At 46.9% G+C, this 62,609-nt stretch overlaps 1 protein-coding gene across 1 annotated transcript; it reads right to left on the bottom strand.

Moving 5' to 3' along the window:
* Positions 1-3,975: 3,975 nt before the first annotated feature.
* On the bottom strand, positions 3,976-36,949 carry LOC119403426 (TNF receptor-associated factor 6-like). The gene is made up of 3 exons (XM_049418322.1): positions 36,672-36,949; positions 19,382-19,678; positions 3,976-3,981 (listed from the first exon to the last, which is right to left on the bottom strand). Exons 1-3 carry the CDS (start codon positions 36,942-36,944, stop codon positions 3,976-3,978), a joined length of 576 nt encoding a protein of 191 aa, XP_049274279.1. The 5' UTR covers positions 36,945-36,949.
* Between the last annotated feature and the right edge of the window lie 25,660 nt (positions 36,950-62,609).

The raw sequence follows: 62,609 nt of genomic DNA, 5'->3' as shown, positions 1-62,609 counted from the left end.
TTTTCATGTTCGTTAAAGATGGGTGGGGCGTTTGCTGTCTGCGTCGAGGGCAGGCCTCCCGAGCGGGGTGATGTTATCGCATGCACCCTCCGACGATGGAAATGGGCCGGCTCGTTTGATCTCTGCTTCGGCCGCGTTCGTCACCCCCGGTCGCGCGCTTTTACCCGCGTTAGAACATACGATGCGCGGGGGGGATCTTATCAATTTGGACTTCATACGGGAGGAACATGACGGTGACGGCAAAAACCCGTCGAGACTGTCCGTATAGTTCCTATCGCAATAAAACGTGCGCCATGAAGAAAACACCTTTGCTGCTGACTAACAACTGTCGTTTGTTGAAACCCTCTGCAGAATATACAGGTGCGCCTACCTACAGGTAAAAACATGGGGCCGAAGATTAAAGAAGTCAAACATCATCGACAAGAGGTTAAACGAGATGTCAGTTGCTAGTCAGTAGTGTCTTCGTGTTGCTTTCCTCCGTGCGTTCGTCTAATTGATTGCTGCAACCAGTCGACATGAAGAAAATGGAGTCGTTGCGATCAACACTGAGCCAGCTCACAACATGCGGAAGCGGTGCATGGACTAACGCTCTTCGTCTCTGAATAAAAAATCCGGTCGCACATGCATGCGTACAGTATGACAAGGGTGCCACGTCTCTTCTGTAGAAACACGGGCCCGCACGTTTTTTTTAAGAAGATAACTTTGTCTGCATGTTTTTTCAAATGCGGAACATTTCTTAGTCGCACCTGCGGCGTTAGCGGCGCCGTCCACACCCCCAGTGCGCATGCTCGGCTCGTCTCGTGCCGGCAGCAGGCCTCTCCTCTCCCTCCCTCTCCTCCTCCCCTCTCCCTCCCCCTCTCCCTCGCTCGCGCTGCACAATCGTTCAACGCAGGCAGCGTCTGCTAACGAGTTTCCGTCGTGGGGAGTCTTCCGTCGTGGCGAGCGAATTCCCGCACTACACATCTCAGGAAAGTGTCCTACTGCTTTCAGCTTCGCACCGGAACAACAAGAGGAAACGCGAGCTGGTGCTGCGTACAGAGAACAGCGCGTGTTTCGGTGAGATAACGAAGGCAGCGCTGCTTGTTGAACCAGTTGGCTCGCGGAGAAAGAAAAGTGTTCTTTAAACGTCGTCACAGCTCGGTCGACACTGAGAGAAAGAGAGGCGCGGTCGTTCGTTTTCAAAGTAGAACACCACTACATTCCTTGTTTCTTCCTCTCTCCTCTTCTCTCTCTCTCTCTCTCTCACAGACGGTTCACTTGTTCTCAGCCATTCCTGCCTCCTCATCCTCTTCTTCCTCCTCCTCCTCTCTCTCACACACACTCTCTCGGTTCACCCGCTCTCAGCGGCTCCTGTATCGTAACTCACGCACCCTCTCCTCAACTCTGCCATCTCAGCATAAAGCTGCGCTGTTAACTATCCATCACTGCTTCCGCGGTGGGTCTCTTTTTTTTATTCTCTTTTTATTTTTTGCAATCTATTCCGTGACGCAGGAACTAGAGGAGTTGTTACAAAGCAAATGCGAGGGTCCTGGGCCAGCTGTCTCCAAACGAGTTTTCCTGCTTCTTGAACTCGCCCCCCCCCCTCATTTCGGAGAACGGATTAGACACCTACACCTGCTGTCTTTTCCCTGAACTGAGCGCTTCGGCGGGAAGCTGGCAGCTGCGCGTGGGTCGCCTCCGTGGGACGCGTATTTGCATCGAGTGTGCTTTTGGTTAAAGCTCGTGCCTTTGTTCGAAAAAGGATTATCAGTTCCCGAGGTGGCATTGTCCCCCCCCCCCCCTTCCGAACTGGTCGGACGTGGAGAGTGAGAGTGCAGTGGTCCCTGGCGTGCCATCCTGGGGGCGGTGACCTATGTGTCGAAGAGACGGACCCTCCAAAGGCATGCATGCTTGTGATTGGACGTTTGCTAGTTATGCAGCTTCAAAGGCATGCACGTTTGTGATTGGACATTTGCCGATTAAGGAGTTTCCCTATCTTGGGAATGAAGCGTATTTAAGGAGCAGCAGAGCGTCTGCTCGGCACGGATCGATCGGACTAGAAGTCGTTCTGACGATCCTGTCCTCTATGATGTTGTAAACAAACGTCTTTTAAGTTTTCCTCAACGCCGGTCTCTCTGCCTCGGCTCCCTGCTGTTCTGGACATCCCTGGGCCTGCGGTACGACTGTCGCCGCTCAGCTCCACGCTACCCCCTGAGTCCGCGTCGGCCAACGACCCCGCTCGTAACAACTGGTGGCAGCGGTGGGATGGATCCAAATACCCGCTCGTAACAACTGGATGGCAGCGACGGGATTCTGCTCACGACAAGTCGCAACAAGCTCGTGCCAGCATCGGGATCGTCTCCGCTGAGATCATGGCTGCAGGATGTGGTGAGTGCTTGACTTTTCTTCACTGAGATTTTACCAGGCTTTGTCTCCAGTTTTGTAGGAAAGGTGGTAATTTTGGGTAACTACTCTACGTTGACCTATGCATAGGAACGTAGCGTCTTAGTAGTAGTGAAGTTAGCAGCACCTGCAGCAACCATGAATCTGAAGGCACTGAAAAAACCGCTTTTGCTAGAGTTAGCTAAAAGTCTGGGTTTGGTGTTCGAGAACAAATGAGAAAGCCAGAGATTATCGAGGCTGTTGAGAACCTTGAGGCAGACGACGACGAGCTCTCAGAGTGTCTAGAGCTAATTGAGGAAAAAAGAAAAGAGAGGCGCGAGGCTGAAAAAAGAAATGAGAGGCTGAAGCGCGAAAAGCGAGAGGCAGAGGAACGCGAAAGGCGTGAAAGGCGGGAGGCAGAGGAACGCAAAAGGCGCGAAGAGAGGCAGGCTCGGGGGCGAGAACATGCTCGCCAGATGAGGAGCTGGATCGTGAAATTCAGGCGATTAAGTGGCAGCGAGCACGATGCCGTCTCCACGTCTTCAAGTCAGGCGAGAACATTGAGACTTTTCTTGCTGGCTTTAAGACTGTCTGCGAGGACGTTGGCGTTAGCCGATACCTTTGGTTGGAGTGGCTTGTGACGTTGCTGCCGCGCCAAATTGCATGCGTTTTGGAGCGCTTATCCACGGAGGAAGCGCAAGACTTTGATAGGGCCAAAGATGCCTTATTGCGTGACTTCGCGGCTTCAGGTCCTGCTGACTGCGAAAGCCGAGGCAACAAAGACAGCGCTGAAGCGCTTGAGGATGACGCGTGCCGTAAAGCGCTTGAAGCTGAGACCCGTCGCGAGGCGCTAGAGGCCGAAGCCCGTCGTGAGGCGCTTGAGGACGCCAGGGCGATAGAGGAGGAAGCGCGTCACAGAGCGCGAGAGCAAGAAGCACTTCGCGTGGCGCGAGAGTCTGAGGTGCTACGCAAAGCGCGTGAGAAAGAAGCGCGTAGCAAAGCGCTAGAAATTGAGGCCCGTCTCAAAGCACGTGAGGACGAGGCGCTTCGCAAGACGAAAGAGGAAGAAGCACTTCGTGTGGCGCAAGAGGCCGAGGCGCTCCGCAAGGCGCGTGAGGATGAAGCGCGTCCTAAAAGCGCTAGATGAGGAAGCGCGAGAACAAGAAGCACTTCGTGTGGCGCGAGAGACAGAGGCGCTACGCAAAGCGCGTGAGATTGAAGAGTGTCAAAGGCGCGAAGAGCAGGAGGCCGACTTCGAAGGCCAGAAAAAAGGGGCTATCCACGAAAGCGATAGAACGCCCGAAGCTGAAGAGACATCTCAGGGCGAGCTGGCTGACTTAGAGAGTGTCGGGACTACCGTTAGGTCAGACTCAGAGCTACCTAGTAACGGCCCAGAGGACAAGTCAGTTCAGCCGCCTAAAGTGTTGGCAGCGAATGTAGAAGGCAGCGCACTTGAGAGTACTAGTGCCGAGACTATGAGCGCTGCGAGCCGTTCGGTGAGAAAAAGGCGCCGACGCAAACGAAAGGCGAACGCAAAAGAGACCAGTGGCGGTAAGCGTGCTAAAGCGCTAGCCAAACGCGACGACCGCATTCTTCGAGACGCCAAGATAAAGGCTAGGCCTGAAATCCCAAAAAGGCGTGCTAGTACAAGTTCCAAGTTGAGAGTCCTGCGGAAATCTAGATCGGACGTGAGGGGCCTCGCGAGGAAAAGCATTTCAGTGAAATTCAGATGCCGAAATCTTCGCCTGGTCTCATCCTTTTCACGGCAAGTCGAGGCAGGAGCGCAGCGAGATGTCGCGTACGCCGGAATCGTGACAAAGGCTGTCCCCCACCGTGGCTAAAGGCTGACGGCTTAACCAGGAGGGGCACAATGGGCAAGCGATGCCCTTTGTCAGAATCGAGAGGCCGCGGGTCAAAAGTCGCCGCTACTGAGCGCGTAGGATGGGTTTGTTCTTTGTTCATTTGTCGAGACCGGACCCCTCGAAATCTGTGGCATGCGCGTCTCCCCAGAGCTCGTCTGAAAGGGCGCCGCATGCAGATAAGCACAGGGTAACGTTGAATACTAAGAATTTATCTTGTATTCAATTTTGGAAAGGATGTGCTTGATAATGTTTTGTCGCCTGCCGATGAGGAAGGAATGCAGCGTTGTTTTGTAAATTTTTACATTCCTCTTTATCGCAGACGCAGACACTGGGGTAGTTGTTTGGTTATTTGTTTGTTTTCTTAAGAGACAGGACCGTTAGCGCTCGTGTAGAGCTGTTCGTAGTGGTTACAGAGATGAAGGCTGAATGTTAAAGGCCTCTGTTTAACGTACTAATGATTTGTTTTGGCGTTACGTGCTAGTAAGCCCGTCAGTATGGTTTTAACTTTTCACTTTGTATTATGGTATACGTGTGAGTTTGATTTTCAGTTTTATTTCGCATTAAGTTTGAAGCGCTTTGTTTTCTTAATGTAATACTCATTTGCCAAGTGCAATGAGTAAAAGGGTTTTAGCCAAAGGCTAGTGTTGTGTGCGATTCAGGGAACTTGATGGCATCGGGTACTCTGGCTTGGCATTTAGGTTCAGTTTTTTATGTGAGAGGTTTACAATTGCTTTTTTTTTGTTGTGGTCGTGCTTCATCACGACATGTGTTTGTGGATTTGAGCAGCCTATTTCAGGTTTGGTTGTTGGAATTGCTGCTGCTATTTTAATTGAGAACAGGTCATTTTGTTTGGAGTAAAAGCCTGGTGGGTCTCAGGGAGAGAGTACGGGCGCTTGCTTGCTTGGCGGTTGTGGTTCTCGCGTGGTTGACACAGGTGCTGTCTTTCGAGAAGGAATGTTGGCCAGCAGAGCAAGAAGCTTTTCTCCGAACTTGGACGACGCTACCAGATGTTCGAGATCACCGGAGGTGGCGGAGGAATGCAGCAGAGCAGCATCGCGGTGTGCACGGCTTCAGCACATCAGCATTGTCTTCATCGACCTCTCCCCACAAAGGTGATTGACCTTTGTATGTCGAGGTCTCGGCCTGCCGCCGGGGAAGCTGTTACAAAGCAAATGCGAGGGTCCTGGGCCAGCTGTCTCCAAACGAGTTTTCCTGCTTCTTGAACTCGCCCCCCCCCCTCATTTCGGAGAACGGATTAGACACCTACACCTGCTGTCTTTTCCCTGAACTGAGCGCTTCGGCGGGAAGCTGGCAGCTGCGCGTGGGTCGCCTCCGTGGGACGCGTATTTGCATCGAGTGTGCTTTTGGTTAAAGCTCGTGCCTTTGTTCGAAAAAGGATTATCAGTTCCCCGAGGTGGCATTGTCCCCCCCCCCCCTTCCGAACTGGTCGGACGTGGAGAGTGAGAGTGCAGTGGTCCCTGGCGTGCCATCCTGGGGGCGGTGACCTATGTGTCGAAGAGACGGACCCTCCAAAGGCATGCATGCTTGTGATTGGACGTTTGCTAGTTATGCAGCTTCAAAGGCATGCACGTTTGTGATTGGACATTTGCCGATTAAGGAGTTTCCCTATCTTGGGAATGAAGCGTATTTAAGGAGCAGCAGAGCGTCTGCTCGGCACGGATCGATCGGACTAGAAGTCGTTCTGACGATCCTGTCCTCTATGATGTTGTAAACAAACGTCTTTTAAGTTTTCCTCAACGCCGGTCTCTGCCTCGGCTCCCTGCTGTTCTGGACATCCCTGGGCCTGCGGTACGACTGTCGCCGCTCAGCTCCACGCTACCCCCTGAGTCCGCGTCGGCCAACGACCCCGCTCGTAACAACTGGTGGCAGCGGTGGGATGGATCTAAATACCCACCCGTAACAGAGTGAAGAGAGACGGTTGAGAAGAACATAAAACAATAAAAAGCAGGTTAAACCGAGGAAGGAGGAGGGGAGAATAGAGTAGTGAGGGTGTTGAAGATGCTTCTCCTTCTTCGGTGGTTCCCGCGCGCAACGCAGACGTTACGTCGGCACTTCGTCTTGGGTTTGGGTGGTAATTAGGCGACGGCCGGCCTTCACACCGAGCTCTTCCAGCAGGGTCGTGTTTGTTTTGTTTTTGTTTTTCCTTCGAGCGAGAGGGTTGAAACAGCGAAGCGTGCGAGTGTTTTTGTGTGTGTGTGTGTGTGTGTGTGTGTTGGGGGGGAGTGGGGGGTAACCACGATATACGGCGCCGAACAGTGAGCTGTACAGTTCTTCTAGACCCGTGCACGGTTCCTGCTTTTGAAGAGAGTCAGGGAGAGCTGTTGAGGAGGTGTTGAGGCTGAAGTCTGTTGAGGGAGTGAGTGGCAGTGATTGGGTGGGTAGCGTGGTAGAAATTGTGCTTATTAGGGGGAGGGGGGGACTTGCTGCAGCAACAATTTTTCTTCGTAGAGTTAGGAATAATATTAACAATATCCGGGCATTTACGTGCCAAAACTATGATGTGTTTATGAGGCACGCCGTAGCGGAGAGCTCTGGAAATTTCGGCCATCTGGTGCTCTTTGACGTGCGCTCGCAGTACACAGTATACGAGCCTTTAACATTTCGTCCTCCATCCAAATGCGACCGCCGCGGTCGGACCCGCGACTTTCGATTCATCAGCCGAGCACCGTAACCACTATAACATCGAGGTCGCCTTTTGGTAGCGATTGTTCACGTTAAAATTCTATTGGAACAGCACGAAAAGACGAGGCTACCAACAGAGGACAACCACAATAGCGCTCACCCTGCTGCGCTGGCCTTCTGTTACTGCTCTCTTCGCGCCGCTACGAGGTAAATTTAGAATAGTTCGTATTATACGTAAAACAGTAACCGCCTTTCCTTTCAGGGCATTTCATCCTCACTTAAACCAGGGACAAGAAACGTAGGCATGCTCGGAGAGCGGGGGAGCAGTGCGCGATAGTTTAGGCATACGACGCGCCATAAAACTTGCGCCTTAACATAACGAGCGCGGGCGCACCCGCTTCGGAGACGCGCGCTTGATTTCGTGTAGTGCAGGGCGTCGAAACGACCACCGCCTGACAATATATAAAAACCGAGACGAGACAAAAGGTCTCAGAATCTGAAAAAAAAAGAAACAGACTTCCTTTTCGAAGAGGGAGACAAAATGTTTTCCGCTGTCCCCAACAGCGTAGCGAAGCGCTATAAACACGATTATTTTGTTGCTCCAAAGCGAGAAACAACACTATGTCCCAGTGTTGTTTGCGGGGCGTAAACCACAGCTTAACTCTCGCGAGCGAGCTACTAGTCACTCGACTAAGGCGCCGATGTGATGCACGGTGCCTGCTACACCTCACTGCGCCCGCGTCACGTCCCAGCCAATGACTCGTCCAATGAGGAGATACTGTCATGGAGGCCGTGTTAACGATTTGCTTGGCACCTTCAAAATACATCGCCCACCACGGTGGTACAGTGGCTACGGTGCCCGCCTGCTTGCTGACCCAGAAATGGCGGGTTCGATCCCAGCCACTCTCGGATCGAACTTTGATAGAGGCGGAAATTTTAGAGGTCCTTGTACAGTATGTCGGTGCACCTTAAAAGCACACCAGATGGCCGAAATTTCCTGAGCCCTCCACTACAGCATGCTTCATAATCACGTCGCAGTTTTAACACGTCAAATCCCGCAAATTATTATTACCTTCGAAATACATCGTTATATGCGTCACTTCGTTGTAAGCGGCATAGGTAAGGAAGGCTTAAGACGTCTTCCGTGTACAGGTCACGTTTTTAAACTATGGATGGATGGATGAAAGAACTTTATTGAGGTCCAACTATGTTTCATTTTTTTCTTGCTTATTCATCTCAGACACCCCAATTTCTACATGCACTGTGTGGCTGAAATCACGCAAGTGGCTTCAGCAACACCCAGAGTGAGAGCTTTTGAAAACATGCAATGCACACATCCTGTTTTCTTTCTTTTTTTAACCTGTAATGGCTGTGACAGTTGGCTATGATTTCCTGTACAAAACGTACGAAGCAAACGCTTGTAACTGTACTTCAACTCTTGAACATATTGAAACACTCGGCTTAAATCTCGCGAACGAGCTACTAATCACTCGACTAACACCCGACGTCAAGCAGGATGCCGCGATTGTTACATGAAGCTGCTTCAGTGCAGCTTTTGCTCCCGTCACCCTTTATCTACTGCACATGAAATAAAAATTTCATTCATTCATTCATTCATTCATTCATTCATTCATTCATTCATTCATTCATTCATTCATTCATTCATTTTATTCTTTCCTTCCTCACTAAATAGTGTACCGAAAACATGGAAAGAAAGCTTGTCATGCTACACAGCAACGTTGTTAGTTGGGCGAGTTGGAACATGTCATTCATAATGGTATTGAACGCAAACACTCGACAAAAGACGAGCAAGAGGACAAGGACGCAGCATTCTTCCAACTAAAATTTATTTAAAAGTGCACATATATACATATGCAGGTGAAAAGAAGCAAGCAAAAAAGAAAAGAAGAAACAAACCCGGCTGTGAAACCCGCTCGTCTTTTGTCTAGTGCTCGCGTTCAATACCTTTATGAATGACATACTCCACAGCCTGACGGGTCCCATTTACCCGGGAGAAATGCTCTTGCCTTTATTGTGCCTTATAGAGCTCATTGGTTTGTCTCCTTTTCTCTTGGTCCGCATCGTGATTGCGCTGTGTTTCAATATATTCAAGAACTGCCACCAACTGGCCCAGCTTTCAATTTTTCTACAGTATTTCTGACTCGCACGTTTATAGAGTATACTCCTCCAAAAAAATAAAACATGATTTTTATTTTACCAAAACTGTTCACGTCATCATTGAGCTTTCACACACTCTATTGTAAATGTGTACGCCGCTAACGAAGAGCTCGCTATTTCTCTCTTACTAGAAGCGAACTGAGAAAAAAAATGCTCTCGGCTTCCACTCGGACGTGAAAATAACTACAACCTTTCCCCTGTTTCGCAGGTCGCCGGCAAGTAGCTCCACCTCGCCAAGCAGCAGCCCCAAACGGTAAGTCTGAATAATATTTTCTTTAAATTGGTTTCACTTAACCAGTTGGAGCTAGCGGTATCGCTACTATGCAACTGTCACATAATAAAGTTTGAGAATGAGACTGCTCTCGTTACTAGTCAGTCACCTTTATCCGTGACTTTTATCCGTGTGGTACCTGTGACCTAGCTATTACCCGCACGCAACGAGTAAATTATGCATATCACGCGCGAAGTTTATTTCTTGGTGCGCGTAATTGGCGCCATCAGGTACAATCATTGAAAGCGTACAAACTAAAAAAGAAAATTCGCAAATAAGTAAACAGATGTGGAGAACGTATAGTGCGCCACATCGGTTAGCGTATGCGCTGTCTGTACGCCGCGCCTGTTTTCCAAGACTATGAACGTAACCAATGACGTCAGGCCTATAGAATGTAAAAACCAGCGACCGGAAGGTCGGTAGTAGCTGTAATGTCCCGACCTGTTCTTTTGCTCTAGCCGACGTCTCTTTTATACGCGCCCAGACATCGGAGCCGCCTTTCTTTCATTAATTAATTTATTCATTCATTCAACTCAGTTTGACAAGATATAAGGAGATCGGCGCACAAAGAGGGCGCCAGCTACTCCTTGGCTCTTAGAGGTGTCCAACGTAAAGCATTCAGGGTCCGAAAATTTCCGAATATGCAGGACATACAATATACAATTTTAACAACACCATAACACAGTGAAGTCACAAAAATACAAGCAATAATGCCCCCTTATGAAGTTGTGCAGCCATGCATCATGTAGATTAATTATCACGTAAATACATACCATAGCAGTCAAGACAACATAGTTAATAATCGCATATATGTATCACGGGGATGTTAAAATAAAACCTAACATGCATAACATAACCTTCAAGCCAAACGAATAGTCAACAGTCACATAATATATACACTCTGATATAAAACCTAAATGCGGTAGTAATGGCCAAGAATGCTACTATCTTCAAGAAAACATTGAATGCATTCAAAGCGCACTTCTGTTGCCCATGGGCCCAAAAAGGATTCCTTAAACTGAATGGTCTGCGGTCTAATGCAACGCTAAATCAGTCGGGGTCTTCGTGTGTCATGGTGTGGGTATTCTAGAAGAAGGTGCTGTACGTATTCATATACAAATTCACATTCGCATTCAGGATTTTCAGCGCGGGGGCCAACTCTGCGGAAAGAAAATCTTGGTGTAGGCAGTGTTTAGCCTTAACCGGTGAATAAGGCCTAGTTTTCACACTTCTGTCTAAAGCTAACGGAATTTCAAATTTCGATAAGTGGGTCTGCATGACATAAATCAGAGCTTTTAGAATTTTGGTCAAACCATGTATTTCTGCACATATTGAAAGATCTTGCCCTTAAAATGCTGCACAATTCATATTTTCGGTATTTGAATAGAAACCACATCATCTTTGCCATGTCCCATACAAAAAATCTTATTGAAAATTATTGAAAAACCGTTGGTCAATGTTGACATACAATAATGAAGAGTAATTGTCTGTCCATTGAATAATCGTTGATTTTAATGTTGACACCTATGGAAAATTGACCGATTAAATTTTACAACAGTTTTATTGACAGAGAAGTTGTTGAATAGTAGTGGACTTGTTATTTAAAGTACACTGTGCATTGAGAATTCTTCCTGACTGTTCTGTTGAATAATTATTGAGCTACAATTGAAAGCGGCATGAAATTTGATGATGTATTGAAAGTACACAAACAGTACGTTTTAATAGTTGTTGATTTTTTGTAGACAGACAAGTGAAGAGGCTCCCTCAGTATACGAACAATGCCTACTGAGGCACCTGCCTCAGTACTACTGAGGCCCGTGCCAGAGTAGGCATTCTTCAAAAGGTCTTATATAGAAACTTTTGAAAAATCCCTGCTAAGACAGGTGGTTACAATATGTATTGCGATTCCCCATTGTATGCTTGGGGTTCATATACAGTTTTCGTAACTTGAATAAAAGCTGCTGGATGCACTTTCGTGGGTTTATATGGGCACACAGCTGTCTGCATGTGCACTGCTGATGTATGCTTGCATAAAGAACTGTAGGGCCTGCACAGTTCGAGTGTTATTGTGACAGACTATGCCAACTCACTCTGGACGGGAAACAGCAAGCTGCACCTACATAAAACGAAGAATAACTTAAATCAGGTCAGTTTACTTTCACTATAGCTTAATTACAGTAGGTAAGGCAAAAGTTCACGGAGGCAGATCGCGCTTTCAATAAAGGCCGAACCCCATATACACGAAAATGCACGAGACAACGACGAGCGACGCGACGTAGATCGTCTTCGCGCAAGCGGTCGCTTGGATGGGCAATCCCCATTCACGCGACGGCTTCGGCGAGCGATGTCCACTGTTGCTGGCATGAGGGCGTTTATTCGTACCAAAAATGGCCCGTCGTCAGCGGTATGCAATGTAAAATACGATGTTTTGTTGCATAATGGTACATAAAATGTTTATTATTGTCCTGCAGCATTTTTTTCGATCCCATCACTTCTGCTACGTGCCGCCAAGCCGCATCACAGAGGGCACGGGACTTGTAGTTCCCGTCCCTGAGGTCCCGTAGCGCACGTTCGCGTTCAACAACGTCAACGTTGCGCTCGTCGCCGTTAGCCATGTTGATGAACGCGTTGATGAACGTTGTTCTTGATGCGCGCCGATAAGAAAGTGGCGGAAATCAGCAATACGTCACTGATGCATCTTGTTCAGGTCTTTTGCTATTGGCTGCTTGAGCTCAGCACGTCCGGGCGACGAGCGACGGATTCCACATCTGAAAAACCGAGCGATCGCGCGAAATCCACCATGCGACACGTCGCGCGAACTGCTCGTTTCGTCGCTCATAGCATCGCTCGTCGCTGTCGCGTGCATTTTCGCGCATATGGGGTTTGGCCTTAACTGCAATAGCAAATACTTTTTATCGCCTGCTATTACGCTTCAATTCTCCAAAACGCGCGTAAACGTGAAAACAAGCTAATCTGGGGGAGAAATAAAACCAGGACACGGGCACATAAGCCAACTAAATGACACACAAACAGACACTGGGAGAAGTCAACTCTTTTATAAGTTCTGTGACCTTTCGTTTTCTTTCAAGAGCCCAAGGAAACGAAGAAGACGCAAATGTGCGGACATCTATATTTAAATGCAAAATACTGCAAATAACCTCACCATCAGACATGAAAGCCATTATTTGTTTGGCGCAGCACTTATTTCAAAAGATAAATGGTGAGTCCCACCTGGAAAAAATGAGAAAAGGAATTTGTTGTACAAGTTGGAACATAGAAGAGAACGGTGTAAACAGGCGAAAACTCGATAACATTGCACGGCTCCAAAGGGACGAACATGCTACAATTAACCATGCTGAAGCGACACGCGGGAGAAGGACAACTTTCAAGGCGCGAGTCGAAACAGTGAAGGCAAAGTAACATCATGGCACTAGAAAGACGCCCAACTTGCGTCTCTAAAACACGACTTTAAACACTCACACCTCCACACATTCGAAACCATTCCGAATAGCGCAAATGGCGCAAAGTAGTTTTTCAGAGTCAAAATAGTAGTACAGGCGCTTGAACGTAAACGTTAATGCATACCTTGAAACAAGCTCCAATAAGCGCGGCCAATAAAAGTCAGCACGTTCGAAAGTGAACGGAAATCGTAACCTACATTTCTATTAGCACAGTGTAATCACGCACGCCGCAAAAATTACGCAGTCACGTACTTCTGAAACATGTCACGTATGTAGCTCGTGATGGAAGAAAACATGCATTTTCATTTTTCATGGTTTTCGAATATAATTTTGCACAGCTAAAGAAAATTACCTTACCTTCAAAGGACAGAGGCCTGTAGTTTAAAGAATCCGCCAATCGAAACAATGGCCAACGCACATCAAATTGATGGCGTCCGTCCCTCCATCTAAGCAGAAATGAAGCTGCGAGAGTCTCGCACCCAAACTGAGACGTCAATTTCTCCGCAGGAAATGTTACGGGCCTATAGGCCTAACTCCTGTCCGCGTATAACAGCCACTAACAGTCGCTCCAGAGGAACGTAGTACTTGCATGCAGGTTCACGAGTGCTGAACATGCCGCGAAGTAGCTTCTTCACAGCTGCGTTCATAATTTCCGTGAATCACAGCACTCGCAGAGCCCGAAACAAAGCGAGAGGAGACGAGCACGGCGAGCGCGACCGACACGTCCGAATTCCGCGTGCTCGACTGACGTCAGAGGTGACACAACGGCCGTGCGGATGGATACACCGGATACAGCACCAGCGCTACCAAGCCCGTCACGAAGTTAAGCGGTAATCGCTGTTATTAAGTCAAGCAAAGCTTGCTGGTTAATGACCTTTTCAGTGTGCATACTCACTGACGCGATGCAGCACAACACATGTATTATTCTTTTGGCGTTATTTTCTTTGTCGCAATAAGACATGGCCCGCAAGCTCGAGTTCAAACGTTCAAGTTTCAGCATTTTTTGCATGGAGCAAACGGCGCGGTGGCGTACGTTTGCCAACAGCAGGAGTAGTAATAAAATAAAATGAAAAGCAAAGATTGTCCCGGTACATCACGTTCCTCTGATAGCTCGTTGCGATGAGGTTTGAGATACACGGTCTAGTCGACGGCACCTACAGGCATGCGTTGTATTACGCGTCGAGACGCCGAGGCTCTCACTATCCATAGGTAGATAATTTTACGTCGTGCCCGCGATAGCATTAAAGAGCTCGTTTCGCAGAAATTCCGGTGTCGGCGGCGGCTTCTTTGGTTGCGAGCGAAAAAGCAGCGTTGGCAGTGAGCGAAAATTCTACGTAGGTGCAAATAAATATATGAGCCAGAGGCAACCCGCACTTCGGCTCTCCTTGTGGCACGGCTTGGGTCTCTACCGAGAAGCGAAGGCAGGCTAGCGTTCGGCAAGGCGGTACTCACCCGTATACTATGGACAGACAAAACATTGTTGTCATAAAGTTGCTGTTGAAGAGGGCGAAAACATTAAGCTTTACTATGCGTTTTTCGTGTGTGTGTGTGTGTGTGTGTGTGTGTGTGTGTGTGTGTGTGTGTGCGTGCGTGCGTGCGTGCGTGCGTGCGTGCGTGCGTGCGTGCGTGCGGATATCGCTATCGCGTTCAAGCTTAACGGTTTATAAATGTTTGTTACTCGCATGCTTCCACGGAAGTACATATATACTCGGCTGCTCACCCGAAGATTGCGCCCCGCCAAGGTGGTCTAGTGGTTATGGCATTCGACTGCTCACCCGAAGGTCGTGGGATCAAATCCCGGCCACGGCTGCTGCACTTTCGATGGAGGCGAAAATGTTTGAGTCCCGTGTACTTAGATTTCGGCGCACGTTAAAGAAGCCCAGGTGGTCGAAATTTCAAGCGCCCTCCACTACGGCGTCTGTCATAAACATATCGTGGTTTTCAGACGTTAAACCCGATATATTATTACTATAATACTATTACACCCAAAGATTGCGGGTTCAATCCAGGCCGCGGCGGTAGCTTTTTTATTGGCAGAGAAAGTGCTAGAGGCTCATTTACTTCGATTTAGGTGCACGTTAAATAGTCCCAGGTGTCTCAAATTTCCGGATATGAGCCCTCCGCAACGGACTGACTTATTATCATATCGGGGTTTTGGCGCATAAAACACCAGTAATTCATTAATTATGCTTGCTTTGTGTGTTCAGCTGCAGTACAGTTTCTGCGCAATACTGTGTACTAGCAGGTTACACTTATGTGCGTTGCTTCTGTTACTAAAGCAAGAAGTCAGCATGCATTGTTGCCGCATGAAGTTATGATATAAGTCATTCGGTTAGAGCTAGTTAGAAAGGACAGACTTAAAAAGTCATGTTCAGGTGTTTGAATTGGACTGCAGAAGACTTGTATATTGGCCTGGTGAGCCACCGGTGGCGGCGCTGCCAACGGCGCTCCGGTGACGCAGAGGCGGGGATTCGGCTTTTGTCGTCTGCTAGGCTGCGGCTAGAACAGCAGCATGTTCGTTATAATTCGCTCGCGTCGCACGGCGTTCCTCGACTGCTATCTGTATTTTCCTGTAATGATAGTTCTTTAGATGGCTGCTAGCATTATTGGAGGTTAAGAAACGTTAACATTAACGTATCTTCTATATCCACAGAGCCATCGCGGTCAGGATCATGCCCCCGAGTTCGTAGCGTCACTCACTGGGCTGGATGGTGTTGAAATAACTTACGTGAAAGCGCGAACGTCCCGCCAGTCGAGTTAAAGAGAGTCTACGCTGCTTTGGAGCTAAGCGCGATCAATTTCACGGCTTATTCGCAAAAGTTAGCGTTATGTAAACAGACTTGAACGAAAGTTAACACTCCACTCCGAATTGCAGTAAGTACACGGAACGTTTGCCGACAAAATAAAATTGATTACTTCATAGACCAGCGGGTTATTGCGGACAACTAGCGGTGAATTGGGTGAAGTGGATTCACATTAAATCTTGTTACACGTACTATCGCCCCCGAATGAAACGCCAGCAGTGGTGCGCGCGGTACAGTTCGCACTCTTATGATTAGAGATATATACGCTGTTTCGGTTTGCCGCTCGTGAGCCAGATTCATGCTTCCGATTGAGCAGTGCTGCCTAATCGGGTGTGCGTAGCTGTCAATGGTGATGACAGGACGGCGCGCAATATACAGTTCCTAATGCCTGTGGACCGCGCTCCACTGTTCGTGTTTCGTTTGCCACGGATAATACGGATTGATAAACAGTAGGAGAAATGGGCGATTATGTCGAGGAAGAGGAGCAAGATAGTCGTTTCCCACCATTATTTTGGCCCTTTGGCTGGTTTTTGCTATTCTTTATGGCGCTGTAACAAGGGTAAATATTTTACGCCGAAAGCTTTGGATTCGTGATCAAACGGGAAAATGCACCGTCGGCGAGCCTATTCGGCAGCGTCAACACGAGTGATGCAAAAAATTCTCACATGATGACGTCACTTTATGACGTCCTGATGACACCACAGACCTCCAAAATTTGTGAGGTCATAACGTCACGTCACATGATTAAGTCATCGCATGACATCGTTGGTTTGAATTGCCTCCATGATTGGTGAGTCGATCACGGAGGCAATGCCTCCGATCCTCGAGGCAGTGCAAAACCACGTTACGTCCAAAAGACGTTCGGAAGGGGGCGGGGAAGGAACAATACATCGACTGAACAAAAAGAAGAAGATGAATTTCGCCTGCGAGCCGTCTTAGGCAAATGCATAGGGGCCCTGCGAGTCTTTTTAGTATGTGACTGCATCACGCCCTATCAGGAGTCGACCGTTGAGAGTGAATTACGCTAATTTATAGTAAATACATCTTGCTACGATTTTCGATGCGAAAGCTTTGTATTTATCTACGTTAGTATGATTACACTAATTCTGTTCATCATGCTTTCAAACAGCCGGGAACGAGTTAGGAAACGTTGATTTGTTAACGTAAGGATTAAAATATGCTACAAAAATAAAGACGACTCCGCACGACCTACGATATATTTCATATCACCGTGGTGCATCCCTGTTTGACACATGCTCTCAACCTTTTTATTTCTTGTTTAAACTTCAACTACATACGACACGCTTACACGGCAGCCGCTGAAAATTCGGATTTAATCAAAAGTTCTGGCCTGTAACGCCCTTTATTTCATTTGAATGCCATCACACGTCGCTTGTCACGCGTTTAAAACTCCGAACAAAGGAATTGAATCGAAGGAGCAGGCTTAGCAACCGAACACGTGCAGCACGCGGTATACGTATATTGCGCTTAAACGCCGACACGGTAGCCGAAGTCCGAGCGCTGAAATTTGGGATTTCAAACGGGCCGGAAAGTCATTTGAGTGCGCCACGGGATAGAACAGTCGCGAAAGAAATCATCGCCATACATGCAGACGTACACATTCATGGCTATCAGACGACACCAGGAGCAATCGGCACTGAACGTGCTCCGACGGCAGCTCCGCTCGAATTCGCTGGGCATTTTACATTCAGTACAAATTGCTTTATGGACATGCCCATTCATGTTTCAATAACTCGAGCAGGGCAGACTGGCCGGTAGCGTCAAGTAACCTTCACGCAGCGAGCGCGAAGAGCGGTACCCGAGTCCCTCTCTGACGTCACACGCGAGAGGGCGCCACTCAAAGATATCGAGGCCAATACCCTTTCATCAAATAATCAGCCAGTGGAACACCTTGTGTGCTGATACTGTACCATTGATTCGTTTCTGCAGCGTCATGTTCGGTCATGTATTCTCTTGGTTGTCCCTTTGCTGTGTTCAAATAAGCGGTCATTATTTTTATTTTCACCTTTCTGTATTATAGATGTGAGTACTGACTGCCGTAGAATAGTATTCGGCAATATGGAGCAAAAATAAATGCAAACATTTATCCCAGAATTGTCTAAGCGTCACGGGTGACACCTATGGGTCAATTGACTGCGTGAATTGACCCATAGGTGTAAAATTCAAAGAACACCAATGGATGTTGTAGAACAAACATACTCCCATTGTACACCTAAAATTAAAAAAGGGTGTGCAAAGGTTGTGCAAAAAAGACATTACACCCTTTCGGATAATATTGACAGAAAATGGGGTGTACGATAGGTGTTTTATTTCAAAAACACCTATACGAGTGTGAAACGGTTTGCAGTATACGATTGACTTGCCATCAAGTTTACGATTGAATGACTGCCACTAAATAATAGCCTATTGCTAGTTTAAGGCCCCTTACTAGGCTATTCGAGGAACTACTAAATATTATAAAAGTTCCTTTGGTCACCGCAAACTGCCGCAAGGCCAAATGGAGAATATCCGTTTTATTTTCTCTGGAAAGGGAACTGCATTATTACAACATACAATAACATCCTTTGTTGTGGCGTCGCTAACGTTCCAGTTATAACAAACATTTTTCTCAAATATCCTGAAACAAAGTAGGATAGCTGGCCTCAGAGGTGGGTAAAGAAGGATGTTTTCGAGCATACATGATTACATAAAACATAAAACTACAATACATATACCTCAGAACTCTATATCCGCCGACTTGATTATTTCTCTTCGGACATGACCATTCGCACTTCCGGATATCCGTCTTTCTACAATGCACTGTACACATGGCTCGAAGGTATTACTTCGTTTTAGGCTGTAGCTCATACTTCAAGCAGACACGATCAGATTCAATGTATCCTTCACGTTGGAGATCCTCCAGGGGAACAACAATGCCGGAAAAATAGGCGCCTGCATTAGGTGATTCAGTCGGCCTGCCAAAATTTTCCAGCTTAAAGGGACTAGTATGCGAGAACTCGCGGTATTTGGCTGGAGATGAATGCATAAAGGTGACCTTGACATCGTGACTGAATGGCCATTGAAGAAATTCGTCAATCACGCCTTTGTGCAGTCGCATAAGCGCGTGCGCTGACACGGAGTTCTCATTTTTCTTCAGGTACAATCCGAAGGAGAAGTGATACCCGCACAAGTAAATGGTGCATTGAAATGCTCAGAATAACCTTTCGATATCGCCGTTTCTTTCAACGCCTTTAGTCCTTTGACATAAAACACGTTTTGTGTAATCCCCAATGTGCCGCTTGCAAGAGCCTGACTTTCTCTCACACCGGACGCCTCCTGGCCATTTTTGCTGTCTGAAACGTTTGACGCATCACGCATGCCAGAATATGTCTTGCACTTTGCTACGATGACCTCTGTTGCCCGTTCCAGTGCTTTACCGAGAACACCCTCGAAGGAGCTAACGGTTTGTGAGACTCTTTTCAGTCGGTTGTCGTCTGCGGCAAAACGGCGTCTTAACTCAGCATTACTTCGCTCCAGCTTATCGATGCACTGCCTTGTTGCGCCTGCGTCGGCTGCGACTACTTTAACATCTGCGCTTAAAAGACCAATTATTTGTGCAACTTCGTGATGTCTGCCATCTTTTGCAGCCAAATCTTCCTTGACTTCTCTAAGAGCGACAATCCTTGCTTCATTAGTGTCACGCGTTTGCTTCTGTGACGTTTCTATCACTGTCTCCCTAAGCTCATTTACAATGTGCAAGACCTCCTTTAGTTGATCGCATTGGGTATGGTGCTCTCGTACAACCTGGTCAAGGCCAAATTTCATTTCCCCGACATGTTCTTCCAATGTTGTCTTTAAATCGGGGAACATGGCTTCCTGAGCCGAGCCTTGGAGTGGTTTCAGCTGTTGGGCCTCGCTGGACAGTTCGTGCGTGGTGCAGTTACTTCTCCGATGCGCGCACACATTCGTGCAGAGGACGAGAGCTGAGCAGTTCGGACAGCGCGCTGTGTGACGGACGCAATCTTCATCAAAGTGCTTCAGCATGTCTGAAACAGTCATGATGGCGTCGCAACCGTTTTCCTCGTTCCAGCATTTTACCTGCAACAGAAGGATTGTTTTATATCAGCAACAAAGAACTTGAAGATCATTCGAAAATTCCATAAAATGAAACATGCAGCTAAGCTCCTTTGGCAATAACAAGGACACATATATTTTGAATGTTCATTCTCGCAACATTAATATTCTTTCATGCACAAGGAAATCAGTGTTTTTATCAAACCTAATCAGTGGTTTCTTAAACTTTTTTATCAAACTGCGATTTACATATTTGAACTACTTGAAAAAGCGTCAGGGCTTTTATGAAAACACCATTGCAACGACTACGATGAGGTTCGTTACACTTGGAGGAAAGACAAAGTTATTATACTTCCAAAACTGTCTACTTTTGCGAAGTCAGAAAATACAAGCTCAGCATTTACGATTCCACTATTCCGCTCCTCAGCTGATACGACAATACTTCAGACGAAGCGGTACCATTTTCAGCAGGAAAGACAGAAGACAGAAAGAAATAGAGAGAAGGGTCGGGGGAGGGTGCAGAACAAAAACGCCCATACAAATGGTGTAGCCATACTAGTCACCCTTGAGCAGATACATCGCAATATTGTTTGTGTAATAGATTGAGCGCAAACGAACGGGACACAAGAGACAAGACGACTACACGAGCGCTCACTACCAACTGGTTTTATTCGGAAAAAAACACGAGTATATAAAGCACAGTATACCACAAGCGCGGCTGCGCACGCATCAAATGGATGAAAAATAATACAAAAGACAAAAGGTTATATTAAGTTACGCTGAATCAACTGAAACTCACTCCCCCGCAAACATACCGACGTTTGGCTAACACAATCGGTGCCTTTCTTTTTGATGTGAAATGACTCCAGAAGCTCACGTGCCACGGTGTCTCTGCTGCGGCCCAGTATCTTCAGTTCAGTGAACAGAGGCTCACGGTCGCACTCCCACGCAGTGCGCCGGAAGGTGTGCGCGCCGATCATTTGTGAGCGACAGCTCACGCTCACGTGCCCGGTCGTTGACACAGCGGCTCGTTTGTCCAATATAGGACTTCCCGAAGCTCAGTGGCAACTCATACACGACGCCTCCGCACAATCCCTGTAAAGCCGGGTGTGCTTTTTTCCACAAGACGCTGTCTTTTTTACCTCTCCTGCTATGCGCGCACAAAACTTTGACAGCTTGTTCATCGCTGATATGACAATATGCACATTGTGCCTAGTAGCCACTCTTGAGCAGATACACTGTGCACACGGGCTTCATGGCGCTCTTCTGTCTTTTCTTGCTCCTCCTCTTTCCTTTATTTCCTGGAGCAGCGACCCCCAGTGGCCACCAGAACGGTTTCCGCATATCCCGACGACCGCAGCCGTTCCACCTGTTGGCCGAAACTGGTTGAGGCAGCATGTTCGCAAGACTTCTGGAGCGCGGAGTCTAAAACAAGTGAGGCAATTGCTCGCTTAACACTCTTAGAATAGGCCGAATTGAACGGCAGCAGAGGTTTGCGGGAGCGTGGGTTTAGGCCCAGCAAACATGGGAATGCGACAGGTTCAGCTGTACGTTTTTCGACGTAAAGCTTAACCACTTCCTAAGTTGTTGCCTAACCACTTCCTAAGTTTTCTCATATTTACTTTCCTTTTAAGCCGCAGGCCTAATTGATTCGCCCCCGTGAAGCTTCGCTAATACGGAGAAGAGAGACATAAGATGGTAAATGGCGACACGATGAAGTACTTCGAGCACACGAAAGTAAAAAAAAAATGAAACATACGATGAGATCGAAGAAGCATTCCGAGGCGCGAGAAAAATATTTTCCAACACTCGCAATACAATTTATCCGTATTTTCTTGCCATCTTCTCTAGTTTATTTTCAATGTTAAAGTTAAGTGGTCGTAAAAAAAGTCAGTTTCGCCGCAATGGCGAAGCAATGAATGCGATAGCAACAAGTTGGAATGTAACGTGAAGAACGGAAAGCAGCTCGAAATTGCCAGCGCGTCGCTCGAGCCCAAAGGACGCACGAAAAGAACGCACACAGGACGAGCGCGAACTATCATGCGTCACAGCTCGATACTTGAAGCACACTGCTGAAACATAAAGCAGGACGCACGAAACGAACGAACAGGTATACCAGGACGAGCACGAACTAAACGTCGCAGTTGTTACTTATTCCTGTTTGAACAGCGCCCTCCTTTCGCAAATGCGGCCGCTGCAGCGGGCGAAGTGACCTTCGTACGCTCTGTGATTCAGCGCGGAGATCGCGGGGAAAGCACAAAACATACAACCCCCCGCTCTACCCCGCCCGCCCTCCTTCTTTTCTTGAGATAAGCGCACGAAGGCGACCACGCCCTGTAGGGCGAAGAGCATCGGCGTTCGCAGGAGGGGGCGGCGACCTTTAAAGCCCAGCGCCCAGCGCGCTCCTCGCGCCATCTCGCTGGTAATGAAGAAACGCTTATAAGCGCCTGTCGTCTCTAAGTCCGGCCAGCGGTAAAGGGTGTGTATATAACGCTACCCGTTAGCTACGTGGACGATCTGCGTTTCGTGGCGTAGTGGCTAGAGCCACGCGCTGCCGAGCGAGAGGTCCCTGGTTTAATACCGCGCTTCGGAAGCATTTTTTCTGAATTATTTTTCTTTGCGGCTTTTATGTATATATATATATATATATATATATATTATATATATATATATATATATATATATATATATATATATATGTACTTATACATATACGGTGCGTGACGGCGGCGGCGACGGGGATGGACAAAAACCAGCCGAAACTGTCCATGAAATTGCTATCGCAATAATACGGCAAACGTCAGGTCACAACATAGCACCAAACACGCCTAACATTTATCAGTTTTCCAACCCAGGAGAAAAAGATGCCGCGGAGTTAACAAGATAGCGTGCGACAGCCGCTCGTTTGATGGCCTATAGAACTGTGTGTGAGCCCGCGTGAGTCACAAACACGGCGTCCTCCAGGCGCCGCTTCAACTTCATCGAACCAGGGAAGGCATCATCTCTCCTAGGCGTTGCACAGCTTGAGGTGTATGCCGGAAGATCATTCGGACGCGAGGCGGTTGGCGCGGTTGTTGAAGTCGCGCTTCGATTTAACCAGGTTTTACGCTCCGTGCTTTGGTGACGTGCGTGGTCTAATCGTGTTTTGTACGTTGATGGCGTCTAACTGGTGACACAGTAAGCAAGGACACTCGTAAAAGTGCGAGGTCTGCCACAAATCAGCCACGAGGCAATGCAACAGGGACGTTCAGTGCGCTGCGCGGCCGTTGCAACGAGTTGCATTGCTCATTCTTCGCTTGCATGAGACACAATTGTCGAGCGTGTTGCATCCGTTGTTACGTTGGCCGAAGACAGCAGTAAATGTAATACAGGTAAGCAATGTACTCTCTTGATCACGTTATTTGCTTGTGCATATATGTTTATGTCGCGTATTTACCTGAATTCGTGATCATGCTTACGCTACTGTAAGAGATAGGTCGTGTCAGAAAAATAAAGCATGTAATGCTTTTATGCAATGCATTGTTATGGGCAGTATTTGCTCTGCGTTAGACATTACAATATGGGTGTTTGGGCATATATTATGAAACATCCGACTAAGGTCATCTGTAATCATACACGTAGTTTAGGCGGTATCAACAAAGTGCCCCAGGTCAGCGTTGCCCAGACGAGCTCTGAGTGCGCAATAACTCGCTTCTGTTCATGGCAGTCTGGGCTTTTACAGCGAAAGCTGTTATGAGATCATTTCACCGGCCGTTTTTGGCGCCGTAGTTGTCCGCCGCCGTCGCCGCCACCGCTGCCGCCGCCGCCGGTGTCCGTAACCAGTATCGCTCGAAATAAGAAAACAAAACGAAATAAGAAAAAAAATCCAGGATGGAACGAGGTTCGAACCTGGGCCCTCTGCGTGGGAGCCCAGTATTCAACCTCTGAGCCATGCCGGCGCTTGAAGCTGTTTTGCAAAAAGGTCCTATGCAGGCTTCATGTCGGGAAGGAACCACATTAGCATATGCAATATAGCGTGGTAGAAGAGTAAAATAAGCACCAAGCGTCGCACAACGCGAATTCTGTAACCAGGCGTCGCACAATGCGAATTGCGCAACGAGTAGGTTGTTGAATGCTTCCAACCCATTACAAGGGCTCTGCCATAATTCTTCGTCGTCATCAGGCACAGCATCAACAGAGTGCGCATATTGCCTTAAATGCGTTTAGCAGGTACTACGGCTCTCCGTAGAATGACGAAAAATAGCACAGTGCCTGCTGCCCTACTTCTCAAAAATTACAATGATTTATAGCGTAGTGGGTTCCTCGCAAGTTCACTTGTATTGGTTGCCAAGGAAGCCCATAAGCGCATTATCATTTCCTCGGGTCTCAGTAAAGTTCTTCGCCCTCCCCGTCTCTCTCCCACGTCAACGTATGTTATACAGCATGACGGGAGAGGGAAATAGCGACCGGGCGTCACCCAGTGCAAATTACAAAGCTGGTATTTGTATTCCTATGATTTATAAAGCTATATTCAAGCGTTTTTTGACTCCACGGGGACACGCTAACGGAAGTTGCGTGTGATATTCCCGTAATCGTACCGTAAAGTGCACATCGTTTCAATACTGACGTCTGTGCTCTAAAGTGAGTGCGGTTGTTACGTCAGATCATAAGGTACCCTTTAAACACCAGTGTAGACGAAGTTTTTGGTAAGCCCTCGATGGGAACAAAACTACTTCACTTATAAAACACGTCCATCCACCTCGTAACGCTTAAAAAACGCAGCATAGACAGTTTTTCGCCGACTGCTTCGCATGGAAACCGATCCCACAAGCCGCGAGATCTTCCGAATGCTATTTTTTTAATTATACCCCACCCCGTGTCTTCAAATAGCCCCTAAACAACGTCCGATAGTTTTTCAACATTTCAAGTAAACACGCTCATCGTGAATGCCGTCACGACAAACGATGCCACGCGTGGTAGCGCTACAAACCGCGGGCGTGCCACAAATTCCAAGAAACCATCCCTTCTGCTCTCCCGGGCCTTTCCGGCCTCCCTAGTGACGTGTGTGACGTGAACTTGTTGAAAACTGTGACGCGGTATGGAGGCGATGCTGCGATTGCTCGAACAAGAACCTACGACTTCCGGTTAGTCTGCAAGCAGTTGCCCGCACTCCTTGCTGCTCTTCGTCGTGTTGCACGCGTGTGCGCGCTTGCGAATCGGCAACTGCGGCCCGTAACATATCTGCACAATCGTTAGCGTAACACAGTCATGCCTAGAGGTCTGATACGCTGCGCGGACTAAATCTGACATTGTTTGCGATGGCTTTAACGCGTGTGCAGTGCTTGGCTGCAAAAGCGCCGACTGTAAAAACAAAAAGACGCGACACGTCTCACCGTACGGGTCCATCATGGCGGCGATCCTTTGAATGTGTGTGCGCAACACAGGGCCCAAACCGGCTCGATTCGTAGGAGCACGAGCTGGCACGGCAACAACAGCGGTTAGCCGACAAGCACGGGGTTCACGAAGTGGCAACCGGATGTGCCCAGTGTTTCAAAGAGCGCGTTAGCGAAAACGGTATGTCGCGTGAGATTGGAAGAGGTAAAGCGGCTTTGGGAAAGGAGACCAGCCAAAGAGCGGAGGGCAGCGATGGAAAGAGTGAAACGAGCGATCACAGCGTTTTCGATCATCAATGTGTGTAACTCCGCTATTCCGGCACCGTTTAGGAATATTATAACGGCTACGTGTTTGTTGTAGACTCGTGCACAACTGTCACACCACAACTAAGTTAAGAGACCCGGGTGGTTTGGGGGCCCTTAAGGAGAAGCGCGGCTCTGATCACCTGTTATTTTCAGGAGACTCCGCTCAGTATAACCCGTGCTCCACCACCCTGGTGTCGCCTAACAAAGGGTACGTGCCTCTTTTTTTTCTTTCAATCTTCTATATGCGGCACATTCCGGACCATTCGCTACGCGCACGATCGGCCCAGGCCAAGTGTCGCCTAGCAACGAAAGCGTGGCCCTTTCTTCAGTGTTTCTTTCTGCGTACGCCTAATCTTTCGTTCTTCTTTTAGCGGCTTTATTATGCCCCGTACAAATATGTACACAGAGTGATGAGAAGTTTCACGGAGGATGTCATATGGCCTACTTTTTCTGAATGCACGCGCTGTTGCTTCAGAATCATCCTGGCACACGTCTGCTTAGAGCACGACAGTTGCAGTGTCCGTGGCAAAAGATGTACGTTTCCCTCATCGCAAGAAAAAACACAAAACATTGTCCTTTGGAGTTGGCTTAGACCTTGAATGCATCATAACGCACACATTCGACAACAAGCATCGTGTCGTTCGAATGTGGTCTGCTAGTAAAACTGGAAACTACCAAAGTAAGAAGAACATGTGATTGACTCAGGTGATGACACATATTGAGACACACACGGAGACGGGGAGAGAGAGAGAAATAAACAGCGCTGGTCGTGTGTGTTTCTTTGCCATCCGATTTGTATTTGCGCTGTACAAGTCAATCAAGATGAATCAAGGCCAACTAGCCCGGTTGCCAATTCTCTCTCCTTAGTGCAGAAAACCGTGCCTCTTGACGATCTTCCTGGTGCGGTAGAACAAGTTGTGGGGCAAGCTTGAAAGCTCAGCTTCCCAATGTGCTCGAGTCCACTGGTTTATCCGTAGCATTGTTGCAAGCTGCCGCAATCAGTGAAAACTACCATATGATAAACAAGGCGAAACAGGTTGATTGGAGACTAAAGCGGAAACCTTTTTTTAGCTCTCCCAGTTCGGCCCCAATAAAACACTTAACACTTCTGCGCTCTCGTCGACTCAGGGCAGCTTGGGTATAGAGCAAACGGTGGTGCTATTCCTTTTCGATGAAAGAAAATCAATATGCTGGAACAGGATGAGCGTTTCATCGGTCCGTAAAGCGTTTACTGGTTCCCGCCCGCATTTGCGTCGTGGTGGTGCAAGTTTGAGAGCAGGTAAAGCGGAATAAAAGCATGACAGAGTGATCTCACGTTATAGAGCTCCTGCTCAGGGGTAGCCTCCTTTAGAATGCTCGAGCGCAAGGCGCGGAAGCGTTGCATAGGCGGCCTGGACCGCAGAGAGCCTACAGTGTGTGGTCGTGAGACGCGGAATACAATTTTCACAGCATAAGCCTACGGAAATTTCTTTATATAATGACGTGATTGCTGTGTTAAAGGAAACTTCGGCACAGTTGTTTGTTTCCCAGTGGGCAGGCGACAGTGACCACGGTCCAAAGTGGGGGGGCTCCGCCCTCCTAACTTTTCTCAAGAGGGGGGGGGTGGCTAGCGCCCCCTTTACGCCCCCGGTAGATACGGATATGGGCATGACACATTTTCCGCCCCATGCTAAAGGAACACTGGTGGAAATCTGCAAAGTTGTCTGCTTTGTTCATGGAGCAATACTTCTTTCTACGTCTGTTTGTTGCGGCGTGAAACGCGCGCGCAGAGATCTAGAAGACAGCGCCGCCGGCACAACGCGGAAGCCACTCAGCGCGCTAAAGAGGCAGAAAGCCTGCACATCACGAAGGGATAAGCGACCACTTGCCCCACGAATAGGGAACTTTCCCTCCCAAGGGCATCTACGCAAGCGTGCGTACAAACATGCGAGCGAGGACCGAGGGGCCTATGCATGCGGCAGACGTCGATTGTTCAGGGGCCACAACTACCAGCTCGTTTCAAGCGCTCTACGGCCTATAATTCGGGCAGTATCTTTTAGTAACTGCAGCTACAATATCTGTCACATCTATCAGTTGATGTCACAGAGAGGAATCTGAGAAATTTTGCAATGTGCGAGGCGGTATCACGATTTGAAGACGTCGCGTCTATAAGAGCACGCAAACGACGGCAACCACGCCAGAAGCATCATCTGTCGTGCAGAGGCAAAAAACCGCATTTCCTCGTGACGCTACCGCGCCGCCCTCGCGCACTGCTTCAGCCGAGAAGTTTATCTTCCTCGAGTACTTCTTTTTCCGTGGCTGCGGCACACCTGTCTGATCAAAGCATGCGATGACCGAAGCTTCTGGAATACGTCGAAGAAAGAAAAGCGAAGGAAAGTTGAGACGTAGAGCGGTGGCCGCATGAAATCTCCGGCAAGCCGTTTTGTGTAAACGTATACCGTGTACTGTACAACGTAACCTCTATTTTTACGAGAGAACGCTCCATATTGGAGAATTCCCGTAACTTCTATTTTAAAAGTAAATTTGTTTATTTTTGTAAACGTGAATATTGCAAAGATTACTAGATAACACCTATTTTATAGGAACACAAACCTGTGAAAATGGGCACCTTCAGTAAACGTTAACGTGCTTAGAGAGTGCAGTAAGAACCGAAACTAGCTTTTAAAAACATACTGTAATTACTTTTTCAGAGTTCACTAACGCGCTTAGAAGGACATTTTCTAGGCTCTTCAGAGCTTGGCCTTTCATTTCATGCAAAAAATTCGGCAACTGAACATTTTCGTGTCAGTAGCCAGTTAACAGCTGCGAATATGGCGTAAGCATCGGCTGTAAAAATGCTTGTGTCGCTTTGCAAAACAGCGGCATCCAAAAAGGGTGAGGCAATCGTTTCATAAGACACGTCATGATAAGGCTTAGATGCGTCTGTAAAAAATGCAGGACAAAAATATCTGTCCTCTAGTTCTAGAAACAACATACAGATATGCGCAACAGGAGCGTGTTTCGCAGCATCTACAAAAGACAGGTTATAATCTACAAGCTGCCACTGCCACGGTGGGAGCTATACAGCGGGAGCCATTAGACGGTGCTCGACGAATGGGACACCGATTTCCCTCCACCATACCTCTTGAACGAATTGAGTCGGGCTCTCTCGCTACACGACTATTATATGAAATAGACGAGAGATGGGCAGGTTGTTTATGATAGGACATGTGGTATATACAGCGTTTGCACTTACTCTAAAAAATATACGAATGTTGCGTAGGGCCTCTGAAGCTTAAACGACCACTCGTATGACTCGACATAAAGGCTTTCGACGGGGCTTGTTCGGAAGGCACCCGGAGAAAGGCGAATTCCTTGATGTTGTGTGGAGTCGAGCAACTGCAAAGCGCTTGGTGTGCAGGACTGATAAACCATGGCTCCGTAATCTAATCGTGTGCGTATATTGCTTTCGTGCGAGTTCCTGAGACACTTGCTGACACTTGTCCATGTTGCGCGTGACTGTACTTTCAGTGTATTTATTGTTCTCATCTACCTGTTTCTAAGAGATTTATTGTGTGTAAAAAGGTGAGCTTCGCGTCTAGGATCAGGCCTAGGAATTTATGCGCCGACTCTACAAGTAACAGTCGACCATTATGGTCAATTCGGGTTTTTTGGTGGAGGCCTCTTTCTCTCTTGAAAAGAGAACGCGGGTACTTTTTTGCGGATTTATCCCGAACCCTTTCTCCTCAGCCCACTTGAACAAATTCTTCAGGCTGATCTGTACCTGGTGCTCCCAAATTGCAAGATTGCACGATTGAAATGCTATGTGGGTATCATCAACACATGTACAATAAAACAGTCTGCGGGATGCAACGACGCGACGAGTTCATTTTATAATGAAACGTGTATAACTGAGGACACCACTTTGTGGTGCTCCCTTTTCCTGCAAGATTAATCGTGACGGAGCACGTACAACTTGAACACGGAGTCTGCAGTTTTGCACGTAACTTTCGATTATATTTAACACCCTGCTACATATGCCTAAGTGTAAAAGGTTTCTCAGTATTCCAAACCGCCACGTGGTGTCCGAAGCCTTTTCCATGTGAAGTAACACAGACAGAAAGACCTGTTTGTGGACAAACCTTTCACGAAATTTCGCCTCGATAGGTGTCAGGTGGTCAGTGGTGGATCGATCCTCTCGAAGCCGCACAGGTATGGGACAACAAGTTTGATTGATTTTAGGAAGTGTTGTAAGCGGCCGTTCATTATTTTCTTTAATATTTTACATGGGCCACTTCTTAGCGCCATAGGCATGTAGCTTGAGCCACAAGGTAGATTTCTTTCCTGTTTCAGAAATGGGATTCCGATAGCCCCCTTCCGAGCAGATGGACTCTCTCCAGCGCATCGCACAGCCACTCTCTTGCCGCGGGCCGTGAGGGTGCCACAGTTCCAAGCACTGTTGGTGTTCTTCAGTAAAACTCAACCAAAGTTTGTGAATCACTCTTTTGTGTATATATGTGCGTATGTGACAGTACGTACTGTTTGTGTGTATATGCGATTCATTGTATATACCATAGTCATCACCCGGCACCCTGAGTAGCCAGCCAGGCGATAAACCAGGCTAACCTCCCCGGGATTTTCATTAAAGATTATTATCTCTCTCTCTCTCCAGACAACCATATGTGGCGTCTTTTTTTCTCAAAGAGTCAAATGCACTTTAACTGAAACTGAGAAAAACACACTTTTTTGCTGCTGCCAATATGGTCGGGCTTGTTCCAACAATTTTTCGCAAGTGTATTCCTGTCCCGTAAGTACATGAAATCTATATTGTGGTTAAAATCTATATAGACCACTATCGTCGGTATTCTTGAGTAAACAATATATTTGGCTCTTATAGATTGGAACATTTCATTTGGGCTTGAATTAGCTCATAAAAGAAGTCTAAAACGATTCGAATGTATACGGTATAACAATATTCTGCGATAAAATTAACATCATCCTTCTGCTTCCGTCGGTGCCGTCCTCCGTCACGTGGGCGTAATAACGATAACTAGACCTGAAGACCGAGTGTTCCTTCCTGGCAAAAGGCGCACCATTCTGGATTGTCGGCAGCGTTTTCTTGTTCTTCGCATCTATTGAAGGCCTTCAAAGGTGTTCCAGCTCTTCTTCTTCTGAGCTAGTTTATGCCATGCCATTTCGGATCACTTCTTCTCTTTCAAGGAATAGGTCGGTGCCCGATATATTCATTTCATATATCTTTTATTTCAAATATGACGTCTTGAAGAGAAAGAAGGACATGTTACTGTAGAGCTAAACTCGAAATGGAACGCTAAGGGGCCAAAAATGTAGTGAAATCCGCCTCTACTGTTTATATTCGAGTTTTGCCCTACAACATCATGTCCTTCGGTAAATGTCATCTCGCCCTAGAAAAACTAATTGTTGAACGTACACACGATAGCAAAGGAACTCGAACACAAGTAAAACAGATTGGATAAGGCCATGTCGGTTCTTTTGGTCACGATTGTGACGCAGCGCTGGTTTAATGAATGCGGCTGAGTTTGATTGAAACAGATGTAGCATTTGGCTCATTTTGTATTAGAAACTGCCTTTTTGAGTGCACGTTACAATCAGGAATTACCCCATTTTGATTCCATCTGTTTTAGAAGTGACATCCAATTTAGCACAGTTTCGGTTTCTTCAGTTGGCTCTTTTTTTAAAAAAAACGCCACATATAGTGTTGCAAATGGAAAGGAACGTTTTCCGTGTTTTCGAGGGTAGTTGTTTCAAAATCTGGTCAACAGATGCCAATTTAGTGCGACTGTTCAATGACGCCAGCAGTTCTGCTATGATAAATGGTTAATTATATGCGTCGTTAATTATATAACTACTTTATTATATTATTATTATTATTATTATTATTATTATTATTATTATTATTATTATTATTATTATTATTATTATTATTATTATTATTATTATTATTATTATTATATTATGTATTATCCCCTTCAGCGGCGGTGTGTACAATTGTACACATTAACTTCGGAGGCATGTTACGCACCCAGTGTTTCTTCAAATGGCTGGAAACGCACTGTGCGCATTTGTGCAGGCTTCCTGAGTGGACAATTAGCGGTCATTTAACTTTATTGTGCTGCATATTGCTGCAGAGGATCACTGTGCTGGAGACACTACCATGTTCGACGATCGTTCGATGTGCGCGTTCCAGGACCAACGTCAAGAGTATTTTTTTTGTTTGCTCGAAACGAGTAAAACCAAAAAACAACCTGTGCAAGCATTTTGGACCTAATATTTGATTCTTTTTATGCAAGGATTGAAGCTGACTCATTGCAGGATAATTAGATAATTAATTACATGCTAATTAACATTAATTATTGAAAATCACACAAAACAACACATTCCTCCATTTTCTTTCTTGGAATGTACTACTGAATAGCTTGGAATCATGCCATGAGAATTTGACGCATTTGCAGACAGTGCATCATAATTTGCGCCCGAAGGGGTTATTATACAAATACTTTATGCGTCGTTAATTACATAACTACTGCACATGCGTCGCATGTGCAGTAGTTAAGCTACAGTGCCTAGAATATTCTAGGCACTATAGTTAAGCCGACAGAGACATCGCGCGCAACCTCCACTTCCACGGTTGCCAGGTTTGGCTACTTTCCGCCAATTTGGCTACTTTTTAGACCGGTGGCGGCAGAAGAAAACGTCTTGGCTACTTGGCTACTTTTTGGCATCTTCCTTGTTCCCTCGATTTGAACCAAGCTATCAATCTCTTGTCACGTTGTAGCCGCTCGCCTTCCAGGTTCCTGTGTCAAAACATGGCGACCAGGGCGCATTTTAAATTCCCAAAATTGAATTAGGCGCTATCATTAAACAAAAAAAGACTTTTGGATACGTTGCTGAGACTCGGGGGACAACTGCTACGTGGAGTCTCAATTTGCAGACCACCTATTTATTGCTGAATGCGACTTTAAAGTGTGAACGGAAATGAACAGAACAGTCGAAAGCACTGTGCATCCAGGAAGCTCTGCACTTATCGACAATGGAAATCGGATATCCGACGAACTGTCTGTGTATTTTTATAATTAGGTATGGACTGCAACTCAGAGGTATTAACAACTCAGACTGCGTTATCACGCGAGAAACGATTGCAAGAGTGACTACAATTGATGATTTATTCACAGAAACTAATTTTCAGCCCACTCGAGCAGTACTCATTTTTATGGTCGTCACTACGCACGTACTTCTGGTCCCTAAGAAATAAAGTCACGCAGTACCCGTGAAGAGAGTGTCATGTCTGCAGCAGCGCTGAAAACTTCGTCATCCTGCAAGAAATGGTTGCTAAAGGCGGCGATTTATGCTTTATTCTCAGCACCTATGATTTGAAAGGTTTGTTGCTCTACTTGTTTACATTTCCACCAAAAGCCTCTTGCATTTAATCATTTCGGAAAATACGTCGCAGTTGTGAAACTGCAGTTCACTGTGTGAACTGCAGCTTCACAACTGCGACGAAAGGTGGTCTTTGGAAGCACACCTGGCGCAAGTACATTATCGTTTGCAAGTAAGACAGCGGTGGCCTATCTTCGGAACCTAAAGCATCTTCGTGGATCCTATATGTATGGACGGATTCTTAGTTTCGTATCGCCTGTTTTCATGGTCTCTAGCAGTTCTCTTGATCTAAATATCAGTATTATACGCTTGTTTGCGTTCTCTGTGTTATCCTTTCGTATTTTGATTCTTTGTGCGATTACAGCACTTTGATGTTTCGAGCCATGGAGAAGTTAACGTTCAGAATGGTTCAGAAAAAACGCCAGGCCTGCGCTGAAACCGCAGCACAGTCACAGCGAAAGCTAGAAGAGCGGCGTTGTAAGCTCTCTTGGGGCTACAATACAAGTACACTAGAAAGGTACCCACTACGCCATAAATCACAATTTTTCTGAAGTTAGGAAGCACCTACTAAGCCATTATTCGTCATTCTGCGGAGAAGCGAAGCACCAGCTACACGTCTGTAAGGCATTATGTGCACTTTGTTGACGCGACGACTGATGACGATGAAGAATTATGGCTCAGCCCTTTGTAATGGGTTGGAAGCTTTAAACGGCCCCCAGTTATGTAATTTGCACTGGGTGACGCCCGCTCGCTATTTCTCTCTCCCATCATGCTGTATAACATACGTTGACGTGGGAGAGAGACGGGGGGGGGGGGGGGGAAGAACTTTACTGAGACCCCGAGGAAATGGATCATGCGCTTATGGGCTTCCTTGGCAACCAATACAAGTGGACTTGCGAGGAACCAACTACGCTATAAATCATTGTAATTTTACTGAGACACCGAGGAAATGGATCATGCGCTTATGGGCTTCCTTGGCAACCAATACAAGTGCACTTGCGAGGAACCCACTACGCTCTGAATAATTATAATTTTTGAGAAGTAGGGCAGCAGGCACGGTGCCATTTTTCGTCATTTTAGGGAGAGCCGTGGTACCTGCTAAAGGCATGTAAGGCATTATGCGCACTTTGTTGATGCTGTGCCTGATGACGACGAAGAATTATGGCAGAGCTCTTTGTAATGGGTTGGAAGCATTTCACAACCTACTCGTTGCGCAATTCGCATTGTGTGACGCCTGGTTACAGAATTCGCGTTGTGCGACGCTTGGTGCTTATTTTACTCTTCTACCACGCTATATTACATATGCTAATGTGGTTCCTTCCCGACATGAAGCCTGTATAGGACCTTTTTGCAAAGCAGTTTCAAGCACCGGCATGGCTCAGAGGTTGAATACCGGGCTCCCACGCTGTGGGCCCGGGTTCGAACCCCGTTCCATCCTGGAATTTTTTTCTTATTTAGTTTTTTTTCTTATTTCGAGCGATACTGGTTACGGACACCGGCGGCGGCGGCGGCGGCGGCGGCGGCGGACAACTACGGCGCCAAAAACGGCCGGTGAAATGATCTCATAGCAGCTTTCGCTGTAAAACCATCGTCAGAAACGGCACCATGAATGGTTTTAATGAACTTATGTGAGGTGACTATGACGAGATATTCAGTGATGCAAAGGTAGGGAGCTTTTCGTACTGATTTCTGTCTCTCAGTTCGAGGAGCAGAGATTTCTGTCTCTGAGTTCGAGGAGCACATCGCAACTGACTATTTTATACACCTTGTAACATGGTCCTAGTGTTTAAGTTGTGCTTCTTGTCAGCAGAAATGGTGAGATCGTTCACACAGTTTCATCATACTTTTAGCTGTGAAGAACGTGGTACTTATGGTACTGCACTCGCGTCTTGTTAAAGAAGTGGATGATGCTTCGGTGAGTACTATTTTCAGGGCACAATCAAACTTCCAAAGAGGTGTGCTCAAGATAGTATATGTGCTATGTTTCGGCAGCGGAGCCAGCCACCCACCACCGTGCCCAGCAGGAGGCCATTGCAGGAAGTTCCAGACAAATCGTGGAACGCGAGCTGTACAACGCTTATATAACGTAATATAGAGGAACCAAGATTGGGAATCCACACAAAATTAGCCCTAGCTGCCAAGAAATGTGAAAGTAAACGTAAGTGGGAAGAACACAGGAAAGATTAAAAGTAAGAGAGAAAGACAAAGATAGGAGAGGAGGACATGAAAAGGTGACTGCTGATTTCTCACGGGCGGGTCCATACGAAGTGTCGTCTACGTGAAGCCGGGGCCTTGAGGCCTGTGTTGCTTCTACCGAAGGGCCTTACAGGTCCAATCCCCGGCGCCGGTTCAAACCACAGGATCCCCTTTTCCCCGGACACAAGCCACGAACAGCGAGGCGTGGGAGGGGTCCGAACACACCTCCCCGCCCTCATCGACGTGAACACAACGTATTTCAATCTCCACAAGTGCAGATTCTGCAAGGCATTTCTTTCGCATAAATTGAACCAGAATTCAACACGATGTTGCTCCGCGCCTTGAGAACGGACTGGGTATTCACGGCAGCAACGCTGGACAAGAAGTGCGCGTAGAAAGAAAAAAAGAAAGAAAGAAAGGAAAGAAGAAAAGAAAGACAGAAAGAAAGAAAGAAACAAAGAAAGAAAGAAAGGAAGAAGGAAAGAACGGGACAGCTTATGTGTCGAAATAAGCTCTCAGCGCTGTGACAATGAACATTATTTTTATGCCACCATAGGCATATATCTTTCGTTCATGGAATAGCGTCCCCGGTTGAGAAGAGCAAAGCAGTGAGGCTTTTTCATTGCTTGGCAAGATTATGTTCAATTCCACGAAACGAGCAACGCAAACAGCAGTCCGCCATTCCATGCACGCTCGTAACTGTTTACCCACCGCTCTACATATAAGAAAAAACTAATTTGTAAGGTAACCAATAGTATGACTATCTCAGCGTGAAATCACGTACCGTTGTGGATATCGCGCAGTTATACATACGATTTTCTAGAGCTATCTGAAAGACGCATTTGTTAGGAAATCAGGGAGGCCTCTACAACCTTTATTTCTAACAAGAGCAGAAACATTGCGACTTGAAAAGCTATATTCGGATACAAGTTTAGAAGTCTGCGGCATTTTCTCCTGAAAAGCGGATTTACACTAGCCAGCCCCAAAGGACTTGCACTTCAGGCTGACGTCATGAGCTGGACGGCAGGTGCCTCCGCCTTCGGAGAACATTGCCGTGTGCTTGAGCGGGACTACTTCTCCAGTCGCGGAAGCCAACGGCTGCCGTGCTTCGGTCATGTGGTCGGAGCTTCTCCGCACTTCTTAAGCTTCATCTGACTACAGTAATATCTAACAATCTCGAAATAAGAAGGCAGCCGCATTTGTCTTATTCGTAGAGTAGTTGCGTTGTTTGGTCCGAGTTTCGCACGGCACATACGTATCAGAAAGTGGAGACAGCCAGCGGGCAAATAACATAAAAAACTGTCACCATGGTGCGCAAAGCTTTCCAACCAGCACTAAACAAATACTTTCTGTCATTCAGTCACGGGTGCAAGCAATTATATTAAAAGATGGCAGTCCGCAAATGAGCGGCGCGATCGTTTAGCGACGATTAGTCATTTCGGCATTCTACCGAACCATACCACGTCGAATTGGACGGAAGATTATATCACGCTTAACCAACTTCAATGCGCTTGCTTCTTTTCAAGCTTGAACCATTGAAATATCCACCGAAATTTATTCAGTAATTATCTGCCGCACCTTGGACATTGTTGGCGAAATGGGACCACTGTTCTGGCAACAAAATACCGGGATTTCAGACATTTCATGCCCATGCTACATTCAGAAACTCTTATTCAAAGCAAACTTAGCTGATACTATCTGTTATTTAAAAACAATATCTCTTTCGCTCGTGAAGTCAGGATATTTACCTTGCGCCTCAGCAGATTTTTCAGAGGAAAGATTCTCCATTCAACGTCTTTTTCAAGGAATTTGTCCCCGTCCAGTGGACATTCGTGAATCTCGTCGACCAAGCACTGCGAGTAGCACGTTTTGCACAGCACGTGTCGACATGGCAGAAAGGTGGTCGTGTGGGGCAGCAACCCGCAGACAACGCATATTCTGACTGCCGGAATGGGCTCGGCGAAGTGAAGAGGTCTAGAGGCCAGCTCATAGGAAAACCCGGACAACGTGTACCGCTGCATTTGAATAGCCACGAAGGGCGCAGCGCGTCCACCGAATGGCAAACGTCGCCAAATCAGCGCTCTTATCCCTGTCACTGCCGTCCGCTCCCCACTGACGCGGCGGATGCCAAAGCTACTATCAATCCAATAGAGCAACGCCCCCGTCGCAGTTGTCCGAGGGCCCCACAGCTCGAGTCACGAATGTGCACTTCTGAGCATCAGTGTGCGTCGTCGTTATCGGCCGAAGAGTTATCGCATGCAGACAGTGTTATTCCGCGATCGCCCTCTGTGGCGCGCGAAAGTTCGTAAACACAAGAGCTTTAAATAATTTACAGGCACATAAAAGTTCATCGAACCTTAGTAAAGAGACAATATCGGCTCTTTTTAGTGATATTTTCGGTAACTTTTCAAAACACCGTTTTTGTAAGACAGAGGCAGTCGCACTGCAGCGGTGACCATCACAATGTGTGATGGGCAATGCAGGACGATTTATCTTTAATTCATAAAAATCAGATGAGGAGTTTTGAAGCTATAATGCTGACAGCTCATAGTATTGAGCAGTATTCGTATAGCCTATAGACCAGAACACAGCGAATTCCATGCGCATCGCCATATTTGCATCGCGCGTCGCGCCATCTATCGCACACGCGACGAAACAACATGCGCGGGCTGCCACGCCAGCAGACGCTACACAGAGCAAACGTGAAACTCCCGAAACTCAGCCCGTCGGAGAGCGTGTTTCGCGTCTTTTCTAGCCTGGACATTTTCGCTGATTTTATTGGAACATCAAGAACAACATTCTCATTCAAGTCCGCAATGTATGCAGTACCTGCTGAGCAGGCTGCGGAAGTAACCTCGTCAAATACGTACGCTGTTACATTTGTAAAAAAAACGTTCTCGCTGTAGTCCGCGTGAATCATAATTGCAGTGCAGCTCGCGAAAGAGTGAAACGATGTTTTGTTGCCCCATATTACAAGTTGTGCACAAAGTTTTGTGAAAGCTCATCATTTCATCATGCATCGCGTAATAATTAGAGTACGCTTTACGGGTTGTTTCGCCGGAACGTAATTTTTGTTTCACGAGCGCTCTTACAATAATGCGTCTTGCTCACAAAAGCGGGCTATCAGAGAGTATAACCTGCAGTATCGTTCAGCGATCCCTTTTGGAAGCTACCTGTGCGATTTTATTCTTGTAACGATGGTGCTTTACAAGCGAAACTGTGCTACCCTTAGTTAAGCCGGTTAGTTACGCCTGCGACGTAAAGGACACTGGCGCGAGTACTGTTTACTTACGTGCCAAAAAATGTATTATGTGCAGCTGGATTCCTCGTGTCCAAATAAATTTGGGGACATACCAAACACTAAAATGAAAGCACGAAATTCTGGCCAGCTGTTTAGGAGCACCGTGCCATTTATTACTTTTTGAAGACGAAATCTCGAAGGCGTGGATGCCATCAAAAGCACTAAAGTTTAATACTACGTTGAAAGTGGCAAAGCATGCTGATTTCTTGTGCATGAAAGCGCTACCTTGCTCTAGATTTTCGTCAAAGGAAACACTCAAAGGTATGAAGTGCACCCCCACACAAAGCTCGCGGCTGCCTTCAACCCAGCTGCGTGTCACGCAAATTAGGTTCGCAAAATGAAATAGGTGGACATCACACTGCAGAATACACGCAGTTAGTGTACTTACTCGCGCATTTTCACTCGGCTCCTAGTTTTTTTGCTTGAATCACAGTTATCCACCCGTGGGGAAGCTGAAAACACCGCAGCGGCACTATTTCCGTGGCGCGTCGTAATAGTCGCAGACAACGCTAATATTCTCTTGTTGCGCTGCTTGTTTTGGCATCCAAAGACGACGCAGTAGTGCCCAGACGAGATCTTATACGCTGAAGCGGCGTGAACGGGTACTTTTTCGCACTTTAAAGCCTCAGAACTGCAGCTTGCCCTCGGCGCGCCTCGGCAGTCCGGTCAGCCCGGCGTCTGGGTGCGAGAGTATCCGCTCGGCTCGCCAGCAGCCTGGGTGCGAGACAGGCGTGCTCTGGTGTATAAGTGGATATGGGTCCTACCAAAAGCAGCCCAATTATTGAGCCCACCAAACTAATAGGGTAAAAATGGACTAGCCTAGTTAGATAATCAGGAACTAATCACTATGCATCGCCAATATTTACTCGGCCGCCACTATGGCAGAATCACTGCAAAATTTTCAGTTTACTGTGAAGATACGCGATATTTCGGGCGATGCGTGGAGTCCACGTTCGTTCTATGCACTCTTAGTCATGGCCGGCTTAACCCTATCGGAAAACCCGGTGGCACTGTCCCAGTGCCATACCTGATTATTGGACCAGTGTGGCGCTGGGTACTGGGACGCTGGCACGCTGCGCGAGGCACGCTGGACGCTGGCGCACTGCACGCTGCACACTGGGCCACCCGTTACGGGCCGAAATAGGTCTTTTAAATTGTTTTTAAAAACTGTGGTCATACCCATACCGTAATTAGGGCTTATAGCGCGCACTGCGGCAAAAAAGAAGACCTAAAAACAAGAGCGAGCGGGAGTCGAACCCACCACTTTGACGCACCATGTATCCTGAATCTGACACGTTACCGCTGCACCACACCTGGAAGACGAAGGACAGCGTCTTTTTAGCTCACGTTTTAACTACGTCCGGTAGCCAGTATTTTCATTTTTCTCGTTTAGAAACGCAGATTTCAGTCTCTTCGTGCTCGCGAGAACCTAAGCGAAGGTACTTAATTTGTTTTTTATGTGCTGCCTAGATTTAGAACGTCTATCTGACACGTTTTGCCGCAAAAAATATTAGCGTAACCGCAGATGTGTTGCGGCAATCGCACTGACTCGCTAAGCAGTTAGCCATACCTATGTAAAAAACAATGTGCAACTGACCTGCACACTGAACACTTTAGTTTTCGTCACCCGTTTGAACATATTCTCTGTCCTTTTTGTTTACGTTCCGCGTACTATACATCCGCAGCACTTTATCCTAGCCGAACCGACCGTTAGGCTTAGAGCTGTACTCCGTGCGCCACGATCGCTGTGAACAACCTGGATATTCAATTACGAAGAATCTAATAACCGTTCAAATGTAATTTCGATCATACCTGACTCATGCAAGGCCATATTTACACCTTCGATTATATGAATCAGAAGCTAAAAACGCCGAGATTCGGCGTTACATTGGCTCACTGTTGCCGGTGACGTGCGGCTTTCAGCGGTACGCGCCCATATGGAAGGACTGGCTGCTAGAGTAGGTTTATGGAATTATCAGACTGATACTAATGTCATATTGTGTTGCGAATGATAAGTTCTTTCGATGCAGTTATATGAACAACATTTACGACACTCGATCACACACTTCTGAGAAAGCGCGCGCGCGCGCGCTCGACAGATGATTGCTTTAGCGTGTACGTACGTCCGTCGCTTAACTAAAAGTAAAGCTGGAGATGTGTAGGACACAGAATAGAATAATATTTTCAAGATATTCGATAAATTTTTCTTTCGGCTTCTCACGACCCAATACGACATCTTATATGAATTCCACCCAGCGCGCCCAGTTTTTTTCAAATGTGCTGCCAGTGTTCCCAGTGCGCGGGCAGACACTGTACAGCGTGGCCAGCGCCTCCCAGTGCGCTGGAAGACACTGGGCCACACTGTACAGTATTCCCAGCGTCTTCCAGCGCACTGGGCGGCACTGGCCACGCTGTACAGTTTGTCCCAGTGCCTCCCAGCGCACTGTAGTAAACTGGGACACACTGACAGCGTTTCCAGTGCCACCCAGTGCGCTGAAAGACACTGGGAGGCACTGGGAACGCTGTTTTTTTCGTATAGGGAAGGCAACGCGTATAACAATTAGAAGGGGAAAATTAAGACAGTCAAGCATCACCCGTGTAGCGTGCGACAAATCTTGTTGGTGTTTTTCAGTGGAATGAGTTCGTCAGCCTCTCAGTGCGAAAAGCGGGTAGCACCCCTACTGCAAAACCCAGTGCTACTGGGGACCAGCGTCCAGTGCGATGCCGGATTATGGGCCCAGTGTCGCGCTGGATACTGGGCCGCTGGAGCGGCGTTTTACTGGGAGGCGCTGGGACTCAAGCGCAAACGGCTCAACAGCGCTAAAACGGCGTCGCGCACTTGCCCCTACATAAATATATTAGTAAATAAATTGATATAGAAATCATTAGCGCAATAAAAAAAAAGAAACCGTATGAAAAAAAAAAGCTCCACCACGAGGATTCCAACTTGCCACCTCTCGACTGGCAATCGAGTACTCTACCACTGCGCCACGCTGAAACACATCGACTTCGCTGTAAAAGCGCTAGTCAATATAGTCACACAGCGTTTCGTTTCATATTTTAATGCTGCATACTCAAAGAAGACGCGCTCTTCCTTTCCAAAAATGGTTTGCTTCATTATTAGACACAAAGGGTTGCCGGCAACGAATGAAATGCCCAAAATGGAAAGAGCGCTAAGTTTTATTACAAATTCCCGTTTTAACTCTGAAAAATATCAAATGGATCGAAGAGCAGGGTACAGTTTGACGGCTGTTACTGCCGATTTTTAATAGCCGTTTCTGGCCCTTGCTAATGATCAACATGTACAGAAGCTTTATGATGACTCGTTCGATAAACACGTGCGTACATGAATTCATACTGAGTAGTTTTCTCGCGCGAGCGACAATAATACTGCGGGGCGGGCGTGCCTGTATACTGATACAAATATAAAGCCGCTCAGCAAAAACAAATACAATTCGCTGAAAAAAATATGCCGGTGTGTTAGTTCCGTAACGCGTACCGGTTGACAGGTATGTGTTCTGACGTATGAGAGAGAAGTACCGGCGAGTGCGGCCGGCTGCTTTCGGTGAGCCTGCGTTTGTTGCTGGAAGCGCGTCGCATCGATGGTCATCGCTCCTTATGCAGACACCGTACACAAGAAAAAATGGCTAATTTAGGTTAACGGATGTCCAGACTGTACTTTACAGTCATTCTTAGACGTTGGAATTGCGTGTACTTAAACCAAGAAGCGCCGGTGGCATGCAGACGCACTCGGCCGGTACGCTAGGCCTAACGCTCGCTGGGAGTCGCACTGGGTAGGACCGATCTCGGCGCACACACTAAACAAAAATAACCAGAAACGGGAGTAAACTGCTTGTCCTCTAGCGCACAACCTTTTCTGGGTTTTTTTTTACACGTACCAGTCGCGGTAAAAATTTACTCTCACGATAACCGAGTTTTTGAACGTAGCAACGGTAGTAATTTTTTACCCCCGCTGAGGTTTTCAGCGAGTATAGTAAGAGTAATTTTTTACTGCCTTTACAATGTTTTCCCGGTGATTTCTGAGAGTTATTTCTCGGTCGACAGTTTCTTGTGGCTGATGTAATAGTATTTATTTACTCCCCTAACTCAGTTTTCGCGGCTATTTCTGATGGTTAAAAAAAAAAAGGAGCGCGATTGCACCATGATCCATCGAAATACGAATTTAATCAACGTAGAAAACACAGTATCCATGACATATATAGAGATAAACACATACACAAACACATATACATACACACACACACGCACACACACACAACCAATGCAGAATAAAACACCACTTCAACCGACTGCTCCGCTGTACAACCGTACGCCGGCCACCCGGTATATATAGGCACCGCATCTTGACCCGCCATGTAGTGCAGGTAGGAGACTTATGTTTTGCTTGCTTGCACAATAAAGATTCACAGCGCACGCGTAAACTTTTAAGTTTGGCGGCAAGTTGCCATGAGACACACCGACCTTTTTAGTATAAACCCGCCTTATCTCACCTTTTTGATTATCCAATTATTCGCTTGCACTCCGTGTTGGCCGCACTCCCGTTAGCAGCTAAACGTTGGTTAGCAGTGCTGATGCACAAACCCGCAAAATATACCTAAGCACACACAAACCACGGCCACTCAACAATTTTTTCATTGCGCAGCGCTACACAAACACAGTAGCAGCACATATCCAGGAACGCCGGCGAAGTAGAGCGGCGCCGTGCCTGTACCAGGTTCTAACGACGGCCTCGCTAGGCCTTTTCGAGGAGCACGGCTATGCGATAAACGACAGCTGGCGATCTCCTCTGCAATTTTCGTCGTCGTTATTTTAGAGACAAATTAAAGATAGGTGTCCGCTATTCGAGGAGTCTTACGGAGCGATGCACTTACAACGAACGAGACCGCTCGCAGGCCCGGTTTTCACCGTGCTCGTACTTGCAGTGCACCGTCGGCCGCACGTTGGTTCCGTCTGTCTCGATCGGGGCTCGCCTTCGCGCTAGATGTTTCACAGCGGCGGCCGCATGGAGTGAAATACACAGTTTGGACTATACACAGTTGTACACAGGACTGTACACAATCTATGCGACGCTTGTTTAACTGCTCCGGCGAGGCACTCACACCGGCCGCTGGCCGGCTCGGTGCCGACGACGTAGTGAAGCCTTTTTCTTATAGTTGTAGCCGGTCACTCTCCAGGAAGCAACCACGGACGATCACACCAGCCTGATTTTGTTGGCGCTGGGAGTGTTCTTCGTAGCTCTTCGCGATTCGGCACGGAAGCGAGGTATCCACGACGTCCAGGCTCGGAGCCTTGCGCTCGTAAGCGCACGGCCGCTCGATGATAGAAGAAGCACCTCAGATCCAGCCCGCTGTGCGCAGCCGCTTGCCATCACCGCCACCAGACATATACAGCGCAAGCTTCTTACAGGCGTCCCACAGGCGCTGAGCCGTGCCCCCATCTGGGAGGCAGAAAGCGTCTTTTCCGAAGAACCACTCAACAACAACTCGCCTGTCTCCATGGCCGATATCTGCAGTACGGCTTTCCAGCAGGCTTTTTTCTTCGAGCAAGTCCTTTCGTTCACAGGCTGCTTTTCTCGCTCGTTATGCTTCTGCAGCTGAAGTGCCTGAGGCGCGACAATGCCCAGCTTTGAAAAAAAAAAAAAACTCGAAGGGGCACTCATCGTCAGACAAAAGCCGCCGAAGCGGGGCGAGCGGGAGGACCTTGAGGTCACATGGTAATAAACTCTAAAACGGGGGTTAAAAATCACGTGACAGAATACACCCCACGTAGTAAAATTGGATTATGACATCCTTTTACTACGTTCCTCAGAGGTGGTGGTAAAACTATGTCATGTGCCACTTTTACTCCAACGTGAGGTAGTAATTTTAGAAGCGAGGGAGTTTTCAGAGGTAATGAGCCGCAAAAACCCCAATCTCGGCTAACTTTTGCTTACAGTGCAGGTGAGTTGCGATGGTTGAACTTTGTACATTTTGGCCGGAACCTTTTGAACTGTTACCTTACGTGTAGCTGAAGGAAGTGCATGTGCAAGCATTGCCCGAGACGCGTTTCCGGTGTGTCGAAATCGAACGACGGCTTTTTTCTGGCCTCCATTCGGAGAGGTCGCGAAGCCACAGCTCATTTACTTATTTCTAACTCCACGGCGGTGTAACAATTTGATCTGTATGTCCAGACCGACGCCTCGAGACTTATAAACATTGCAATATGGAGTCATTACCGCAACAAATCGCGGATGCAAAACTGCTATATATGCGCAGCCTTCACAAATTGTGTTTCACTGCTGTTCCGTGCTCTGCAAGAATTAACGACGTTATTGGCACTGCATGAATAAAAAAAAAGCGTGCTAAAAAGCAAAATGATCAGTGTTGTCTGCTTTGGATTATTAACATATTTTTCTCCACATTCGACAGGGAAACATTCAAAGCGACCGTGACATCACATATCACGTACATGTCATGCAAATAGTGCGCATATCTCATCGTCTTTCTCTGCCAAGCTAGAATTTGTAACATGTTTGGGACCCGTTAGGATAGCATCTATTGGTACCATCGAATCAAACATTCGATATTCAACGATACCGGAGCATTCCGCCGCGCACAATACTGAAAGCAGCGCGCGGCACTGGCAGAAACAGTACAGGTTCCAGTATGCGCCAGCGCACGCCAATGCAAATTCCAGCGTCTACAGCGCTTCCCAGTGAGCGCCAGCGTAACAGCGGCAAAGCCAGTGTCCCTACCAGTGCGACCAAGCTCTTTCCCAGTGCGTTCATTGGAGTCCCAGTGAATACGAGCGTATACCAGTGTTCCCAGTGCGACCCACTGCCAAGAAACGTAATGTTATCGCGCTGGGGGTACTGGAACGGCGCTGGTTTTTGCAATAGGGACGTGCGGTGATACACATACCCGTCCCTCACGGGCGCTCTTGAAAGGCGATGGAGTCAATGGCCATCTACACGCCACAACTCTATCGAATCAATGGAGTGGGCGCGCTGCTACAGGCCGGTTTGAACTGCCATTCAATGGTGCAGTGGTTTCTAGCAAAACTTGTGTGGCGCTGCCGATCTTCGTAAAAGTTAAATAATGTAAATCTACTTGAAAGTTCAAATATATCTGCGCCATAACCTTTCGATGCGCAAAACTTTGTTTCAATGCACAGCATCAAGCAAACTCTGGCATGCATCAAGAAATGACAAAATATGCCATTTACGTTGTCAGCAAAAATTATGTTTATTTACGGGCGAATAATGAGTCGCTGCTCCCGAGCAACAATGGGCACCTGTGGTACTGCTTCACATAGAAGGCCTTGAAACAATTGCGGATTAGAATCATGTATAGATGCCTGTCACATTTAGCGCAGTACAGAAATGTGTACTCCATCTTGCAGAACTTGCGTCGGTTCTTCTCTGCACCAGGCTGGGGCCAGTGATTCTATCTCTTTCTTTCTCTCTCTCTCTACACTCGTTCTCTCCCATTCTATCTTTTTATCTGTTTCTTTGTTATCTTTTTCTCTATTCCTGTCTTTCTCTTTGTTTCTATCTCTTTTTCTCTGTCTCTCTGTACTGGTTCTCTCGCCCATGAGAATTATTGTAGTGAATGGCACCGTCTTCAAACCAACAAGCACCCTCAACTATCCCGCTTACTCGCCATCTACACATACGGGACCCGGAGTCGTCCCTGGTATTATGAACACACGGTGGCACTTACTCACACAACAGAACATTTCACCAACCATCTAGACAAAGCAGTCTCACCAGGACTCACGATACAAACACTCACAGCGTGAACCTAGGAGGAACGACTCTCTCAACTGGACTCCGGAGGCCAACTGACAACCCTAGACCAATCCCAGTGAGCCGCTGCAGCCAATGGGGCTCTAACAGGAGTCACCACCCAAGAGTGAGCCAAGCAGACATTGTTTTATAAAACAATTCACCGACGAAATTCCCTAATGTGAATTCTGAGCGCAGCTTCGTGTTGGGTCAACGCGCTGTGTTTGAAGTTTCGCCTATCCGCAGTCGTAGCAATTTAACAATCATTACATATTGCCACAGAAACTGCCAGCGCTTGAGTGCTACGCACACCACAATGTGCACTCCCTAGATAAGGAAGCAATTCATTGTGTTGGCCCATTTCGTGGGGTACAAGCTGGGAGTTATAGGCACGTAGCAAAAACGCCCTTATTGGCCTTGTTCGCTATGCATTGTACTGTGTATGCAGTTTATTATTAGGCACCCCACTTTATTCGACGCCCCTATATGAGGCCTGTGCATACGGGTCTCACAGGTGTGCGGCCCTTGCATGTGTGGTTCTTCTGTGGGGGTTATACACCAGGGCCTCCAAGAGCCTTCAACCTTTTTCCTCTGCGCACTCGAAAGATTTTTAAGCGCGGCGTTGCAAGAGCTTGCATGAAGGCGGCGTTCGACAGATCCTGTGAACACCAAGTTGAACCAGGTATTCTCTCGAAAGTGACACGTCTTAAGCGTTCAGGTTTTCCAGCAACGCTTTTTACAAACATTGCCGAAAGCCTCGTAGCATGCTTTAAAAATAAGCGCTGAACTGCTGCTCCATCTGAGACACTCTCGCAGCAAACTGTAGCGGTTAATCCTTATGTGCACAAGGCAGCGCAGAACCTCAAGAAAGTGTTCGGCAGGGCTTGCATTATGTTGCTGTTTTCTGCTTGAAATAAACTTGGTAGCTTTTGCCAGCAAGTGAACGGAGAGATAAAGAGCAAAATAAGACGCAATAAGAAGCGCAGAGAGAAGTTCATTGAATGTTGGGATGGTGCTGTGCTTGAGATTTATCTTTATTGCGGGCATTATTATGTTGTTCAAACGGTGCTGTGCGCTATTGACTGTACGCGCGAGCATTCGAACAAGGTTCAAGAACAAGGTAGGGAGAGATCACTCCATTGTAAAAGTTGAGGTTGCCAGCTATCTTTCAAAGATATACCTTTCCTGTCAAAATGTCATGACGGACACGTGCGTCTAATTTTAAAAGCTTATCATACGCACAATAGCGGCGAAGCATGTGCAAGCCTACCCTCGATTTCTCTCCTCCCGAAAAAGCTAAATTACCTGTCCCATTGATCGCTTTATTGCCTCTGCGTAGCCTGCGTCTCCATTCTTTCTGTTCTTTCATGTCTATATATATATATATATATATATATATATATATATATATATATATATATATATATATATATATAGGGTTTCGAAAGAATGTTCCTGGCTATTGGTTTGATTATATAAAAGAAAGCTAGTCACAGTGAAAAACGTAACAACATTTATTCTGAGCTTTTGGCCGGGGACCGGCCTTTACCAAAGAATGCATTCGTACATGGCGTACGGGTTTAAGTACAGAACCACCGTCACAAGTACCGCGTCTTCGTTTACTTATCAGATAAGAGGCAACTTCAGCTGTGACAGCGCGAACATAATCTACCTTCTCGAGTGTACCTTATGCCATGCACAGTACATTGGTCAAACTGAGACTGCCTTCAGGATGAGAATCAATAATCACAGAGCACACGTAAAGGCTCTACCACACCTTCCTCTATCTAAACATGTTAATAACCTTGGCCACCGCTTCCGTACATTTTCCGCGGCGGTACTCCAATCCAATTTCAAAACCCATTATGACCGCGAGGCTCGTGAATCATACCTGATCCACAAACTTAACAGTGTCTCTGGTGGCATAAATGAAAGCATAGGCCGACTATCATGCTTGACCTGCAACGAACCCGAAAAATTTGATTCTGCCGGCAACTAGGTGACCGATTCCCAAGAAACTCTTGTACTCGGGATGCAGAATTTGAAGCATCCGTTTACCCTGAAGTGCATGCATGTACACATGTGATTACACACGTCGCGCATTGTGCTATTCGAGCCTGGACCCATTTCTTGATAAATACATATGTCATTAAGTTTGGTACTGTGAGTACGGGTATTACGTGCGTGCTCGTTCCCCCCTTCCTGCAAGTAATGCGGTACCCCCCCCCCTTTTTTAACGCTTGAACATCGGTTTTTGGTTCATATGAGTACGTATGTGCATGTGTATGTATATCCGTATGTACCTATATGTGTATGTGCATGTACGGATGTGTATATGTATATGTATATGTTTATCATGTCTCTTGATTGAAAGACATATGTCATGTGCCCACACATTGCGCCTAACAGCAGCTGTCCTCAATCTTGTCCACCGGCGAGTCGTATCCTTCTTTTTGAGGGAGGGCTATGGTTATTGCCGCGAGCACCTGCAAGATGGCCGCGGAGACCGGTCGACTTCAAAAGCCGTACCGAACGCCCGTCTCTAAAAGGCGCATGAATGGACAAACACTTAACTGCTTTTGACGCGCTTTTTGAAGGTAGCACTCTCAACAGGGAAACGCGTGCTGCACGTTTACATCCGGCGTCCGTGAGCGTATTCTCGTTTCGTCCCGTAGTTGATGGGTCTCCCCATTTAGCGTGGTAAGTGCGTTCGCATCTTTGTCATTTTTTTCTTTCTTTTTTTTTCCCTCCACCTCTCGTTCCGAACCACACACGTAGGTTCGGTTCACTGTTTGTTATTTATTTTGTGTATGTTCTGACCCTGCCTATACTCTACTCTTCACAGATTGCAATGCTGTGTGTGTCACCTTGTATGCGTGTCGCTCTCTCCCTGGGATTTGTTTGCTGTTGTTGTTGTTCTGGCCCCTCCCCTGTCATGGTCCAACGAATCACGATGGTGTGTCTACACACTAAACAAATTCTGACCCATTAGGGTGTAAAAAAGTGTGCGACACCCTACTGCACACCCTTCGAGCACCCTATTTGGGCCGCAGCACCCTACAAGCGGAACTCAAAGGGTGCATGCATAAGAAGGGTGTAAACTAGGGTGCAAGAAGGGTGCTACAGCTAATGGGTGCCGAAGAGCACCCATAAGGGTGTACAGTCGCCGACAAAAGTTTGTGAGCAACGTGGTCAACGAACATAGCCAACAGCTTTTAGAGGTCGCCTGGTTGGCCACCACGGTCACATTAGAAGCCCTACTTAAGCAGCGGATATCTGAGTGGCGGCAGCGCCAGGCCGACCCTGAGTTCTACATTGGTTCTGGCACTCGTGCGGTCTCGGCCTCTTCAGCTCACGGTCGATGCTGACCAGGCGTTGCGCTACAAGCCCTACTAGCTGAGTAGCCATTGTCTGTATACGTAGCTTGTGGAGCTACAACAGGATTTTGACTTTCACACGTAAAGCTGTTGGCCTCGTTTGCACCTGACGTGGCCGACAAAAGCTTTTCCACGACCACGGAGGAAGGAAAGAGCTGAGGAGGGGCCCTGACGTCACTCTCGGTGAAGTAGGAAGTCGGTCATACTGACTGGGCAGACCCTCCTCTCTTGTTTACGTGCGAACAGCGCAGTGGAAGGCACGTCGCTCTCCCCGGCTCGAAAGGCACGTGGGCTGCGTGGCGATCCGAAACCAACTGAACAGAATTCAACACGCTGGGCCAGCGCGATACCGCTGGCGAAATCATTTCGTGCGTTGCAGTTGCGCACGAGCCTACAGCGAACGCGTTTTCCAGCTCGTCTGTCTACCCTTGAATGCCCTTCCTCAGCGTCCGAGGTGAAAACGCAAGGAGCGCGCGCATGTGCTAGCAGAGGAGCGCGCGAGCGTCTGTTGGTGGTTTAGGCGTTTAGGCAGTTTAGGAGCCTGGTGTTTCTCGCGTCGACTGCGGTGACGGCTTCCGTAACTGACGAAACGACTGTAGTGAGTGCACGCAGCACGGAACGTTCGACTAGCCATATCGTTCGGTTGGCAAACTGTGCTTCGGCTACGAGAGTAAACAAGCAGAACCAAGTAAACAAATAGCTTTCGCTTGCATAACCGAACCTATATATAGCCGAGCTAAGCCGCAGCCATTATTTTAAACGCTTTAGTTTTATGCTGCTGCTTTGTTTTCCTCTGTTCAGGCTATCAGCCACAATGCGAGCTTCACGCAGCGACAGTGTACGAATAAAATCCGCACCATCTCACGGCACTTAATGCTAGGCGATGAACGACAGAGCTCGTATACTTCACGTGCGTGCATACATTCCGGCATATAGATCCATGGCTAAACCAACGAAAGTTTACGAGTCCAAACACGTATTTTTGTCATGGCTTGAGGAATCGTTTTAACTTACTGAACAAGGCGGCCACGCACTGGCCCGGGAAATGTGGCGAGCTGTAGGAGGCAAGCACAAGAGAACGCCGCGAACTAGATACGCTGACTACGGCGTGTGGTGTGAATGTATTAACGACATATATTCACGCACTTTACAGAAAACGCGATCGACCGTGCGCCGCCTTCTAAGGTTGCATTCCGTTTCTCACGCGGCGACCGGTCACCGTGCCCCTGTTCCACGTAAAAGCTCACTGGCGTCAGCATTATGCGACCGGTGACCTTGTGCACGGTGCAGGTGCGCGAATGACACTCGAACGCGGTTTCTCTAATGCCGAGAGTACACTGCTAGAAGCGAGCATCGCAAGCAAAACAGAAAAGGTGTTTTAATGCGCACAAGCAAGTTCTTACTGCAAACGTATAGAACACGAATCTACATATGTGATGTCCTCATTTCGTCTTGCGGGGCGCGAATGTTTCGTCCACTGGCACAAGCAGGAACACTGCATTACCGTCCCTGACCTGCAAGGCGTTCGTCGTGGTTCCGTTCTATCAGTGGCTCCGTTCTGCAATGGTGGTTTCGCTAGGCGCTTCAAGTACGTACTTCATCTACTTTATCCGCTGCACGGTACGTGGATAAGAGCTCGTTCCACGCACTGTTGAGGCCCCGTGGCTACCAGCAGGTTTTAGAAATGTTGCTAGGTACAATAACCACCGGTTGAACACTGCGTAGCGAACAACACGGCACAAAAAAATGATGGATATCCGCCACGGTTCGGTACGAGGCCGGACGCGCTCAAGCCGCCGCCGGTACGCCAGCTATGCTGCACAACACGGCGTGCCACGTCACCATAGCAACGCCGCCATTGCGCCCAGTAAATATGGCCGCTATGACGTCATTTTTTTACCTCATTTTTCTGTCAGCGCGCCAGCTGGGCATGCCCTCTCCTGTGTTCTTTCCTTCCTCCGTGTCCATGACTGTACACGTAAACCATACATTTCTTAATGTACAGAAATACAAGCCTCCCACTCAACAGCGCCATTTCAACAGAATACATTGCATCTACAGCATCTTTAGTCCGAAACTCTCGTGGCAAGCAAATCCCACAAAAATGGCACTACTATTTGGTGGATGGATGGATGGATGCTATGAGCGTCCCCTTTGTAACGGGGCGGTGACATGTCTGACACCAGGCTCGAAAAAAAAAAAGAAAAAAAGCTTCCTTGTTTCATGTTGGCCTAATACCTTATCTACATTGATTAAATCTATGTTATTATACCAAAAAAATTACAAATTCACGGTCTATCTCTCTGCCTCTTAAGGCAGAATGACCTTATTATTCCCCCATTATTTATTTTTGTTCTTTATCTCTACTTTTCTGCCACCAATACTCTAACCGTCTCTTAGTTATTTCTATCGCGGACATGTTCAGCTTTCCATTGTTGTCCCTAAAGCCCAAGGCTTCATGTAGACTCGAGCCCACACGTATACCTGGGCGAATATCGCCACATTCAATCAGTACATGTTCCATCGTTTCCTTAGTTCCCCCGCAGCATGTACATTGTTCTTCTTCGTTACTGAATCTCGCTTTATAACTACGCGTTCTAAGGCAGCCCGACCTTGCTTCAAACAGTAAAGCGCTTCCCCTTGAATTATCATAAAACCTTTCCCTCCTTATTTCCCTTTTTCCCTTTCGGTAGTTACTCAGAACCGGCTTCTTTTCCATCGCTGCCATCCAATAAGTCCTCTCCGCCTCTCTGACCTTCCGCTTAATGCTCCTTGTTGCCATATCGCCCGCACTGCTAGCCGTATATTTACTGGTGAGCCTCCTAGTTCTTTTTCTCCACTGCGTGTCAACACTTTTTCTATACAAATACCTGAAAACCTTCTCTGCCCATCTACTCTTCTTCATTTTCCTCAGCCTCTCTTCGAATCTCATTTTGCTCTGAGCTTCCCGCACTTCAAAGCCTGTCCATCCCATATCACCCTTTACAGCCTCATTTGTCGTCTTCCCGTGAGCGCCCAACGCGAGGCGGCCCACCGTCCTTTGATTCACATCCATTCCTGATTGTACCTCTGACTTCATGCACACCACTGAGTTCCCAAATGTAAGCCCCGGGACCATCACACCCTTCTACAGCCCTCGAAGCACCTCGTACCTATTGTACCCCCATAAAGCTCTGTGCTTCATAATTGCAGCATTCCTCTTTCCCTTTGCTACCGATGCTTTCTCTTGTACCTCCATATATCTATCCCCCTCATTTACCCATACTCCGAGGTACTTGTACTCGCTTACCCTCGGTATTTTTTACATACTTTTTTGTCCAATAGGAGGCAGAAATGTTTGGAAAAGTTTAAATGGTAGCATTTGTTATACTGTAGTCACAAGTATCGCTACTCTGCTGTTCTGCCTCGGTCACATGGTGTGGTTTCCCGCTCGGCGCTGCTCCAAGGCTACTCTTTGAAAACGCCAGTGATCCTGTGTATGCATGTTTGTGTGCGATGCCGCGTTGCGTAGTTAGTGTACCGCACATTGGTGTAGCAAGAACATACGTCCTCGAAGATGGCACAATCAGCGCGCTTAAACAGGCTATCATACGTTCAACATTGTTAGAAATTGGCACGTTTCCCGGGACCACCAAGTTGTCCGCCGACTTCACACTCAGCGGTTTCCTTTTGAGAAAGAGTAACAAAATATACCTCCACCAAAATTCTGTAGTCTGGGCTGATAATCGACAAAGATCTTGAAACTCAGCCATCCAATTCGAATACTGAATGGAACAGAACGCGCGTAGTAAGTCATAAAAAAGACGTACTTGTCGCCAAAGCTCCGCCTTGAGGATCTTGCAAAGCCGCTTCACATGGCCGTGGGAAGGAATAACAGATCCAAACAGTTTGAGGACGTCTAGTGGCAGGAGGCCTTTTTTGAGGCAAAAGCCATAAAATCTTGCACGACAGGTGGCAATAGCAATGTGGCTCACGAGGGCAGAAGCTTGGTCATTTGAAGTTGAAGTTTCACCGAGTTGAAATCATACAACTTGCCAAGCTCTCAGCGCTCCTACTCACATATGTAACTTGGAGCAAATGGAATGCAACAAATTTATTATGAAATAAAGCTGCCGTCTGAAGGATCGTGGGCACTGCTGGCTGTCGTCTCAAAATTTACATCGGGTACAAACCCAGAATTGCGTGCATAATGTCGGATTTGCTATTCGTATTGTTCATGCTTTTTACATTACTATAAAGGGACACTAAAGATTAACAATGAATCGGTTTAGATCGATAAATTGTGCTCGTTAATTTCGCCATCATCGGTTTATTGATAGAGAAAATCAAGTTCAAGGTTTCATTTTTAAATTTCGCGCTGAAATCTCCCCGCGTGATGTCACGGATTTCAGAGTGTGTTTACGTATTTTGGCGCCATTGGCTCAACAAATGTACCCCATACTTGGTATGTTAAAGGGACCGACAACTGATTTTTCTCGACCCATTTTTCTATGAAGCGACAGAAAGCTCACCCTTCGCAGTGTTTGTTGCTGTTTGTTGTAGTGTTTAATCCCAAAAGCACGTAGGTATTTTACAAGCAGTATTTTTCGATCAGAAAGGCTCTAAAGACGGATGCAGCTTTCGTCCAGCAACGCTTAGAATTGATAGCGATGCCACCAGCCCTTTTCGTGATTTGTGAAAGCTATAGTTCTGCTTTCACAGGAGTTCCTGTAACTATGCTTAACCACCTTTATTTATGGCTTTATTTCAACTATTTTTCAAAATAACAAGTTGTTACAATGAGATGATGTGGCATTAAACACCTTCCCTGTATTTGTACCGCGTTGTGTGCGCATGCGTCCAAGGTTGCCTGCGCCTATGTCATGGGTGGCTTATCCCGGCGTCGTTACTCTCTCGATGCACGAGCCAAGCCAAGTTATCGAAAACGTCACTACGCATATGCGCGGCCGCGCTGAGTAGCAGCACGCGTCATTTCTGAGACGAGGTGTAGGTAGCAAAAATGTGTCGCTCCAAAATCTTAGCGACTTGGAAACTGCGTGCACGGTTGCATGAGCACGCTGAAAAGTTGCTCAAGACGCGCTGACGAGCATGGGATCATTACGTCACGCAAAGACAGCGCCACTTTAATGCATAGTACTAACGCAGGCCTATATGTACATTATTATGGAGCAATACCTTTTAATATAAAGAAACGAACAATATTTCAATACTAACAAAAAAAAAACCGTCGACCGCGTACAGCAATCAACGGCCACGTGGCCGTCTTCATCGGATCGTTTATTTTTTGCCGCCAGAAGCGCCAGATTTTTCACGACTTTCAATTAAGAAATAAAAATAGAAATCCAAATCTCACGAAAAGAACAGGGTTGGTTTGAGTCAATGCGTCGGACAATCTTTACATCAGTGGAGTCAACTCATTTAATATTCTCAGCAGTTGTCTGCCTCTAAGGTTATGGTCCCCTTGGAGTACAATGTACTTCCTTTTTGCCCATTAGGAATTACGTAGTCCGTAGTAGGTGCCGTCAAAACACGTGACGTCACGGCGAATGGTGCGGAAGCTTCTAGGTGGCGTCGGCACCCACATTTTCTTTTTGCGCCTTTTCTCGCTTACTAAGCATCTTTTCGCCGCAAGCGTGGTGTTCTTGGTATTGCGAAAGAGTACTTTACTAGTATGAGCAAAAATCGTTTTGCTCTTTAGTGTCCCTTTAATGTAATGTATAACCTGCCGGAAGCTTCATGAAGGGCGACTATGTGCGAAGAGATCAAAGTAAATTTCTTATTGCCTGTTGGTGATGGCGCAATATTTTTCTTGCCTCAACAGGAGCTGTGCATTCCTGCGACACATTGCCTGGTGTTTTCTGGAGGAGAGAATAATGAGGAGGCAGACTTCCTTCACATCAGAGTAGACCGGGAGAAGCTCTTCATAGTTCAGAATGCGGAGGAGGGTCTGGCATCTGTTATGTCTGCCTACTGGCTTTTCAATTGTCAATACGAACACAAGCTCTTCAATACTCTTGTAGTGTTGGAGCGTCTTTTTCTTAAACTTACCTTCAGTGCTCCTACAGTAGTCGCCGTGAGGCTTTTAAACAAAGTTGGCACAGCTGTGGCATGTTGAATGTGAGTTAGCTGTAATTTACAGATATGTCTTTTGTTTTGTCTAACCATTTCTGTAATACATATGAAGGAAGGCAACAGTTAGTGAGACTATGGAAAGCATATGGAAATGCTATTGGTCTTTTACGTTTGAGATATTATAAGTCAGAACAAAACAAAATGTGTAGTCACCAGAAAAAGTTAAGACAACAGAAGTTTGACCCTGACTCAAAAAACTGATCTCCCCGTTGCAATAGGTGCTGTAGATCACAGCCCATATTTACAATTACCAACCTTCTTCAGCTGTATGCTGTGTACAATAAAATAGTTCTCGTGACTGTATTTGCATCGCGTTAATTATTTCATTTTTCATAAATTTTTCTTGGGGCCTAAATAATCCGCACTCTCATATGCATAAAAGCCCACTTCTGCCACGCATGTTTCAAATGCGCTGAATGTGGTCAGGTGCTGTATATAGTGCATATTAGCTGCTTGCATTTTAAAGATGTATGACTGTTGAAATGGTCACCAGTATTCGTACCTAATGAATCTTTAATTTGCAGGCATGCATGTCTGGATGGTGACCAAGCATCCATCCCTTGGGCATGCATGTGTGCAGGAAGGGGCCTTGGATTGATGCCGTGCATTGTGGTCCAAAAATGGGTATCTATGGACCATTTACGCAGTTTGTGATGAAGTACATGGATATGGAAGCACACATGTATTTTTTTAGAGTATAGCTTGTTTTAAAAGGTGTATATATTCAGTATTGTCCATTTGCATCTTGAACACTGTGCCGTGCATGCACCGGCACTCCGCAGAGTGCTTCTCAAGAACGCTTAGGTAACTAGCGCGCAAACGTAGTGACAGCTGTAAGTGGGACCTTCGCTGCACCACCCGAGAACGGCGGCTCCACAAAATAACGCTTCCTTTGCGGTGAAGCTAACTTTGCTCTTGCTATAGCCCACGCTTATGGAAAATCCAGCACGGTTCTCAAGAAGTGCAGCAAGTGCGGCTCGTTCTATCCAGTGCAGCAAAGAGAGAAAACATGAGGAGGGAAACCTGGACAAAACAAGGCACAGTAGCTGCACTTCTAGAGAACCGTGCGGGATTCTCGATTTGCGTACACATAGCAAGAGTGAGGTTAGTTTCACTGCAGAACCACAATTTGGCAGAGCCGTGGCGCTTTAGAAGACGATGCTGCGGAGGCCCCACCTACAGCTGTCACTGTGCTTCTGCGCAAGTTTCCTAAGCGCCTGCGAGAGTCACTGCGTCGAGTGCTGGCCGCACCGTGCCCTGATGTTCAAAGTAGAATGGACGACATTGTACATCCGTTCAAGTGTTAGCTGATATGTGGCCTGTCGCGCGACATTGTCTACAGAGTATAGAGCATTCTACATTCGTGGCGATCTCTGGCATCAATCCTAGGTTTTTGCTCCACTGGTACATCTGTGTGGAGCACCCTTCCAGCACCCATTATAAAGGGTGTTATGGCACGATAGCACCCTTTATAAAGGGTGCAACCATTACACCCTTTAAAATTTTATGCTGTGCACCCTTTTTTAAGGGTGCTGAGCTCTGCACCCTTTCTTAGCACCCTTTTTCGAACACCCAATAGGTGGCAAAGGGTGTTCGTCTGGCGACAAGCCGATTTACACCCTTATGGGTCAGAATTTGTTTAGTGTGTACATCTATGTATTGACAAAATCTGTACATAAACGCGTACGCCATGTACGAATGCATTCTTTGATAAAGGCCGGTCCCCGGCCGAAAGCTCAGAATAAATGTTTTAATGTTTTTCACTGTGACTACTTTTCTTTCATATATATATATATATATATACATATGCTGACTGGAAGAATAAACACGTTCTGTTAGCGCCGTGGTCTGTGTGTGTCCTTTGTTGTCCCGTCTTCTTCAGCTCCGTTTTCCACTCGTAATCATGAACCAACCAACCCAAATGCTAACCCTAATGCGGTACCTTTCTTCTCTATTCTCACGTGGTGGTGACGCTGAAGGTGGTGGCAATCACACTGGCAATGACGAAACTATGTAATGGGCCTGTGTTCAGAAAGACAAACTAATACTCAGAGAGCGAGCTACACTCACGATTCAACGACAACGACAAGCTCAAGTAGTCAGCGGTTGTCGATTAACGTAATCTTCAGCGAAACACGTCTGTTGTATGTTTGTAAAGTATTCCAGCGTTGTCGCTGCTCCTTGGGTTAGCTCTAGGACTTACTCGACTACTTGTGTAATGCGCACAACCTTATCAGAAGAGATTAAAACTTGGAGTATGCTTGACCTTCGCCTTCAAGAGTAGAACGAGATAGCGTAATCGGGCGCCGTGCGCATCGCCTTTTGCGAAGAAGCCTTTTGCCGTGATAGGTAACTTTAAATAGAACGCAACGAACGTGTTCGTTATGCGAGAGTTTTGGATAAAATCAGCCCGTCTTGTAGGAGGCCGCTAACGATTTAGTCCAAAATGTGTACAGTTCATTTTGCTATTCTTTAGAAAAAACAAAAACTTTCTGTTCGGTTATGCATGCATTGGCTTTCTTGAGCCTATCATATCATTATAATGCATATACACATCACTCGAATGCTCTACAGAGCGCCAGAGATCATTTATGGACAGAAGCACATTGACAAGGAGGGTTTGAACCGAGATGAAAGGCGCGACAAGAAGACACTGTGACATTTACCCCACAGCGTCAGGCGTGCTAGCAAGACTCTCACGACTGCACAGGGTGTCCCAGCTATCGCGAAGCACGATTTTAAAAAAGAAGAACGTTGTTACGCGAAGCATGCCTAGTGTATATTGTTCCCAGTATACCGTAGTAGCTATTACTAATTTCTTCGTTAATGATGTCTCGTTAATTATTCCTAATTATGTTGCTAACTCCACAAGTACTCACCTAATCCTTAAAATGTCGATGAGGCATATGTGGCATGCTCATGTGACATTTAACTGCGATATGTTCAACAACGTTCTAATTACGTGCTTATTTTTTCGCGCTGATAAAGAAAGCCCGATAAATATGAAAAATAACACGCGACTATGCTCCCACTAAAAAAGAAAGCAGCGTCCTCGAATAAGCTTAATGCAAGCAACCGCTTCTCCTTTTGTCGGTTGCCAGAGACAGCGTTCCGCACTGTGGCAAGGGTACAAGTCGAGCGTCGACAACACGCGCCGCAGTTTTGCAGCGATTCCTTGCACTCGGTTGTACGCCACTATCATGATCTGTACCCCACGGATGGCTGTTCTTATCGATAACGCGGCCGAAGCACTGTTCAGATTATGGCTGACTAACGACAAAATCGGTGCGTCTCTTTGGCTGGGGAGTGTAGATAGGGCGATCCGTACACTTTTTTTTACTTGATACCTCACAATCAGACTTTTGAGGGCGCTGCTTCCTGAGGCACACTGCATTCTATCCACGTGTCGCTTTTAAGATTTCGCAGGCTTTCATTATTAACCAAAAAAGAAGTGAGCACACAAATAGTAAGTCTTTGAAAATAGCGCAGTTAGATGTCATTTAAACATGCCTACATATGCCCCATTGACATTTTTGTGATTAGTCTACTACTTGTCTAGTTAGAAATATAATTAGGACTAATTAATAAACCTCAATAATGTAAGAATTGGTAGTGGCTACCACAGTATGCTGGGAACAATATGCGCTAGGTGTACCTCGCTTAACGACGTTTGTTTTTTAAAATCATGCCTGCTTTTTTTTAATCGTGCCGCTGGATAGCTGGGACGCCCTATATATATATATGGATTAACATTATTTTATGCTTAATTCGATAATCTTCTACAAGCCATCGCTATATTATTCATGTGAGAGGCCTTAAAGTATGCACGCTGTCCCTACCAATTCTAGACAGAGTTTGAAACTATGACGACAAGGGACATTCAGATGCAACTGATCCCCAAATTCCTCGCGCCCGTTCTTCGTTCTTCTTTCGCGCTCTTTCCGCGCCGCGTTACAGTTTCCTCGGAGCCAGACGAAGATCACTGAGCAAGTCAGAGGGCTCGCTGAGTGTAAGGCTTCAGCCGTGCAACATGGACAAGTAGCGTCTTGTGGGAACAGCGGTTGCAAGCTGTCTCTGTTGCGAAGCCGTTGGCGAGGTCACTCAAACCTCTGATATTGACGAATGGACCGGTGTACTTAGCAAGAAGCTTTTGGCAAAGTATCTGCTTCCTTAGTCGTGTCCACAACCAGATGAGATGCCCTGTCGCAAAGGTGGCTCACAGATATCTTGCGTCGTAACGAGCATTAGCACGGAATGGGACGAGAGAGTTCTGAGCCGGGCCAGTCGACGTCCTTCCTCGGCGCGAGACAAGGTCTGCGCGACATTTGCGTTGTCGTTAGTCAGGAAAGGAAGTACGGCGTCGAGGAAAGCTTGAAGACGGCGAGCTTAGAGGGGAAAAGAAGATGACCTATGACTTCGAGTTTGGCGGTGTTAAGGGATACGTTATGAAAGGTAGTGCGGCATCCCAGTACTCATTGCCCGCTGAGACAAAGAAAAAAAGCATGTGGATCACGGCACGATTGGTGTGCTCAGTTAGCCTATTGGTTTGCCGGTAGTAAGGCGTGGAATACCGATAATGTTACCGACAGAGCCCCAGTACTTCTTCGACGTCAGCGGTGAACTGCAGTCGCGATCACTTATTACAACACAGGGACCATAGTGGCGAAGGATATTCAAATGCAGTAGGAACCACGACACATCAGATGAGGTGGCTGAAGCAAGTGCCATCTTCTCAGTGTAACGTGTTAGATAATCCATGCAGACGATAATCCAGTGGCGTCTGATGGAAGATCTGGGGAAAGGGCCGAGCAAATCTATACCGACTTTTTCGAAAGTCGAAGCGAGGAAAGGCAGGCAGGACTTGGCGCTATCCAGCATAGTGCGCGTATGTTACGGCACAAACTATACACCACTTCATACATCAGGTGCAACGCTGTTGAAATTGTGCAAGAAGTCCGGCCAGCGAAATGTGTAAGTACGGGTGTCTCGCGCTTGCATTCCCTCGTAGTATATATGGTTTCCGCGACTGACCATGGCTGCGCGTTACCGGTACTTATCACAGATGCCACGATACGAAAATAAAGAGACATTAAGCGATCCAGAACAGCCGCTTGATGACGGTATAAATAACTAGGTTTGCTTATTTCTGTGACACAAAGCATCTTATTTTAATATACACTCTAAAAAGGCGAAAAAATGTCACATTATGGGTGATGAAATCATTAAACTATGTCTTGGGGCGAAGGTATCTAGTGCAAGAAGACTCGCTAGCTTCCATAGCATTGCGCCTTATGTAAGAAACGGAGTATACCTCGCACAAACTGTTCTGCGAGTGCGCAGAGTTCTCGTGACCAATTCTATGTGGCTCCGCCAAACGTCGCTCTCGGTTTTCTTGCCGCAGAAATGCAAGAAAAAAATTCGGCAGACCCCACGCACTGTGGGAATCGATGTAATGCGAAGCAGCCAGCAAAGAGCTGCATACATCGCCTTGTTTGTCTTTGAGCCAAATGAAATCATTCATGCCATGGAATCTAGTCCACCATATATCACATGATTGCTATGCACGCATGCATGCACAATCTAGTGTACACCATGCCAATGAAATGCATATTCTGGTATATAAATGCATGACCTGTCGTTTATGTTCATCACGTACTCGTGTCATGCCATACCAATTTCGGCATATATCACGTTAAGAAAACGGCCGGAAGCGCACCATGACAGTGGCATGTAAATCATACCGTACATGACATGCATAGCATGATTCGCATGTTAAGACCTCTTATTTATGTTAGTCATACAGTCACATCGCGCAATACCACTTTTGGTGTATATCAAAGGAGCGAAATGGCCGCGAGTTCACCATAAGTAGAGTATGTAAATCATGCCATACATGACATGAATATTATGGTTTTTCATGTTACCACCTGTCACTAATGTTCATCATACAGTCTCATCGCGCAATACCAGTTTTGGTGTATATCAAGCTATCGAAACGTCCGCGAATGCACCATGAGCGTGGCATGTAAGTCATGACATACATGGCATGCATGTCATAGTTTTGATGTTACCACCTGTTATTCATGTTCTTCATACAGTCACATCGCGCAATACCAATTTTGGTGCATATCAATCTAGCGAAACGGCACGAGTGCGTCATGAGCATGACATGTAAATCATGTCGTGCATGTCATGCATGTCATGATTTCGTCTCATTTACCTACGTCATGCAGTCGCTTCGCACAATACCAATTTTGGTGTACATCGAGCTAGCGAAGCAGCCGCGAATGCATCATGAGCGTGGCAATTAAATCATGACATACATGACATGCATGTCATGGTTTTCATCTTGGCAACTGGCATTCATGTTCTTCATACAGTCACATCGCGCAATACCAATTTTGGTGCATATCAATCTACTGAAACTGCCGCTAGCGCATCACGAGCGTGGCATGTAAATCAGGTCGTACATGACTTGCATGTCACGATTTTCATGCTACCACGTCGCACTTACGTTCGTCATACTGTCGTGTCGTGTAACACCAATTTCGGTGTATATCACGCAAGCGAAACGGACGCGAATGCACCATGAGCGTGGCATGTAAATTATGACATACGTGTCATGGATGTCATGGTTTTCACGCTACCACCTGTTATTCATGTTCTTCATAAAGTCACATCGCACAGTACCAATTTTGGTGTATATCAATCTAGCGAAACGGCCGCGAGTGCGCCATGAGCGTGGCATGTAAATCATGTCATTCATGACATGCATGTCATGATTTTCATGTTCCCACGTGTCAGTTATGTTCGCCATACAGAAATGTCTCGTCATACCAGTTTCCGTATGTATCCCTTCATTTAAACGGCCGCGAGTGCCCCGAGACCATGTCATGTAAATCATGCTGCACATGACATGCGCGTCATGATTTGCATGTTAGGACCTGTCATTATTTTCCTCATGAACTCTTGTCACGCCGTACCAATTTTGGTATATATCAAATTAACGGAGCGGCCGCAAGAGCCCAAAGGCCGTGGAATGTAAATCATGCTGTTCATGACATGCGTGTCATGATTTTCATGATATGAC

This window comes from Rhipicephalus sanguineus, chromosome 8, assembly GCF_013339695.2.
Source record: "Rhipicephalus sanguineus isolate Rsan-2018 chromosome 8, BIME_Rsan_1.4, whole genome shotgun sequence".
NCBI lineage: Eukaryota > Metazoa > Arthropoda > Arachnida > Ixodida > Ixodidae > Rhipicephalus > Rhipicephalus sanguineus.
The sequence above is the reverse complement of the archived record's forward strand: the minus strand, read 5'-3'. Positions and strand labels throughout refer to the sequence as shown.

Coding starts and splice junctions, on each gene's coding strand:
- LOC119403426 (XM_049418322.1), bottom strand. CDS start 36,944: ATGCAGCGGTACACGTTGTCCGGGTTTTCCTATGAGCTGGCCTCTAGA. Junction 19,679..36,671: donor AAAATCTGCTGAGGCGCAAG/GTAAATATCCTG, acceptor CTTCTGTTGCAG/GTAAAATGCTGGAACGAGGA.